At 43.0% G+C, this 60,948-nt stretch overlaps 1 protein-coding gene and 1 long non-coding RNA gene across 2 annotated transcripts; one reads left to right on the top strand and one right to left on the bottom strand.

Annotated features, from left to right (window-relative positions):
* Positions 1 to 20,388: 20,388 nt before the first annotated feature.
* LOC128328457 (uncharacterized) lies at positions 20,389 to 50,255 on the bottom strand. The gene is made up of 4 exons (XR_008309233.1): positions 49,340 to 50,255; positions 35,839 to 35,949; positions 34,214 to 34,448; positions 20,389 to 24,123 (listed from the first exon to the last, which is right to left on the bottom strand). It is a non-coding gene; the product is annotated as an uncharacterized LOC128328457 (long non-coding RNA).
* On the top strand, positions 23,438 to 26,572 carry LOC128328456 (mesotocin receptor-like). Its single transcript, XM_053258472.1, has 2 exons — positions 23,438 to 24,356; positions 25,252 to 26,572. The coding sequence occupies exons 1-2, from the start codon at positions 23,438 to 23,440 to the stop codon at positions 25,446 to 25,448; spliced, it is 1,116 nt and encodes a 371-aa protein (XP_053114447.1). The 3' UTR covers positions 25,449 to 26,572.
* Positions 50,256 to 60,948: the final 10,693 nt, after the last annotated feature.

Here is a 60,948-nt window from a genome sequence, read left to right as displayed (position 1 = left end):
GGAAACTTAAGCCAAATTGTCTCTTTGTGAGCTTTAAAACAGTCCTTGTAACTTGTTAGTCTTGCTAGTTTTGTAAGTTAAATATTGTTGCTCTTTAACCTTCATTTTCTCTTCCTGTACCCCTAAACCCTAAAATAAACCTTATTTTATTTTGAAACGTTAACCTCTTTGTACAGTTCTTTCCATGACCCAAGCCTCCAGGAATCCCACAATGCAAAGCACCGCTTATGCAGTGCACTTTAGAAATCCCTGAGGCTGGGTCGCTCCTTCCCCCAGCCTCTATGGATTAAATGACTGCTGGCAGCCTGATTGTCCACATGACGGGGGTGGGGATAGAGGGTGCACGCGTGCCCTCCTACCTCATTTTTAGCCTTTTTTTTTTTAAAGCCTACCTTGTTGAGATACACTGGGATCAATTTCAGTGCTTCTCATGACTGGCTCTACCCAGACTAGGGTTGGTTGTGAGAACAACCTTACAAAATCTGTGGGGTACTTGAGCTGAAGGTTTGCAACAGAAGGGGTACAATTGTTTAAAATGATTAGAAACTTCTGCACTAGACGGATACTAGTTTATTTGTGGCTATATGTTAATCAAACAATGTTTCAAAGCAATTTTGCATGTTTTAGGATTTTTTGTGCCATGCAAAAAGTGTGATAAGAAAACAGTTCAGATTGGATGAGAGAGTCAGGCTCAGCTGCAATATCCATGTGCAAACAGCCCTTCTCTTTAAGTAATGGATGCATTTGTAGCCAGGTACACATAAATAACCAGGTTAACCTATGCCCCCTTGCACAATAACCCTTCAGGTTTCATTGAAAGCAGGTTAAAAGATCACTGTTGAAGATTGGCTCTCCCTGGGAATAAAAAGAGGCATGTACCAATCATCTATTGTGATGTTGATCCTAGTCTTTTATTAAGTTCAAGTTCACTAACTTGAACTACAAGGAAACTACATGGAAATTGGAGGCGTATCTGACTAATGTGTTTAAGTACGGTTGCATTTCGATTTTTTGTCTCATGGAAACAATAGTAATTGGATGTGTTACTTTTCTGTGGAGAAGTAACACACCCAGTTACTATTGTTTCCAATATAAAAACAAGTATTTACATGTTCCCCAGTTCTGAGTAGTAAGAAATATCTGGGACAGTCTTGTAATGTTTGCTGTAGTTACAAGTACACAACAGAGCACAGTCCTATACATGAAGGCACACAGGCATTACTACAGTAGGTAGCAGATCCTGAGAGCGCAACTTGTGCGGTCTGTCCCCAAGCCTATATTCCAGATTCTAATTTCTAGCTAACTCTACCTAGACACTCTGAACTCTCCTCTCGCAACCTTTAAAAAGCTTTATGTTTCTTTTGGTAAGTTGTAGCCTGTTGGTCTGTTGTAGCAAACAAAATAAAAAGTTCTGTGGCACCCTAAAAACTCAGAAATTATTTGTGGTTTGACTAAGTGCTCCAATCAAGCATCACTTTAGGTAAAACCATAATGATAGCACTTGCTTGAGAGATGATGCTGGCCACAATCTCTAAAACTGGCCATGCCATCTGATCCTTGAACCAGCAACAGGAAGCGGTGCCAGCCCCACCTCCCTTGTGTGTGTATCTCTCAGCTGCTTAATCTTCCAGGCAGCCGGGCCTTTAAACTGGAGATTGACAGGGAGCTGCAGGGGTACAGTTAGGCCTGGACCTGGGGGCCCAGGTCCATGTGTCTACTCTCCTAGAGGCCCCAAGGGAAAAGAGGATCCCTTTTATATTTCTGGAATGGCTTGGCCTAGAGTTCTAAAATTGGACACAGATGTAGGACTGTTTAGTAGGACTCTATGTATTGATTTTGAAGCAAATCAGTCTATTTCTTGATTTTTAATTATTTTTTTGAATAAAAGCACTTCAAAAAGTCCTATAAGTGGCTTGTTTCATGGGAGAAAATTACAAAAACTTCTGCAACTGAAGCCCCCAACCCAATGGACCATCATTCCACTCCATGTGAAGGAATCTGCCCCTTGCCTTCATTAAAAAAGTGCTAAATGGCCCCCCACTTTTGCCCAACTCTTTATGTTCCCAGAATGGCTGGGCTTAGAGTTCTGAAATTGGGCACATATATAACCCAAGATGGCAGAACTCTGTGTATTTTTATTTTGAGGAAATCAGTCAATCCTGTGATTTTTAAAATTATTTTTCCCCACTGCAGCAAAGCTGTCAGAAAGCATTATCTCTATCCCTAGAGTACTTCGCAGCTAGTGAAAGTGTAACTGTTACATCTGAATAAACAGGGTTTTTTGTTTACAAATGCACTATGCTCAAGTTGTTTTGTGATCCAAAGGCGTGCATGACATCTGTGAAGCAAGATGTATTTGAACTGTGGAACAAGGGGCATGTGTTGTGTCCCAGTTAGTTTCTGAGTGGTAAAGAAGCTGTGTGAATTGATTGGGGCCTGCGTAGTCAGTCAGTCTGTCTGTCTCTCTGTGTCTCTCTCTCTCTGCAAATGTACTCTGGCCCAGATCTGTCTGTCTGTGGTGAATGATCAAGAAGATGTATGTATGTATTTATTATTTATTTACATTTCTATCCTGCTTTTCCTCCAAGGAGCTCAGAGCGGTGTACATGGTTATATTTATCCTCACAACAACCCTGTGAGGTAGGTTAGGCTGAGAGATACATGACTGGTCCAGAGTCACCCAGTGAGTTTCATGGTTGAATGGGGATTCGAACCCGGGTCTTCCCGGTCCTAGTCCTGTGGTCTCCCTCCTGCTGCCCCGCTTTTCTTCAAATGCTCTCTGGACCAGACCTGTGGGTTTGTGGTGAAATGTATATATAAGCTCATTAGATACAGGGTCTAAAATTACCTAGCTGCACCCCTGGGGAGCTGATCTGCAGTTTAACTATCTGGTTGTCCGGAAAGATAGGAAACGGGGAGGTTCCTATATAATAATATAGGAAACAGGGAGGTGTGCATGCAAGGGAGGCGACAGAGAGAGTGGGGCTGGACACTTTCTGTTTTGCTCTCTGCTCCTGCCTTCCAACTACAGTCATCTATCAAACTGGATGGACACCTACAGGTGGAAGGTGGTGGGGGAAGAAGAGAGAGAGAGAGAAAGCATTCATCTAGCAAAGCTAGAAGTTCTGCTCTCTCTGATCCTTTCCTCGAGCGCATCTCCAGTTGGATCCCGATTCCTGTCTGTCTGGCTTCACCACTGGTGTGTTCCTAACCTTTGCTTGAACTCTGACATATGTAGGTGTAGGTGTGTGTGTAATTAACTTAATAATAATATTGGCTAATGGGGGTGTAAACAAATAAGTGCTAGGTTACATAAGAAGCTACTTTATACCGAATCAGACCACTGGTCCATCTAGCTCAGTGTTGTCTATGCAGACTGGCAGCAGCTTTCCAGGGTATCATGCAGGAGTCTCTCCACTTGGAAAGGATGCTAGGGATTGTACCTGAGACCAGTATTCACTTGGATCTTTTTCATCCATGTACGGAATGAGTTCTGTCCTGGGTCGCAGTATCATGGCAGTATGTGCACAAATGCATTCAGAGTGGGGCCTTCCTGATTCAACAAGAGCGGGATCTAAAATTAGCTGGGCATCAAAAAAAGAGTGTCCGTGCACACCTTAGAGGAAACACTGCCCGGAATCTTCTACAGGCAAAGCAGGTGCTCTACCACTGAACTAAAGCCTCACCCCCTGGGGGGAATATGACAAGCATATGACAATGCCTCTGCCATTGGGTGACTCTTCCATCCCAACATGGATTCCCAAGTGGGGTGAAGAGTGTGTGTGTGCACACATGCATGATTTTGGAGTTCATGCCAAAGTTAGCTATTGCTTCTCAGTTTCAGGCCAGTGAAAAGCAGTTCTGAGAGCAGCAAATGGTGCACAGAGATACGCTCTTAACGTATTATTCATTCGATGTCTATACTGCCCTTCCAAAATTGGCTCAGGGCAGTTTACACAGAGAAATAATAAATAAATAAGATGGATCCCTGTCCCCAAAGGGCTCACAATATAAACTCTTCACATATCAGATTTGCCACAGGATTTTTTTTCTTTTTTCCTCTACTTTTGAGGCCTACATATTATAAAAAATATAATGCAGAGGCCTTGGTAAGCTTTAAAAGATTGGCACCTAAGTAAATGAGTGGTTCCCATGAAAGCTCCTTTATAATGAATATCAAAAATGGAAGAAATCCTTTTTGCTCATTACCTCCAGGTTTAAAAAGCCCACAAAAAACATAACAATTAGCCCACAGATTTTGAGCATGCACACCAAGGGTGATCAGATCCATATGTTTTTCTTGAAGATCCTTTCCAAGCCAGCTTCATGCTGACAGTTAAAGACATTCCCCTCCCAGTTCAGAACAATCTTGTTTTCTAAGCTCAGCAGAATTATCTGCCAAGTTTAATGTTCAGACTCCATTCTGTTTCTCCACAAAGGTCAGGCACTTCCTCATTATCTCCAAGGAATGCAGTGCTTAGCTTTGGGGAAATGAAAGCACTTGTGTAGTGCTGCAGGATCACAGTCCAGGTACTCTCCCCCATCCGGGGTCTCAGCAGGGCTGCTGTTCTCCAAAGCTCAGATTGGTCAGCTTTTGAGCTGTTGTATTTAAAGCTACGTCTGTAATTTGTTTAACCCAATCATTAATATAAAATAGCAGTCACTTACTCTTCCAACCACTGATCTGGATGTTTAGAGTAGACCCATTGAAATAGTTTTTAAAATTACAGTGCAAGTCTATGCATGTTTACTCAGAAGTCAGTCCCATTGAATTTGATGGGACATACTCCCATGTAAGTGGGTATAGAATTGCATATCCTTGACTTCTTGCATTTATTTAAGTGGGGTATGTAGCTATTAGGGATGTGCACGAACCTGTTCAGAGGCCCTTTTATGGGCCTCCAAACAGGTTTGAAACCTGGCCGGCTCAAAGGTTCAACGGCGGGGGGTGGGTGGGTTATCTGCCTTTAAGGGCAGGGGAAGATGCACTCCCCTTCGCTGCTGAGTGATTTCCAAAAAGCCTGTTGGGGCAGCAGTGTACCTCTCTGCCACTCTATTGCCTGGAATATACCTGTTAGTACAAGACGTCCCTGCATGCATCGGGCACGCACACACATCACACCCACCCACCAGGTGCATGTGCACGACATGCGTGACGGGTTCAGGCTGGCAATCTCTTGCTTGCCCACCATGCTTGGGGTATGAGGATTACTACCACACTTCCCTGAAATGAAATATTAAATTGGATGGTTTTGGTCTGGAAATGTTGGAGCATCTATTGTAACCAATGGAGCTACTTGGGAGTAGGCTGTTCTACTTATGAGTTAAAAATCACAACTCCATATAAGGTTTAAAATTGTTCCACTTCTGCTCTCAGCTGGCTCCTGAAGCTGATAGGGTGTCAGCTCATAGAAAGCAAGGTCAGAACATCAGACTTGTGGAGTAGGACATTCATAATCTGCTTTTATGATGCCATACAGATTCCTGGGAAGTAACTTCCCTAGCGAGCAAGAGGTTGCCAGTTTGAATCCCCGCTATTATGTTTCCCAGACTATGGGAAACCCCTATATTGGGCAGCAGCGATATAGGAAGATACTGAAAGGCATCATCTCATGTTGTGTGGGAGATGAAAATGGTAAACCCGTCCTGTATTCTACCAAGAAAACCACATGGCTCTGTGGTTGCCAGGAGTCGACGGCACAACTTTAGAGATTCCAAATGCAATCCTCAAAATCCCCTACCTGAGGCAACAGAAAGATCTCAGATCTACCAAATAGCAAGACAGGCAGTGGAGAATTAGCTTTCCTCAAGAAGTGTCAGAAGGGCCCCTTGGCCTGATTTGCCCTCAGTCCAAGAAACCAGCTCCTCTGCAACAAAGATACTGCCCGGTGAGAGCATTGTCTCCATCTGGAGCCTGGGTGAGGCCAGGAAGTTTGCTACTTGCCCTGTTCCAACATACAGTCTCTTTCGGCTCTGTTATTCCTATTAGGGAGAGTTACATGGCATGCACTGTGCTGTTTCAAGCCAAGCTACTTCCACGAGCAAATTGCCAGCATTCTAATCAGTTAATTTAAAGACTAAAAACATTTAAATGTTAGAACATTTCACTCCAGCTTATTTCATTGTTTTGCACTGAAATTATTTTCCTTTTGTCAGCAGTAAAATTTTACTTTGGTTTTGTTCATTCATCTGCATCTCCCCCGCTGCAGTGTCATGTGGCTGACAGGTGAGGAATGTTCCTCTGAGGGCAGATTTGAGCTAATAGCCATGGAGGTTGCCTTTTCACCGAGGAAACATTGGGAGGGTCCATTCCCATGGCTGTAGCAGTATCAGTACCTGACTTGGTAATGGAATAAGACACAAATAGTAAGACACAGAAGTATTACAGTATAGGTAATCCTTTGGATAGTAAGTGATACAAATGACAAAGTTGAGATTATACAATTAATTGAACAGTGTGAAACTTGTAGCTCTAAGACTAAGTTTTGAGATATTCCTCGGTCAAAATGAAGTACCAACAGTAATCCAGCCACTATTTTGTTAGTTATAGATCACATTTCAAAGTCCTCTTCAAAGAGAGCAGGTAGTCTTGGAGTTTACTCAGTAGATTAACAAAGTATCTCAATCTTCAGATGCAATCTTCATGCTTTCAAGTTGTGGACTCTTTAAAAAAGTACAATTCTAGAATACCAATATGATATTTTTGAAGCCAAAATTTTAAAAACACACACACACTAGTAATCCAATGCTTTTTCCAGCACTTACTCTGGATGTCTCTCCAAGAAGCAAATCTTAATGGTGCTTTCTCCCTCCAGTGGCTCTTATTTAGCATACACTGAAATACAAATTACACTTTATAAAGAACCCAACTATATTTTGTTGGATTACTTAAGAAGTAATCCAATTCAGTAACCAGTTCTTCCAAAAAAACCAAACTTACAATAGGGATGTGCACGAACCTATTCGGAGGCACTTTTATGGGCCTCTGAACAGGTTCGAACACTGGGGGGCAGTTGAAGTTCAAAGCTGGGGGAGTCGATTTAAGGGCGGGGGAGGGTGCACTTATTCCTCCTCCCGCTTTCCCCCCACTGGTACTTGTTTTCCAGAAAAGTCTTTGGGGCGGCAGCGTACCTCCCTGCCACCCCTTTCCCCTCTTCGGCCAGATGTACCAGGTGTGCATGCTCACGTCAACATGTCCATGTGTACCCGGTACTAGTTCTGGCCAAAGAGAATGAAGGGGCAGCAGGGAAGTACACTGTCACCCCAAAGGCTTTTCTGGAAAACGAGCACCGGTGGGGGGGAGCGGGGGAAGGGTAATTGTACCCTCCCCCACCCTTAAAGTGGCACCCCCACCCCCTCAAGTCACCCCAGCCCGGTTCCATGTACATCCCTAACTTACAATACTGCCAATAAGACAAAATTAGTCTCCAAACTTCTTTGTATTCTTGTCAGTAATACAGTTCTCTGTGAGTCTACAAAAGGAATGTGCTAAACCAGCAGCTGTATCTGCTGCTCTTAAACACCTATCTAGATTCTGCTTCTTAAAGAGACATCACAAATATATAGGGAATATCAAAGTATACAGTAGAGAGAAATCCAATTTGTCATCCAGACCTGAAGGAAACACACATTTTGAAAGGAACATCCATTTCATTTCCTTCCGAGATGGTATCATTTGTGAGTTCATTCTATGAAATTTATAAGATTGAACGTGATCAACAATCATGATTTTTAAAATCCTTATAATAATGATATTTATGAAAATGCTTTATAAGAACAGTATCCACAGTAGTACTTTTAAATGTACTTCTGTGCTCTTGAATCCTGGTTTTCAAAGGTCAGTTTTTTGGCCTTTAACTGAAGAACAATAAGAAGTTTGGAGACATTGTCTTTTGGTTTTGTTTTTGTTTTTTAACAGGAGATGCCTTGAGGCTGCCCTTGCTTTATCTTCCTTTTGATGTAAATTAAGTGCTAAGTGCCTGCATTGCAATTTGTAAGGCTTTTCCCATAGCTGCCTAACTTCCTTTATAGTGCAATCATATATATGCCTACTCAGGAGTAAGCTCCATTGGTTTTAATGAGTTTTTCTCGCAGGTAAGTGTGTATAGGATTGCAGCCTTAACTGAAAAGCACATTCCTTTTCTTTTGTTCTGTTGCTGATATTAATATGTCAAACACAATGTATTTTCATGTATTTCCCATCTATTATATTAATTCTCGTAGATGTGCCTCTGTGGGGATGCATCCCGGCAACCCAGCAGATTGGCTGGGCGGTGGAGGTGCCGGATTGGCTGGGCAGTGGCTGGCCGCGTAGGGAAGTGGCCGCTTGGGGAGGAAAGGAAGGAGAGTGGGCAAGTGGATAGGAGAACTGAACGGACCAGGGCAGAAGGGAGTGGGGAAGCTGAGGGGAGAGAAAGCGGTGGAGCCTGGCTGGGCAAAGACAAATGGCTGGCCGCTTCGGAAGATGAATCTCTAGAGGGAGGCCATGCAGGAAGGAGCCGGCTGAACGCTTGGCCGCCCGACTCACCAGGGACTGGAGGAAGGAGGCGGCGGCAACGGCCGGCAGGGAAAACACAAGCAGGCTAAAAAGCGGGGAGCGGGGGGAAGCACAAATGAGAGAGAGAAAAAGAGAGGGGGGGAAACGGAGGAGGGAGCAAGCTGGGTCAGACGGCTTGGCAGGAAGAGGACTGGGGCAGAAGGCTTGGGAGTAGGGCAGAAGGTGGGGGGAGTGTACTGCTGCACAGATGCTTTGTGTGGGATCAGCTAGTATATATTATTGTGTGTGTTTTATTTTGTGTGAGCTACCAGGAATTCTCCTCCCCCAGCTCTTTTCAAGCCTCTGCTGCAGGGGAAAGGACAGAGAATTTGTTAATAGGCTTCATTTCCTTCAACAAGAAAGAAATAGTATTAAACACACTTTTCAAGTGTGTTATAGGTGTTCATAATCCCTCTTCTTGAGTTCTGCCATTGAAGGTTATTTTTAAGTAACAGTTTTCACAGTTTTGCTATGGGTGGGCTACTTTAAAATAATTTAAATCAAAATTAGTCATTTTGATGTTTCATTTTAAGGCCATTCACACAACTGAAAACTGTCCGACTCAGGTTTGGGAGCTGTTTGTGTTCCCAATTTTCAGTTGTGTGGCTGAAAACAACTAGGTAGAAGAAAAGAGAAGTGATTGTGTGGAAGCAACATAGGAGGAAAGCTACCCTCTGTGTTCATAGACACAGAGGGCACTTAACAAAAAACCAGGTGGGCAGAGCTAATGGAACTCAGTGGTGACTGAGGGCGAAGGAAAGCTTGAACAAAAAGAGTGGGAAATCTCTCAGCTTGAAGGATACTCTGCAAGACAGTCACTACCCCTTCTGCTTATGACGGGGAAAGGTTGGGGATGTGCACGAAACGGATTTGTGTTCCATTATGAGCTTGGAATGAAGCGCATAATCCCCAGGATGTTCCATTGGAAAAAAACGGTCAAACCAGTTGTTCCGACAGAATGACCCTGTTCTGCGTCGGAACATTCAGAGCACCATTTTGGAATCCATTTGGTGCTCTTCTGGCCTCTGTGTATGTGTGGCAGCAATTTGCGTGCTGGTACTGATTTGTGTGGTGACGCAAATGGCTGCCCTACATATACAGAGGCCAGAAGAGCACCATTTTGGATTCCAAAATGGCGCTCGGCATGCTCGGAATGTTCTGACTCAAAACTGGCAATTCTGTTCTGAACTTGGAAGAGGCCCTTCACTTGAAGGGCATTCTGTTGTGAGCTTGGAGCACTTGAAACAGCATGTTTCAAGTCGGAATGTTCTGACTTAGGAACATTCTGCACATCCCTAGGAAAGATGTTTTTTAAAAAAACCTAATATTCTCACCAGCCATTTCACACCTTTGGGTTTATGAGGGTGAGGTGGCCTAACACCTTTATCCTTTTGGTGTGAAGGGTTAACCTATGCCCTAAAATAACTTAAACAGAATTGTATGGATGTGAACTTTCCTGATGAACAGAGGGGTGAGTTACACACCAATTTTGTTAATCTGCTGGTCACTGTGCGTGTGTGTACACAGTGACACAATAAGCTAGCAACATTCACAAGCATGTATATCTGAGCACCAATGTCCCCTGTTTAATGAAGCACTGTCCTCTTGAACCATACTTCAGACTCAATAAACAACTGAAGCCGTCCCCGACAGAAAACCCAGAAAACAGAAATTTGCATATGAAGTAAGATCCAAGTGAGAGTAGGGACTCCTGTCTTTATTGCGAATTCCTATTTTTCACCATGGTTAGCCACAGGAGTAAGCAACACAAGTAAATACTGCAGTATTATTTATTTTATTTTATTTTATTTTACATTTAATATCCCGCTCTTCCTCCAACGAGCCCAGAGCGGTGTACTACATACTTAAGTTTCTCCTCACAACAACCCTGTGAAGTAGGTTAGGCTGAGAGAGAAGTGACTGGCCCAGAGTCACCCAGCAAGTATAATGGCTGAATGGGGATTTGAACTTGGGTCTCCCCAGTCCTAGTCCAGCACACTAACCACTACACCACGCTGGCTCACCATTTGTTGCAGGTTCATACTTCCAACTGGATAATTCTTAATTCACATGTATTTGGAAGCTAATTCATACTTCTGAATTTGTCCATATAGTCATGAATGTCCACAACCACATGGAAAATGAACTGGGTAGTACATAAGAACTGGAGGCATCTCCATAATTACTCCTGCACTTAATTCTTTTGCCAGCCAGATATGAGAATTCCTTTTCTCAAATCATGTGAGAGTCTCTGAATGGGACACCACAGGTTAGAACAACTTGAAGTAAGAATCACAAGTATACACTTAAACAAGGGATATGATTGCCTTATGGTTTGAAACTATCTGAGGTTTGTTAAAGAATTTGTAGCTGACTAATGGAAAGCCTAAAGCCCCAAAGAGTATTTCAGAATTTCTGAGACATTTCCCTTCATAGCCTTGCATGCTGAGGCTATAAATATTATTCCTTTGGTAATCCTATTTCTGCAGATATGTACATCTGCTAGCAATCAATCTTTTCCTGGAAGAAACACAGTTTATATTTTTGTTTCCTCAATTACACTGTTATATCCCAATGTCTAATTTTTGCCAAATAATTGTGTGTTTTGGTATGTTTGTTTTGATATCTTTGCTTTTGTAAAAATAAATTGCTAAATAAATATTGTGGTCATCATTTCCCTTAAAACAAAACAAAACAAAGAGGCTAATCTATTCACTATGCAACTGCAAGTAAATCTCAACCATTCAGTTAAATGCAGCTAAAAGTCAAACAGTCAAATGAGAAAATATTTTCCCTTAGTTTAGCTGAGCAAAATTATCTAACTAATCTCAAATTACTACCTGTATTGATGCTGAAATTATGTATTAATTGCCAAAACAGCAAAAAAAGTATTGTCCTGAGTCTGGTTCAGCATTCCCTCTAAGAGGGAATTCCAGATGTTGACTACAACTCCCAGCATCCCCATCTGCGATGGCCTTTGGCTGGGAATTATGGGAGGTAATCAACAACAGCTGGGATTCCCTGTTAGAGGGAACACTGATCTGGTTGATATGTCAGACCTGAGTCTCAAAAGGCCTGAGTCTGGTTGATATTTCCACCGTAGAATAGTACAAATGGTAACAGTCATAGCTATTTCAGGGTAGTCATATTCCTATATGTAAAGTCTCAAAGATCTTGGTTTTGTTCTTTTTCCTCAAGCCAAACACAATTTTCCTTTCTCATCATGGGATATAACATGTCAATCCAAACTAAACAAAGAGTCTGGAACTGCTCCAGGCTCCCAGAGTCTACACAGACCTTGACTTGGGTTTCTCCAACAGTGTCTTTGCAAATGAGCCAGAGGCTGATGTAGAAATACTCAAGGAAAATATCACAATGGGACAATGAGTGCCTCATGTCACAAATCGAGAGAAAATGCCTCACAATTACAATCAATTATATACAATTATGTATATAGCCCTCAATTATGTTCTGAGTGATAATTCAATAAATGGCCTCAATATAAGCCTGAGGGAGACATCTGGTTTCATTCTCCTCAGAAAAGACATTTTGGGCCATAACACCAAACTGCAGTTACACATACCTGAGGTTGGAGTTTCTTATGGATGTGACTGATGTCATGCCCATGGTCTGGCAATTCAAGGAGTGCCACAAATGCTGGGAATGGGTCTGGGAGGACTAGGAAGAAGGAGAGATGGCTCTTGCCAAGTGGGCAGAGGTAATGAAACCTCAGTTACTGGATCAGCTGTGGCACAATCAGCTGTGGCACAATCCACTGCCTCCCTAGTGTCTGCTGACTTAAATGATAGATTGAGCTGGGTATCATCTGCATATTGATGGCCCATGGGTGACCTCTCCCAGAGGATCAGCTGTGGCACAATTCACAGCCCTTAACCTCAGGGAATGCTTACCTATGGTTTGGCGGTATGTCTGAATTGGCCCTTTGCGGAGGTTTTTGGTTTTTTTTTTAATAACCCTCAAGCGTTTAAATATCTGGATGGAGTTTGGCATGTATATTCAGGACGCAATCCTACCATCCCAGTACAGTGGGAGTTTCAAAAGGAAGAAGAAGACTGCAAAAAGATATTTCTTAATGTATCTGCCTTAAAACTGAGAAGTCAGAATGAACATTGATGTGCACATTCATGAAGCAATTTAACCAAGGCTTGACTGCTATGCATATTTTCAAAGGGAACAAGAAAAATGCAAATCCCACTGTAATGCCATGTATCCCTTCAGTATACCATAAAGAAATCTGATAGTTATTTACATTTATGACACAATTCTCTATTTCAAGTTTGAATACCTGTTTCATCCCTACATCCATGCCAACAGCGGCCTGTATCTTCCTTGGAGGCCTTCAGGAAAGCGTTAAAGACCCATCTTTTTAGCCTGGCTTTTAATGATATCTAGTTTAAATTTTAATCTGGTTTAAATGTTTTTTTTAATTTTAATTGTTTTATTGTGTGTTTTTGATTTTAGTGTAAAGCACCCTGAGTCACTTTAGGAAGGGTGGTATATAAATTGGATAACAAACAAACAAACAAACAAACAGGAAAAGGAAGGTTGCAAAACATACGTGATACCCACTTTGAAGACTGAGATGGTGATATGCAATTTGGTGTCCACATTTCAGAAACAATTCTACATTTCAGCTCTGACCACCAGGTCAAGCTCTTCAACTATTGTCAAGGAAGCCAGAATAATCAATTGTACTGCTGGTAATAAAAAGATAAAGATAAAGAATCAGTATAATATATGGTCACCGTTGCCAGGATTCTTTATGTAAAATATTGGAGACAGCCTTAAATTCCAAATATGAAAGAATAGATAAAGATATCATGGGCTGACATCCTGATGAAATTACTCAATGGAAGTCCCATTGAAATAAATAGGATTGACTTGCCCTATTAATTTCAGTGATATTTACACTGAATAAGTCAGAAGCTCAGTCATGGGATTTTGTACTTACAGGTATTTTAACACATTATATAAGACTAAAAGAAAAACAACAATGATGGGCTGGCAACCTTTTATAAATGTTTTTGAAAGAAACAATTTATTCTGGAGTTTACAAACTTGTTTTATGATTCTGTGAATATCTTTATCTATTAGTTGAATTGTTCAGTTTAGTTCTACATATTGATTTTCTGAATAACGATAGTAAATGTACCTTTCAAACAATATGTTTTACTAGTTTTATTTCATGCTATTCAGGTGCAGATTAAAGGAAATGAATGGAGTAGCTTCCTAGAGTTGCACCAGCCTCCTTTGGCAGATCTTGGAGTCATTTCCATGTAGTGCAGGGGTTCCTGACCTGTGGTACACTAATTGATTGATTGATTGATTGATTGTTAAATTTATATACCGCCTTTCATTAAAGCAATCCCAAGGCGGTTTACAGCAAAAATTTAAACACAAGATGGTAAAAAAGACACAATTAAAATATTAAGTGGAAAAATATATTAAACAAATCTGATTAAAATTTTAAAACAAAAGCATAAAGGCAATACAGACTATAAAGAGCAGCAGCAGAGAATCAAATAAATGCCTGGGCAAAAAGCCAAGATTTTACACTTTTTCTAAAAGCTGCGATGGAGACCGAGGAGCGAATAGCCACTGGGAGAGCATTCTAGAGTCTGGGGGCAGCAACAGAGAAGGCCCTGTCCCGCGTGCACGACAACTGAGCCTCCCTCATTGTCGGCACCTGGAGCAGAGCCCCCTCAGATGACCTCGTTGAGCGGGCATCAACCTTTGGGAGCAGGCAGTCCATCAGGTATCTGGGGCCTAAACCGTTTAGGGCTTTAAAGGTCAAAACCAGCACCTTGAATTGGACCTGGAAACAAACTGGTAGCCAGTGCAGCTTTTTCAAAATGGGTGTGATGTGCTCCCACCGGGCAGCTCCAGATAAAACCCTAGCAGCCGCATTTTGCACTAGCTGCAGTTTCCAGATATTCTTTAAGGGCAGCCCCACGTAGAGCACGTTACAGTAATCCAGCCTTGACGTGACTAAGGCATGGGTAACTGTGGCCAGATCTGCCTTCTCGAGAAAGGGATGCAGCTGGCGCACTAGCCGAAACCGTGCAAAGGCATCCCTGGCCACCGCCTCCACCTGAGCTTCCAAATGCAGAGCCGGGTCCAGTAATACCCCCAAGCTGCATACTTGCTCCTTCAAGGGCAGTGCAACCCCATCCAGAACCGGTAAAATCTCCTCATCCTGATTGGCTCTCTCTAATTGGGCAAGGTTTTGGAGAGTGTCATATATGCATATGACACCCAGGCAGCCTTGGATAAATCTGATTAATTAGATCCTTTTCCGTCTGATTTCCAGCCTGGATACAGAACAGCAACTGCCTTGGTTGCCCTGGTGGATGAACCACATCGGAAGATAGGCAAAGGGAGTGTGACTGTTGATTCTACAGGACCTCTCAGCAGCTTTTGATACCATCAACCATGGTACCCTTCTGTGTCTTCTCTCTGGGTTGGGACTTGGTGGCATGGTTATACAGTGGCTCCAGTCCTACCTGGAGGGTCATACCCAGAAGGTGGTGCTGGGGGATACCTGCTCCACGCTTTGGCCTGTGGCCTATGTGGTTCTGCAGAGATCTATTCTGTTCCCTATGGTGTTTACCATCCACACGAAACCTCTGGGAAAGGTCATCCATGGGCCATCAATATGCATATGACACCCAACTCAATCTATAATTTAAGTCAGCAGACACCAGGGAGGTAGAGGATGCTTTGAACTGAGGTTTGGAGGCTGTTCTGGAGTGGATGGAGGCAAACAAGCTGAAATTAAATCCAGATAAGATGGAAGTGCTCTGGGTTGGCAAAACCGATCATCTGAGTAGTGAGGTAAATCTGGTCTTGGATGGGGTTGCACTCCCCCTGAAAGACAAAGTCTGCAGTTTGGGGGTGCTTCTGATGCGGTCCTTGGAGGTGCATGTAGCAGCGGAGGTGCATGTAGCAGCAGAGGTGCTTTTTACCAGCTATGGCTGGTATGCCAGTTACTACCCACTTGGAGAAGTTAGACCTGACCTCATCAGAGTTCCTTTTAACAGGCTATGTTGTTGACTCCAACTCCCAGTATCCCCAGCTGCAATAGCCTTTTCTTGGGGATTATGGGAGTTGTAGTCAGCAACATCTGGGAATCTGTTAGAAGGAACACTGGACCTCAGTCACCCATGTTTTGGTGACATCCAGATTGCACAACTGCAATGCACTATATGTGGTGCTGCTCTTGAAGAGTGTTTGGAAGCTTCAGCGGGTCCAGAATGCTGCTGCAAAGATTCTCGGGTTTGCAAGTTGCTTTACAAGTGTAACATCCATCCTGCGGCAGCTTCAATGGTTAGCAATCCGTGTCCAGGCTAGGTTCAAGGTGCTGGTCTTTTAAAGCCCTACATGGTTTAGGGCTGGGGTACCTGTCACGCCGCATTCACTTATACATACATACCAGGGCCCTCCATTTGGCATCTCAGGCCCTGCTTATGGTCCCACCACTAACAGAGATCTAGTTGGCAGGCACTAGAGACAGCCCTTTTCAACCCTCCCAGAAGAGTTTTGCCACGTTCCCTCTCTCAATGTTTTTAAAAAACATATTTGCTGATCTTTGATCGTTGTTAGTAATAAACACACACTTTAAAAAACAAAGACACAGCTTTTTAGATATACTTTTAAATGTTTTATCTTCTGCTTGTAACTGGTAGGGTTTTTTTAAAAGCTTTTTAGTTCTTAATTTTCAGCTTTTCACTAATAACATTTAATTGGAAACTTCTTAAAATTTGTAATTTAAAATGTGGTTTTAGCTTAGTCTTTTCATTTGTTTAATTTATTATTATTATTATTATTATTATTATTATTATTATTATTATTTTAGAAGGTATTTATTTTATTAAGTCTGTGAGCTGCACCAAGCAGTAGTGTACTGGAGGGGTGGGGTATTACCATGGTAACACATAGATGGGTCTGATTTGTGGTCAGACACGTGAAATCCAAATAGATGTGGGAACTTGGTAGGCTGTGTTTTGGGGGTCAATATAGGGTCAACATGATCCTATGGAGTTTGGGGGTAAAGGTTAAGTTTTTAATCCAGCAAAACCAGGTAGTTATAGCAGCAGTAGCACAGCATATTATACTCAGTGCTGAGAAAAGAAAACCACAAAATCATTGGCCAATTGTCTGACAAGAAACAACGCTTCTAGACTCTTACCATGAAAAAAACCTCTTCTTTCTTCTCCCGCATGCATCCCGGACTGCCTGCTTGTGTCTGGATAACCTAATGACCTCAGATTGGTGCTGGGATCTGGCTGGCAGCCTGACACATGGGTCAGGGAACCAACCCATCAGCCTGTAACACATCTGGGTTTGGGCTTGGCCAGGGTTGGCCAAGGTGAAAGTGGTGTTGCAGTGGGTGGAGGTGACCATGAGTCATTCACCTTCTGTGGCAAGCTTTGGATAGCCCAGCAGGGAGAGGCTGGCCCTCAGGAAGACCAGCATGCAAATGGACTGTCAGCACATTCTCAGCCATGGAGAACACTCTCTCACGCTGTGTACTGGTTGGTAGGCACAAGAGGAACTATCCGTCAATTGCTGCCAAGTCTGGCTAGACCTTGTTACATGTTACAAATTGGATCAGCTCCATATCCCGGCCTGCCACCAGCTCCTGCATGTACTGCAAAACACACTGCTCAGCACTGCTGCAGGGCTCCATGAGTTCCTCCTTGGCAAGGTGCTAAGGGAGCCCACTGTGAACCATCAGGTGGAATGCTGAGGCAGAACTACTGGCTCACTTGGCCCTGCCAGGAACACCATGCTGCTGGACTGGGATGTGGTGATTACACTGCTGCTAGGGTTGGACTGTGCACTGGAAGTAGGCACTCCAGCACCCTCCTCATGATTGCGTTCCAACTTCCTCTCCTCAGCTCAACTGATCTCCTTAACCAGGAGGTCCCTTCACCTGGCCAGCTGGTCAGGGGTGATGGCTTTGCCCTTCATCCTTGAGTCACATAGGCAGGACAAAACATGCACTCCTGATACACACAAGGTGTCCTAGCCAATCCACCACTCCAGTCCTCAGATGACCTGCCAAGGTGATTGCTTTCTCAGTGGTCAGCATGGTCTGAAGTTCACCCATCATCTTCTCGAGAAGAGCAGTGGGCAAAGCCTGGTTCAGCATTGCTGTCTTGGCACACAAGCTGTTCATGGCTCATGTGCCAAGGCAATCTCGGAAATGAGTGCCCAGTCCTAGCTGAATAGGTTGCACACTTCCTAGCCATGCCTACTTACTAGAGCATGGATGTCGGCTCTTGCTCCTGCAGGCACTGGAGCAATAGAAACACAGAGTTCCATTGGGTCGGAACATCTTGAGGAATCAAGTATTCAGATAGGCCTAGCTCAAGCTGCCTCTCCTTGAACATACACCTACCAATTTTTGCTCTGGCAGAAGTAAGTTGCTATCTTGTGGCACTTCTCTGCAAGAGCAGCCATGGCAGCAGCAGACCAGTGCCCAGCACCTACAACAGGGATGTCTTGCCTGGCCCAGCCCCAGAAGGGCAAAACGCATGTTGCATGACCAGGTTCAGAGTGTGCACCACACAACAGATGGACATAAAATGACCCTGCTCAGCTGCCCTAGTTACGTTAGCGGCATTGCTGGTGACCATGCACCCTCGACAAAGGTTTGGATACCTGGAGAGCCATCCCTCCATCTGGTGATCCATGGCTACCAACAGTTCATCTGCCATGTGGTTAGTGTTCAGCACCTATACATGTAGCAGGGCCCACCTGTGCTTTGCTGCATGGGAGGGGCTGGCCACACCACCAGGCGCACATGTCCCCTTGCTCTCCTGCCCTCACCAGTGCACCATGAGGGACAGGAAAGCATCATGCTTCCCACTGTGGTTGGTCCACAGATCCTCAGTGAAGTGCATGCTGGTGTCAGGGGCTGCTGAGGGCATCTGCCCCTGACATGGCCTCCCTGCATGCCCGGTACAGGGAGAGCACCACCCTCCTGCTGAAGGTGTGTGAGGGGATGTTATAGTCAGGGACAAGCAGTCAGAGCAGCCAGCAGAAGCCAGTGTTCTCCACCTCCTGGATGGCTGGTTGTACAAAGCCATCATCTCCCTAATGGCCCAGGTGATAAGATGAGGCTCTGGGTGGTCAGACCACATGCCCACTGACTTCTCCCACTGTGCAGGCAACTTCCCCTGTTTGGGAACAGAAGCAAGTGCCGTGCCACTAGTTTAGGACACACCAGGCCTATTGCTGCCATCAAGAATGTGGTCCCCCAGGTGATGCCATCACATGTGCTGAAGCATCCCCAACATTGTAAGATGCTTAAGGTCCTTCCCCCTGCTGACCTATGTCTCACAGTGGATGCAGGCAGAATGGTGTGGATCACCAGGGCAGAGCTCAAAGTGCTCACCTTGTTGCTATTAGTCCAGGTCCGTTTTGGTGGGGGTGGTACTACTGAGGCTGCTGGTTCATTCTGGGGCCACCACCACCACCATCCGTGGTCCAGGTCTGAGAAGGTCTAGGAAGCGGAAGTACATCCTCTTGTTCCTCCTCAGTCTCAGAAAGGGGTGTGGGGGGTTGCATTGCCAATGTAGTTTGTAGAGCTGGGCTAGCAGCTGATGACACCTCATCCTCCACTGCCGTAGAAAGAGCTTCTTCCCTGAGAAGGGAGAACCTCCTCCCCACTTCTACCTCAGCTGCCAGTGGTTGCGCTACAAGACCAGGCTCATCTGGAAAGGAGAGCCTGCATGCAACCACATTAGTGGGGACAACTAGGGGAAGAGGCCTCTCTCACCATTGCCCACCATGAACAGCAGCAATACACACACCCCTCTGCCTACCAGTCTGCTCCTGGCTCTGCCTCACACCCTCCTGGACATCTTAGGGTTTTTTAAAATTGAAGTCCTAACTCTGATGGGGGGTGGGGGAGAAGTGCCTTTAAGGCAGGTATTTTAAAAAGGGTGTGTGTGATGTCAGGGGTGTGTGGTGTCAGATTTATGCTGTGTGTGTCACAGCACACTGTAGTGCACACACAGAAGCTGGAAAATTAAATCCCTCCAAATAAGCAGGCTTTATTGGATGGGGCATTTTTTGGATGGGAACAAACAACAATGGGGCAAGCTGAAGGGAAGGGCAAGGGCAGAGGATTACTGTGGTCTCTCTAACCCAAACCCACCATCCGATCCTATAGTCCTAATACCTAATCCCTCTCTTCCCCATACTAGGCCCTACTTAAAGAACTCTATATTCTATAACCTTCTGGCATCTTTAGCTGGGGTTTCCGGTGTGACTTTGGATGGAGTCTGCTAGGTGTTGCTCATGGAGGCATTCTTGGGCCTAGCAGTCACTGGGACTTGAGAGCTGGGGGAGGACAGGTGTGCACCAATCAGGCACCCCCACCCCCAAAGGAGGAAACAGAGAGAGCCTGGCAGGCTGGACACCAGACAGAAGTCAACACACCAGCCCATCAAAATGAAAAATGAAGTGCCATGACACACACAGCAGCAGCAGCAGCAGCAGCAAAGGTGCAGCTTGGGGCTGCAAAGGAAAAAATAATCAGCACAGCACCCCAGTTATGAAAATCACAGGGGGCTGGATACAAGCAAGAAGAAAAAATCCAGAGAAGAAAAAATATTAAATGCAGCACCCAGTTAACATCACTGGGGCTGCTGGTACAATTTTTTAAAAATAGAAAAAATATATCAGCACAGCACCCCAGTTATTAAAGCCACTGGGGCTTGGCTACAAGCAAGAAAAGGCCCTTTATTCTAAGGGTGATTCAGTTTGAGCTCAAATAACTCAACTCTGCCCGATTTGAGCTCAAATCAGTTCAACTATAATTGATTTGCACATTTCTAATTAGCATTATACTACATAGCTGAAACATAGGTATTGTTAATTATTAGGTCAGATCATAGAATGTGCATGTCGTTATTGCATGTGGTCAGGCAAGTGAATAGAATATCATTCAACAAGTCCATTATCTTCAAACACCCAGAGCAGGACATTTCCTATTTATATCTTGCATTTGTAGGAGTCTGTACTCAGATTTAGTTTTCAAATGAGCACGCATACAATCATCCACACAAAAACATGTATATGTATACCTGTACACTTGTATGCACTGTCCAAATAGGACTTTCAGTAAACTTTTCCAGAAAAATCTATTGAGAATATATTTTGGTGTGTCATAAGCCTGCTACCTTGTAAATGTGAGACATTCAGAACTCAAATATATGCTATGCCATTCTGCTGCAAGTCTGCTGTTGTATAGACAGTCTATTTCTACTTCAGTAAGTTAATTATATGCTCATTTCTAGCAATACAACACATGGAAAAAAAGCCTTGTATTCATTATTGGAGGTCCTCTTCTGTGTCTACCGGCTTTTGGGTGACAACCAATGTGACAGCCAATGTGACAGCCAATGTGAGATTTTTCTTGGTTGTGGTGCCCCGCATACAGAATACTCACAGAAGCGTGCCTGGCACTAAGTTTAATGTGAAGACTTTATTTGCCCAGGTAATCCAGCACACAACGTAGGGCCAGTTCAAACAATATTGGCACAGCATATGTGTAGAGAGGTGGCACTGAGAGCACACCCATCAGGATATCCTCTTGGCACATCTCTTGATTGTGTGGGGACTGTTCATCCCAGTGGTCTCTTAACATGTGTATAACCTGTTCAAACAAGTATTTGTAGCACATGTAGAGGCAATATGGATGAACAGCCCTCATAAACAAATGATCAAGAGTCATTCTAAGAGAGCACCTCCCTCTTTCTTCAGGTGTGCTGGGCTGCTATCATCTGAACTGGCTCATAGTGAACTGGTGTCATTGAACTGGTATGACTGAACATTAAGAATATGACAAATACAAATAGAAAAAATATTTTTATACTGCTATTTTAGTATAAGTAGTATAAATTTTAGTATAAATAATAACATAAAATAATAAACTACTATTTTAGTTTTCTGCTTGATTTTACTGATTGGCTGCTGCTCCCTGCTATTTTTCTGAAATGGTTTTATCATTTTATTATTCTATAAACTGCCCTGGAAGCCTTCTGCTGAAGGATGGCTTATATGTTTTCGGAAGTAAAATAAATAAATATGTGTGGTGCAAAACATCTTTTAAGAAACGGTTGTGCTTTCTTTTTTGTTAATGTCAAAAGGCAAGCGTTTCAGGCGTATATCACATATATTATGACAGGATAGCTAGCTGTGACTAGGCACTCTATTAGTTGCTCATACAAATCACATGAATACAAGCCATATGTTAGCAGTAGAAGTATTTTTACCCAAGAGAAGTTCAGGTACATAGAGCATTTGAGACAATTGATGCAAGGACATCCCCTTTCTCCACAATGAAAGCTGGGGAAAGAATTTCAGCCACTCAGTTACTGCTATGCAGCTTTAAGCAAGCAGAGAAGGAATAATTACTCTGAGGAGTCAGTGGACTTATCATACCTTATAAAGACCAATTAACAGGACTTGACAACACTTCTGCAAGCTAAGTAAGTATTTTAAACCTTTTAAACAAATATGAAAAGAATAGTTGAGTAATTAGCTTGCAGACTCCAATGCTTAGAATACTTTAAGTTGAAATAAGTAGGAAATGTGGTGTTATTGGGAGAAAGCTGTAAAGGGAGTTATTTTAGGAAAGTTGTCTAGTCTTTTCTTCACAAGTTACATTCTTTTATAGTTTAAAAAAAACTATAATTGCTCTTGGGGAAAGCAGAAGACATTGCTTTCTGAACACACATTTCTAAGAATGAAACACATTTTTAAGGTATTGTGCTCATAAAAAATAAGTAGTATGAACACAACAAAAATGTACTTGAAAATGTGCTTTATATTGTTATATTCACCAGAAATCTAGGAATAGCTGTGGCTTCCCACTAAATCCTAGAACTACAGCTTAAGAGCAAATGCAAGTCTGCTTTGCCATGCAGTGTGTGAAGGAGCTCATATAATGGCTAAAATCCTAAATATAGTTATGTTATTGAGTAATCATTGTTATCAAGTAACTGTCGGATTTTGGTGTACATTCTTTGAACTTTTGCAGCAATTTTGTAGGTTGCAGCCATCAAAACAGCAATGACCATCTCAATTGGAGTTTTTCAGACATCTGTCTCAGCATTTTCTACTGCGTTTTGTTTTTGTCAGCTGAAAAAAATCTGAGCAGATGTGTAGTTCTAGGAAATGTAGTGAACTTTTTTTGAATAAGCAAAATAATCCTATTCTAGGCCTTTTAGACAGAAAAATATGATTATTTTTAGAACAGTTTTCTTTCAGAGTGATACTCACATTTTGGAGTGTTATTGTTGAGGCTAGTAAAATCAAATACTCTAGAATACAGAGATTTTAGCCTATCATCTTTGTCCCAAGGATTCAAGAGGTTTTGATGATGAAGAATCCCATGCCAAGTGTGCAGCTTTTCCATGCAGAAAAGCAGAAATATTTGGCTTTAGAAGAACATGAGTATTAAATTAAGGAACATAGTTGTCACACAGACACCTGGCAAAGTTCCCATATATAAATATGTAGGTCGCTATTACTTTAGAATTTGATGGAAATGGGTGGTTCATTTAACCCTACTAGTTTCTTTAAATATATGCTTAACTCTGTTAGTCCCCCCCCCTTATTCTTCTTGGTTAAGGGAACAACAGTATCTGAAGTTACATAAAGCTCTCCTTGTCAAGAATAAAGGCTCCCCCCATCTCTTACACTGGAGGAAAAGAAACAGAATTATATTGACATTAAAGAACACTGAACCATGCATCCATATGCTTCAAGACACTGAAATCTGAACAACTGGTGGTATATTCACTAGCTTGTCCTCTGCAGCTGCCAATCTAAGTTACAATCTTAAAACATTCCCTGTGTACTATGAAGAATTTCTCATTTTCTCCTCAAGAAAATGACTACCAGCTTGGGACTCCTTTTCTCCACAGTTTTCTCAACTTAACAAATACATCGATTCTACCTGAAAGACAACCAAGAGATGCGCAATTAGCTCAGGTAGAAATTGCTGTGCTAGGAATATTATTTTTGGCAGCATCTGTGGGCAACTGCATCCTCATACTACTGCTATGGAGGAGAAGAATGAAGCTGTCAAGAATGTATGTGTTCCTGCTTCACCTAAGCATTGCCGACCTGATGGTTGCATTCTTTCAAGTCCTTCCTCAGCTGTTTTGGAAAATTACAGATATCTTCATAGGTCCAGATATCCTATGCAGAACCATCAGTTATCTTCAGCTACTGAGCATGTTTGCCTCCACTTATATGATAGTAGTAATGGCAATGGACAGATTCCAAGCAGTGTGCTATCCGACAGCCCCTTTGCAAAAGAAAGGGGCTCTTTGGAATGCTTCCATCTGCATCAGCTGGTGTATCTCGTTGGTCTTTAGCATTCCCCAGGTATTTATCTTTCGGAAAACTGAAGTATCTCCAGGCATATTTGACTGCCAAGCAGAGTTCATTGAACCCTGGGGCACAAAAGTGTATGTGACTTGGATTTCTGTAGCTATTTTCTTCCTTCCTGCAGCTGTCCTCACCATATGCCATGTTAGGATCTGTAGAGCAATCCAAATGAATATGCATGTTAAAAGCTACAATGAATTTGAAGTAACAAATCAGAAGCAAATAACGCCATCGCATGCAAGCAATGCAAACTGTATGTCAAAGGCGATGATCAAGACTATAAAGATGACAGTGGTGATAGTTGTTGCCTATGTTTTCTGTTGGTCACCTTTCTTCATTGCACAGTTGTGGACTGCATGGCACCCCAGTGATGCTAGGACTGAAGGTAAAACAACCACTTTTCCCACAAATGATTTCATGACCAATAATCACAGTTACTCTCATATCAGGATAAATTTACATAATATTAAAATTGATTATTGATACATATGAGTTCAGAAAATGTTTGTGGAGTGATAAAACAATTTTTGGTTTGCATGACTGTGTAATCCATATGTTGTCTTTGGATCCGTCTACCTATGTGTAGACCTAATATATGGCTCAGAGTACAATTCTATATAAAGTTACTTGAGTGTAAGCTTCTAGTTTTATTGAACTCAGTGGGACTTACATTTGAGCAAACATGAAGTGCACATAATAAAAAGTTGTTAAATGACATTTTCCTGTTAGTAAGGAATATAGGAAATTAACGTGCTTATGATCAGGAGATGCTTGCGATTTCAATTTAAAAGTTCTTTTAAAGTGTCAAATATTTTCATAAAAATAACAAAACTGTTGTTTCCAATCCAGCATTATAACAACATTGTAATGTTTTTTATGTTGAACTACTTTTAAAGCACTGAAACATTTTCTTTAAAAATATCAAAATTCAAAATATCAAAATAAACTTAGGTTTAAAAATGTTGTTAAAAATACAGACTTGAAACATTTGTATAATTCTTCTATATTGTACTCTTTAATTATGTCTTTGCACCAGAGACATTTCACATACAGCATATATCAAAAGACACAATGATCTCACCAATGACCTGAGCCTAGAGAATTTAAAATAGATTTTGAAAATGTGATATGTAAAGACGTTTAGAAAAGTCTCCCTCACAAAACAAACAAAAACAGTAAAATGATAGGTTGGAAATTAATCGAATTGCTGAAGCTCAGTTCTTTCAATATATTTAGTTGACTTCTGTGAATGACGGCTACATTTCCTTTTTCTCTTTCAGGTCCAGTCATAGCCATTCTTATGCTCCTGGGAAATCTCAATAGCTGTGTTAATCCCTGGATTTATATGTACTTTTGTGGACAAATGCCATATTGTTCAGGGGGAAAAATGAACATGGCAACTCATGAAGAATCTACAATTACAGGCAGCATTAACTTAGGAGATAAAGAATCTGAAGACAATATCACATCTGTGTAACTATAGCATATATAGTATAGCTTGTTTATTTGTTGCATTCCAATTCTTTTGAAGGGTCCCCCCCCACAATTTGGAAGAATGCATGTACAGTGGAAAGGCAATTGTAAGTGTGTGTGCGTGCATGTGCGTGTATTCAGTATATATATATATTGAAGCAAATACTTACAAGGTTTCAAGCGTGTTAGCACAATGATGGAAATTTTGAGTATGGAGGCACCACATTTGAAACTGTGTTTTGTGTTGTTTTTGGATGTTTTGTGCTGCTGAGTTCTCCACAGACAAAGCACATCTCAAATGCATGGGTTTGCAAACTTTTCACAATAGCATGTTATCTTCAGGCATATCCAGTGAACATAACATAAAACCTCAAATCTTTGGACATACAGTAATAGCACTTATCCAAAGTGTTTTTACGGATTATACTAAGCATATATTTTAATATAATAGTATAGTAATGCTTGGCATTTTTATCATGTGCTCTAGCTGGGGTGGCCCTTCCATGAGGCAGTCACCTCAGGCAGCAGATTATTGGGGCCCCAGAAAGTTGACAAGTTGCCCCTCTGCCCCTTGCTTTTCAAAAATGGGGGATGTGGAGAAGGGGGAAAGGGTGCACACAAGGTGGATAGCATTCACCACCCTGCCTCAGGCGCACAGCATTCACCACCCTGCTTTGAGCTGCTCCTGCTTTAAAGTGTATAAAGCACACCACATGCATTGTCTCAGAAATGTTTATAACAATCCTTTGAGATGGTTCAATATCATTTATTATCCTCATTTGTAATGGGGGGACTGAGGCTGAGAGGTCAGCAGCTTATCTAAGCCCACTGAGTGAGTTCATGGCTGAGTGAGATTTGAACCATAATCTAGAGGTGTGCAGAACTGGTTTGACTGGTTCAAACTTGAAACAAACTGGCCTCAAAAAAAGGTGGTTGGTCCGAGTTCAAACTGAACCAGGCCCAGTCTGTTAAGTACCAGTTCGACCCGGTTCAACTATTTGAGGGGTGATGCTTGTAAAAGGAAATCCATTGATGGTAGGGGTGTACGCAGAACTGTTTTTGGCGGTTCAGTTTGAATTCAAACTGAATTTGATCCGAACTGCTGATCTGAGAACCAGTTCACTTGAACCAGCTGGCAGTCCAGTCCATTCAATCAAACTGGGTCAAACCGGTTCAACCTGGTTTGAAGGGCATTGATTGTAAAGTGGAATGTGATGAGGATTCCCCTTTAAAAGCAAAGGGGAATCCTGCCTTTTAAAAGGTTCTTAAGGGTGGTGCCAGTAGCACGGGCGGTAAGGTGCACTCTCGTCACCCCCAAATGCCCTTAGAAAACATTTAAAGGCAGGATTCCCCTTTGCTTTTAAAGGGGAATCCTCATCACATTCCGCTTTACAATCATCAACCTTCAAACTGGGTCAAACCAGTTTGACCAGTTCGATTGAATGGACCGGACCACCGGCTGGTTTGAGCGAACTGGTTCACAGATCAGCAGGTTGGATCAAATTCAGTTTGAATTCAAACTGAACTGTCAAAAACGGTTCTGCGTACACCCCTACCATAGACCATCTTGTTCATACCTGTTAAACACTATGCTACATTTTAGACTACAGTTTGTGACTTAAGGCGGAATTAACAAATGCAGGGTATTGAAAAGTGGCTCTCATGTCACTTGGGATTGTGCTCTAAGAAATAAGTGTATCACTGCAAAATGTCAGACTAGCACATTTTATAAGTAATGTCCAGAGAACTGAATTATGAGAAATGAAGCTGAGGAAAGGGGTATAAAAGGTTTTAAAAGGCAAGGGATCTAAAGTCTGGTTTTCATTACATTTTTTTAAAATCAAGACCTTCATAGATGAGGTCCACAGTAAATCCCCTTTTGTGTCGGAAGACCTGCTTTAGGATCAAGTGATTATTGTGAAGTTCATTGAACCTATTCAGCTGTAATGTACCTGGGCACAGTTTATAGGAAAAACTTCGTGCTCTCATTAGCCCTGCTTCCCACCATGATGCTCAGTATCCACGCCTCTGTGCTTTCCCTGAATACAGTGTGTGTATTCAATGCAGTGGCAAACTCTGTACTCAGGAAGAGTGATGAGAGGTAGTGGGAAGCATGGATACTGAGTTTGCTCAGTATGAGGAACCTGGGCTAGCCAGAGTGCTCACATTAAACCTATAGTCAGATATACTGCACTTTCAAGGTATACAACAGCTGAATTTTAAATTAGTTGAGCCAGTGTTCAAGAGTGCACAGATTTTGTAGCAATGCTGTAGAACAAATATACCGCACTAAGTTTTTAGAACAGCTGGTTAGCAACAGGGGTTAAGATAACTGGGCAACTGTCAAAGCTCAGAAGGGTCCTCAGAAGGGCCCACGGCTGATTCATGAGCCCACCTCTGTGCTCATAGCTTAGTGTGGTGGTGATGGAACAATTCTTTTGGAACTCTTGCACGAAGGAAGTGACCTTATGAAGCCTGCACCATCCTTGAGTTTTACCAACTGAAATATGTATGCATTGACTGGTATAGTTCATGCTTATCTTTGTTATATGAGTTACTGCAAAAGTAAGCTTTTTTGGTGATTTCTCATGTAAAAATCACCCAGCAAACATGGGATTTCTTCTAGGAGTGAAATTATATATGATTCATAGGACAGATCCTCTGACTATGGGTCTGGGTGAGAGTGATGTTTCAGTAGAAGAACTCGGAAACGAAAGACTGCTTCACACATCGAATAATTTTAATTGATATTTTACGGTCATGTTGTGCACTTACTAAATATAACATTTGAATACATACATATTGCAGTAAACTTGAGGTCGATTATTATTGCCTGCTGATCAATTCTGTTCTTAGGCAAATCACTGGAGGCCAGAGAATGTTTCTGAATGTGGTTTCATTCAGAGGTGCATTGAGGTAATTTTGGAGCCTGGACCTAAAGGCCTTTGGAGCCCCCCCCCCAACTGCCTGTTCCCTGTAAATTAAGCTTCATCATGCTTGGACAGGGGATCACACACCCCGGGACAGACTAAAGAGGATTTGGGGGGCACCCAGGAGCTGTGGGGCCCCTGAACTTCGGCCCAAAAGTCCAGGGGTAAGAGCACCTCTGGTTTCAATGGCTCTGGAACATCTTGAGAGGTGAACTCTTCAAGGATCTTGTAAGCTGTTTTGTATCATTCACTTGATAGGAAAGGTGGTGTGAGTCGGTCAGGTGTCTGACAGAAACAAACAGAATATTGCAGAGGCTGGAATGCTGGGCAGGAAGCAGAAGCACCTTGCAGTGCAGGGCTGCTCTCTGGGAATCAACATAAGCTTTTGAGAGTGTTCTGCTATTTCAGCTCCATCTAAGGCTCAGAGTGCACATCTGTGAATAAGCCAAATATTACAAAGGCACCATAAGCGTCCAGCAATCTTTCCTCCAAGGGAAGCTAGAATCCAAGAAGTGCTGCAACCCTGGAACCAGTAGGAGAAGTGGGAGTGGTCATGTAACAATATATTCTCTATAGGGTTGCCAACATTTCATTGCCAGAATGAAGGACACAAGTTCCAGAATGAGGGACACCAGTTTGTGGGGGCTGACTGGTGGGGATGGGGACGGGTCTGGGAAGTATATGCAGTGGTAATCAAGAGCCTGAGTATCATTGCATATATGTAGTTAAATTATATCCTATTGAATAAAGGAGGGACAAAGGCTGTCCCTATAGGGACCAACATTTCATCCCTGAAATGAGGAACATCCTACATACTGAGGGACAGTTGGCAACCCTAACTCTCCACCATGAGGCAAACTGAGGCAATAGTCTCAGGCAATGAGAGCACCACAGGGCAGGAAGTGAGGACGTCCCTGCCGCAAGGACATTACCACACCTTCCTGTTGCCTACCCACTGCAGCAGCCCTGTTATGCCTGGCTTGCTCTTTTCCCTTTGCTGCCTCTTGTCCTGGCTTTTCCTCCTCTTTGTTTTCTTCCCTCCTCCCCTAAGAGCCTGCAGACGATGCCCCTCATCTTACGTCCCTCAGTGGCCTCCCTTATCCAGGGTGCACTCTGCCTGCCAACTCACATGCCACCCCTGCTCTTACGTAGCAGTATGCAGCTGGGTGCTTTGCCAGCTTGGAGTCCGTCTGTCATCACCACTCCCTTGCCTGTCCCTCTGTTGCTTGCTGCAACTTGTCTCTCCATCTCCACTTGGTCTCCTCCATTCAAGCATCTCATAGGAGGCCCAAGGAAACAAAAAGAAAAGGAAGAAGAGACCTTTCCTTGGAGCTCTTGTGGGATGCCCACACAGCTCTCCGGATGATGTTAAAGAGCATTTCCAAGGGAAGAAGTGATTGGCTAAAATTGGAGCCCCTCCTGTACAGCCTGAGTCTGGATTACTAAAAACTGCAGAGATGCTTCGCACTTAGCACCTCTGCATGGTGAGTGAGGATGTCGGCCAGAGAGCAAATGGTTTGCTATTAGAAAATGCTAAAATCAGACTATCAAATTGCTCACACAGCATATACATGAGCTACAGAGACATATGACAATGCTCAGTACTCAAGCCCTGCTAAAAATCCTACAAAGCTTCAGTTCACTCAGACAACCACTGTGTCTCATTCCATGTGTCTTGTAAAACTTCCAGTTCTTTTTATTTATTTGTGCAAGAAGACAAGGGGGAAAATCTATTGATTCCAGCTGTGGATTAAAATTCACAAAGCATTGTTCTTGTCTACCTTCTTCTCTGCAAGGCAAAGCAACTTTATTTATGAGAGACTGATTTACAGCATTTTGCCAAGTAAGTTAAACTAAACATATGCACCTGGATCCAAAGATCCTGCTGCAAGGCATTTAATCCTATGCAGGAGGGGTCACTAATTTCCCCATTTGCAGCCCATTCCCACCCATCCCCCAGCCAAAATTGTGTCCAATTTTTGGAATGAGATCTTTATATTCAAGCTATTGCCAGTGCTGAAAATGATCATTTTTGAATTACTGATAGATGACTCAGACGACAGCCAGTATGTATAACTATAAATCAAAACAGAAGTGTAATCATGACATAGAATTCTGTTCTGCCATAATGATAGCTATTGAAACACAACAAAAGACTACAGCTGAACTGAATTTGCCATGATTTATGGAAACTATTTTTTTTAGCAAAGAAATTCTAAATTCCCCACCCTCCAATCCATTGTCAAACTCTCAACATAAAATTAAAAGGTTGCATAATGGCAAGCAGTCCTTAAAACACTTGTAAGCTTAATTTTATGGCATACATGTTCACTCATTTCAGAATCAATATCTGCCAGATATATACATCCTTTTCTATTCTGTGACTCTCATAATGTTTTCCTTTTTTGGTAATTGAGGTACATATTGTTTAAGAAATCTAATTAAAAATACAATAAAACTACAAAGCTCTGTCCAGCAAAACTAAGTTGGACTGAGTTGAACAACCAGATGAACAAGCATTTTATGCCTCACAATAACCCTTTGAGGTAGGTTAGCCTGAGAGGAGTGGGGAGGGAGAGGGAGAAGATGGCCAGAGAGACAGAGAGAATGGTGGTCTTCCCAGGGTTAGTGAGTTTCATAGCAGACACATATTTTATATTGGTGATCACCCAAAGTAGTCATAATTCTAATAAGCTGTTTTGTCATATTAAACCTTTTTGTATTAATTTCCAGCCCAGAGCAGAGAAGGTAGTTATAAACATGTGGCTGAAATGAAGTAGTTCCCGTTACCTTTTTTATGCTGTAAACTGCCTAGAGACTTTGATAGTGGGCGGTATACAAATTTATTAAATAAATGAATAAATATGTAGTTAATACTTCTACAGAGACTTTGAGAAAAAATGAATAACAAAAGGCTATATTTTGTTATATAAACTCTCTCTCTCTCTCTCTCTCTCTCTCTCTCTCTCTCCATATATGGCTATATATAAAAGGCTATATATTGAACCTACAAAAGCAATTCTAGAATTCTAGCAGTTATAGAATTCTAGAATAGTGGGAAGAATGGGAATAAATGATGGTACTGACAAAGTGCAGCTTTCTGTGAGATTAGGGAAACTTGCAAGGAGGGCTTATGAGGCATAAGGTTCTGGCTACAAGTTAGCATAGCCACCCTGGCCTCTGTTACCAGAGAGTTACTACCACTATCCAGAATTATACACTTAAATTCCACGTTTTCTGGTAAAATTGCTTGACCTTTAAAGCAATAGAATGGGAACCAGCAAGAGCCTGCATTATGAGATGAAGGGGTTTACTCCCAAGATTATAGTGATAAAGGCCAGAAAAGTAATTTGATGTTGGTGATTCATAGAAAACATGTCTGAGAAACAGAACGTAAGCGAATCCACTAGGAATTTAGTAATGGAAAAACATGGATTCAGAGAGGTACAAATATTGCAATTACTTCTATCCCCTACTGTCCAAGATCTAAGGAAAGCAAAAAGATAATCATTCTGCGGCCAAGCGAACAAAAACAGGTTTAAAATGAACACACAGAATAACCTAGTCAACAAATTTTGTATGTAATTAAGCTTCTAATGCAAAAGATAAAAATCTAATTATACATAGGAAGATATTCTGCAGAACAATGGGGTTTGTTTCCAAAAAGTAGGGATGAATGTTACACATTCCAAATGTATTCTATCTGAATGTTGCTCCTGCTTTTTATTTTTGAATGATTTTGTAAAATAATTAAAAATTATTTTAAAATGAAAATTGTTAAAATTATTGTTGTTAGAAGCCATTCACTTTTTTTTTACCTCTATGTCTGTGACCTGCTGTCAGGAATTGCCCCCTCTGGGACATTCCTCATATTCCTGCCCAAGGCCTCAGTGGTAGAGAGAGGCTTTTTCATCACCCAAATCCTCCTCCTGTTGGGCACATTTCCTCTGACTTCCCTGGATTAGGTGCCAGCCATTCCTTGCCTCCCTCTTCCTCTTTGGTCTTACCATCACATAACTATTAATAGTCCATGTTAAATAGCCCTTCCCTCTATTCTGCGCTCTCATGAGGCTACCCCAGATCAGCCCCACCTGCAGTGCGGTGTGCTCCATATTCTGTGCTCTAGCAGAACTCTACCTTCTGTGCTGTAATGGGCATACACTGTGGTTTCAGCATAATTCCCTGGTTAGCTTGATGGTTGCTGTCAGTCACTCATACAGCATCATAGGAAATGTCTCTAGGAGTGAAGTGGGGCAGAGACAGTGAGTCAGCAGCAGCTTCAGTGTTAGCTGGGAGGAATGGTATAGTTGGTCACTGGAACTCCCAACACTTGCCATCTACTGAAATGCAAATGTGGTGCTTGTCCATATTCCACAACTGAAACTGACTATGGGTCTTTGGATGAAAAGACAGTAAACTTGATAGCTCCAGCTTTTGCCTAGAGAGAATTCTGCAGTTCATCATAGTGACATGCATGCAAGCCTTCTGGCAGTGCAATCATAATCCGGTCTTACAATTATTTTATCATTCCAAGTTTAAGATCCACTTGGTGTGTGATTCATAACCAAGATATTGAATTCAGGTGTAAAGATTGATGCAGCATTTGTTTCTTGGCTAGCCTGTATCTAGTGGTGATAAAAGAAGTGAACTGATCCTTACAAATTGTCGGGATTTAGTCCCCTCCTCCCTGAGACAGGGAGGTATATCCAGGCAGCCGGTAGAGTGCTGAGATAAGCTGGGGGCTCCAGAAGCCAGGACAGCCCCAGCAATTACCTCTCAAAAGCCAGCGAGGATTTAGAGAGGTGTGCAACAACTGCTGGGGGATGGGCTGGTGTTGCCCAGAGGCAGCAGATTGGTGGAGAGGGAATAGCCAGGAGAGCAGCTCCACAGCTGCAAGCAGCTGGAGGAATGATAAGGCAGGGGGTGGAGTTGGGGAATGAGCCCCATTTGGAGGCCAGGTATTGGGTGTCCAGGACACGTGCTTGGCCAGGGAAGATGGAGCCGGCCGAAGGCAGGGAGGAGTGTCCAAGATGCAGGAATTTATTTAAGGCACAGGCTGCCGGGGATGAGCAGATCAGTCAGGGTGAGGTTTGTGGGTCTGACAGTCTCCCAGACAGGAGCTCAGGCTTTTGGCTCCCACTGATAGGTGAAGGAGGGGAGTGAATAAATTTCCTTCCTTCCCCAACTCTGAGGCAATGTCCAGACCTATAATTCACTGCGAGCGAGCAGAAAGGTCACTTTGGAAAATTCCTCCTCCCAAAATCTCGACACAAATAAAGTGCTAGTAAATATTAGCAGCTTGACTGCAATTCTGTTGTGCCCTTGGAACACTGTCTGCCATGCATCTTATCTTAAAAGCTTGGACTGAAGCTCCTTCTACTATGTTGAAACTTATGTTTACATTAGAGTGACCCAGTTGTAAAGGACCAAGGAAACTAGTCCTTCAACCATTGTGCAGAAGAGCCAAACTAGATGTGACAGTAATCGAATTGCTTGGGCTGGTGTTTATTGTTTAACTTGTCAATAGCAGCTGTAGGGACACCGAGATCTGTTTCAGGACTGCAACACTGTGGGGAAGAGGACTGGACCCTTTGGCCTTGCCAAATACATGATTAATGCAGTGTCTAGTTTGGCCCTTAGTGGGGGCAGGTTTTGCAACTCCTGTATGACAAGACATTTGCTGAAATTTATTCTTCTACATAGTTTCTAAAGGTACAAGTGTTCTGGTCTGCTTGGCCGAGCTACACTATATACATGCAGTCAGAATACTAGTTTCATAATTTTAACTTTATTACTTATCTGATGTGTGGGGATTATAGTTTGGTGGTAGAGTACCTACTTTGTATGCAGAAGAATTAGGACGTAGTGTGAAGATGTCCAGATTACTTCCCAGACATCTCCAGTTGAAGAATTTCAGGTTGTAGGCATGCCCAGTGATCGGATAGTCAGGGGCCCATGATCTGGTATGGGTTTGATCACGGATACCAGGTGATGTCATCTATGTGTGCACATTCAGATATGTTGACAAGGTTAGGAGACTGTAAAGCTCTGACGTTCAGTTGCCTTGGTAACCGCTAGAGAGCAATACAAAAAAGGAGGCAAGGAGCAATTGCTAGTGGATTTACATCCATTATTAGTGTGTGATGTAATATATTCTATAGTACATATAGACAAATACGATGTGCCTATAGCATATGGATACAATTAGGTTAGCTTAAAAACAAACAAACTAGGGATGAGTTAGTCGTCAGTCCTCCATTCAAGAATTTCAATTCATTTGCAACAATACTTGCCTGAGATTTACTACCAGATCTTATTTTTATCTGCAATGATTTTCCTGAGTCACTCTAGATACCTTTGGAATACAAAACTATGCCAAAAGTGCATCTATCTTGAGTGATTGTAATTGGTATGTCCAAGTTCATCACTAATGAAGCTTGAATTCTGTAATTCAAAGTAGTCAACTAAACACCAAACTGCAAAATGAGCATATTCCTATTCAATTAAAGTCACAATGAGAAGCTTGAGAGAGAGAATGAGTTCCGTAGGCAAAACCAATTGACTGACTTGAAACACTGACTGCTTTTTTTCTATACAAAACAACAGGAGAAACACTTAATACTCTTACAAATGATCATTTGAATAATTCTGAACAGTTTATATGCAAATATGCTTCAGAAAACAAATGTTAAGTGCGAAACAGCATCCTCCTTACTCACAAATGTAGTATTGCATTTATCTGTTCATGTAACTAGTGGCAATGTTTACCAAATTTGAAGCTCAACAATCTGGCACCAATATTAGGACAAAGGCACACGGTGTGTTGAAAATGATCAAGGAAGCAAGTAATCTGTCCCAAGGGTTTCTGTGGGTGGATAGAAGCATGTGTGTGGGATTCTTTGAGATTAGCTAACTGCAGAATCATTTAACTTGTTTTCACTCAAGGCACAAATGACCAGGCTTAAACTATCATACTTCAAACACATTATATGCAAAACCCCAGCTCCCTTGAGAAGTCTATAATGCTGGGAAAAGTTGAAGGAAAGAGAAGAAGAGGACGACCAGCAGCAAGGTGGATGGACTTGATTACGACAGCAATGAATGCACCACCTTGGACCTTAAAGACCAAGTTGAAGACATATAATCCTGGAGAGAATCTATCTATGTGGTTGCAAAGAGTCAACACCGACTGCCAGCACTCAATCAATCAATCAATCAATCTGCTGTAAACTATTTTGAAGACCAGTTTTCTGTGTGGAAGAATCCAACCATTTAATCCCCCACCCCCACACACGACAGGTGATCAAGGCATGAGATGTATTTGAGCATCAATTTCCTATATGCCTTCACTAATTCGATACTGGTTGTGTACTTCTAGTTCTACAGCCAAAGTGGGCAAAAGTGTTCTTGCCGAAGGTGCTATATTTTCTAGTGATTAGCATACTTTGCTGCCTTTTTCAGTACCTCAGATCATCTGATCGATATAGTGGAAGTGGCAGAGAGATCCCCTCCATTCCCTGGGTGCATGGAACCTTAGTGTCTTAGTTGTACTTCCTCAACCTGCTGTACAGACTCCTGCATAAGAAAAGTAGACAAGAATTGCACTTCTAAATGTAGATAGAATTTTCCCACAAATACAGGGATATCTATATGAGCATGTGGAAATAGGTCAGTTCTGAGGATATGTTTGTTGTCCCATTTTGCTCAAACCAGCCCTCAATGTGCAAATTAAATAGTATGCAGATTGTGACAGCAAGAGAGTGAGTTGGTTGTGGGGCGGGGGGAGAGATGTGCACACATAATAATAATAATAATAATAATAATAATAATAATAATAATAATAATTTGATTTCTATACCGCTCTTCCAAAAATGGCTGAGGGCGGTTTACAAAGAGAAATAACAAACAAATAAGATGGCTCCCTGTCCCCAAAGGGTTCACATTCTAAAAAGAAACTTAAGACACACACCAGCAACAGTCACTGGAAGTACTGTGCTGGGGGTGGATAGGGCCAGTTACTCTCCCCCTGCTAAATAAAGAGAATCACCACGGTAAAAGATGCCTCTTGGCCCAGTTAGCATACTCTTCCCTCATGTGATGCAGAGGTGCTAGCAGATATATTGCATGAACTCAAGGGTTGAGCTATAATAGGGCAGTGGGTTCAAAGAACCTGAGCCACCCAGCTCCTGGGGGCCACCTGACTCACCCCTCCCCCTGAGTTTCAGCCAGCCTTCATTTCCTAGCTGTGTTCATTGCTGGGTATGCATTTTGTTTGTTCTCTCCCTTGCTCTCTCCTTGCTCTCTCCCTTGTTCTCTCCCTTGCAAAACACACACAGCAATGAACATGGCTGGGAAATGAACTCCAGAGGGCTCACACAGCCCTTCCAGGTCTCTGGCCATGCCATCTTGTGTGTGATGTCACATGAGAGGAGGCATGTACAGAGCTCCGGAGAGCCTGCATGAGCTTTCTGGAGCTCATTCTCAGCTGGTGTTTGATTGCTGGATGCATGTATTTTGATGAAGGAATTCTGGATTCATTTAATGAGCAGAGGCCATCACCGTCCATCAGGTTCAAGCTTTTATTGATCACGGCATGCCAGGTGTCTCTCTTCCAAGAGCACATACTCAGGCTTTTGGCAAGAGCCTTTTATATTGTTTACATACAGGCTATGGGATTGAGTACAGAGCCTATCAGAGGCCAAGATTTCATGGTATACACCAATCATACCAGTATAAGCAGAATAAAGCTTAGCCACTGGTAGACAAGGTGAACCAATTACAAGGTAGAAACCAGCAATAACGCACCAATCAGCTTTAGCTGTGCTTATCCCTAGTCAGGCAGGGCAAAATATGGTTAACAGGTGCTTATCTCTAGTCAGGTGGGGCAAAGTATTGTTTCCAGGAAAAGGGGACCTGTAACAGCAGGGTGCGAAAATGCGTGACCTTTAGGGATTATGTAGGTGACTCAACTAGGTGAAAGGGGATAGTGGAATTTTCCTTTTATTTCCTTTTATTTCCCTTGAGCTCATGTATCCCACAACCAAATGGCAGCTGGAAATTAGCTCCAGAGAGCTTGTGTGGGCCCTCTGGGGTTCTGGCCATGCCCCTGCATGTGACATCACATGTAGGGGCATCACTAGCATTCATGCACTGCATGTGCACACACGCGCATGTGCGTGCACGCACACACACACACACACACATCCAGCAGGGTTGCAGGTGAAAACATGGTCCCCCTCCCCTAGCCTGGATGGCTTTAAAAAGAGCTTGGAGAAATTAATTGACAGGTCTACCAATGGCTACTTGTCTAGTAGTTATAGGCCACCTGCAGCCTCAGAGGCACAATACCTCTAAATACCAGTTGTAGGGGAGCAAAAGCAAAAGAGAGAGGGCATGCCTTCACTTCTTGCCTGTGGACTTCTCAGAGGCATCTGGTGGGCCACTGGGTGAAACAGGATGCTGGACTAGATAGGTCCTGGACCTGTTCCAGCAGGGCTGATATGTTATGTCCCCTAGCCGCTGCATGAACTGGAACAAAGAGCCCTTCTTTTAATGAGAGAAGTCAAGTAGCCTGCCACGCTGTTCAGAAGACTGGTAATGGAAGGAAACATTGTCTTCACTGTGTCTGGTACAGAGATAGGGGTTGTCCTGAGATTGTGTTTTGGATTGTCCAGAGATAGGGGGAGACTCTAAGGTGGTCATTCCAGTGGTGGTGGCAGCTTATACACACACATACATACCTTGGGGAGCAGTGTTGCACACCCCAGGGACAGGTGTTGACAGGGAGAGGTGTTGCTGGGGTACATGTCCCTGCTGCTTGCTTGCTTGTGTGGAGCAACCAAGCTGGGTGGCATCTGCCGTCCAGCCTACATGTGTGTTTCCATGTCCTCACACTTTCATGAGAGAGCAATCCTTGGGACAAGGGGCATCATCACACTTTATTAGAGATTCTGCCTGATCCCCGTGTACCCCAGGATGGCTTTTCACTTGAGTAGTCTCCATGGTGTCTCCATGGCCTCTCACTCTCACGAGAGAGCAGTCCATTCCAGAGCAGCACCACCACCACCACCACACAGGAAGCATCTCTCCATTAACTGGAGGCAATGCTGCTCCTGCTGGATGGTTCTTCTCAGGAGTAATGCCATAGAGTGTCTGCTTGCATCCAAGGGGAAGGGGCGGAGCCCACCTTCCCCAACTTTATTGTACCAACAATAGAGCTGAGCCATTTAAGAATTCCTGGATTGTGCTGCCTCTTAAACCTGACCTCGGGTATTGCTGCTCTGCCATATATTACCTTTGCAGTGATCTCATTGGGTTGCCTGGTTTATGATGCCACTGTGACTGCATGTGCTTGTGAACATACTTTTAATTGATTCATTTTCGCAAAATACATAGTGTGCCCTTCTTGCCATCCCATTAGGGGTGTGCACAAACCATGAAACATGGTTCGGTTTGAATTCAAATTGCATTGCATTGCTCTGAACCAGTTTGGTCAAACAGACTGTCTGGTCTGGTCTGTTTGATCAAACTGGTTTGGTGGTTTGGGCAGCCAGGGCCAATATACTGGTAAAGGGGAATCCGGTGAGGGGGCGGGGGACTCTGCTAAAAGTCGCAGGTGGCTGAGTAGGGGCAGCAAAAGTGGTAATAAGCTCCTTACCCGGCCAGCACAGCTGTCGGCACTGCCGCTTGTCATCCTGCCACAACCCCAAGCACTCTCCCCCCTTGTTTACCAAGCTGCTGGCTCAGTGGTGGCTTCGTAAAGGAGGGGGGAGCACACTTGGGGCCATGCTAGAAGGGCAAGTGGCAGCACCCATAGCCATGCCAGCTGGGTAAGGAACTTTTTACCTCCTGCTTCTCCTGCCCGGCTGCCCCTTACCATTGTGGAACTGGCTTGTCCAACCTGGGCCTGGGTTGGTTCAGTCTGCGATCGAACCTACAAACTGCCTGGTTCAAGGTGAACCAGTTCAGCAACAAAATGTCCATGCATACTCCAACATCCAATCCCCTTTATCTTGATTTCCAGAAATGGGGGGGGGGGAGCAAGGGACACAGTGGGAAGCGGGCATCCCCATGTGACATTTCTGTTTGACAGGCTTAGAAGCTTGGGATGAGATGTTGCAGTGCCCCTGTTGCCAGGCAATGGCTTGAGTACCTCAGACAGGGGGCAGAACAAGTGCTCAGAGAGGTGGCCATCAAGAAATGTGGCAGTCATTGAGTGGGCATGTTCCTGTGTGGGTCTGGGCTGCCCTCTCTATGATTTCAGTTCCCTGCCCTCTCTATGATTTCAGTTCCCTGCCCTCTCTATGATTTCAGTTCCACAAAACCACTGTTATGGTGGTGTCTGCATTTGGACATAATGCTGCTGCCCTGAAACTTCAGGTTGGATGCAGTGAAACTCACTACAAAGCGAAGGTTCAAATAGGAGTTTGGCAAGGGAAGCTGCAGGATGCTTTGGACGCAAAACCATGGTTTCACTTGTTTGGACGTAAAAGAATTCCAACCTCTGTCCCGTTTAACTTCAGTTGTTCATTACGTGTGAATTGGGCCAATACTGAGCTAGATGGACCTATGGTCTGACTTTGGTATAAGACACCTTCCTATATTCCAATGAAGAAGATATTCCACATTTCAACAAAGTTTAGAAAACACTTCGGATAGTAAACGAAATGAGAAGATAATTTCCCTTCCTAAAGGGGCTCGTAGTTTTAAAAGAAAGTTACACAAAATACATTAGTAACAGCTGCTAAGACTGCTAAGCTGTGAAATCAGTACAGTTGCTCTCTCCCTGCTAAATATAAGACAATTGCTAGTTTAAAATATGCCTCTTTTCCCACTTTGCACGAGTGGTAGCTTATAACTTTGTTGATTAAACAAACAGATTTAAAAAATGATCCACCTTGAGACATTAAAATAATAATCTCTCCCCTCTTTTTTAGACACAGTAAGCAGTACAGTAAAGATCTCTCTCTTTATGCAATATTTACATTTTCTTCCCAACAGACAGGCAAATGTCTGTCTCCCTTTATTTAGAAGAAAGCTGAATGGGGGGAGCAGAAATGCCAAAAAGCTTTACAACCATGGATTTAAAAACAACCACACTAAGCAGTTTAACACCAAGGATTTTCAAAAGAAGCTTAACTGCTACTGCCCTAGAGATACAAGGCCAGGTACTAAATGCAAACTAACAATATCAAAGTAATCAGGAAAAATAATCCAAGAGAATGAACTGAAGATGTAAAATATCCAAGATTTCATCCTTTTAAAAAATAAAATAAAAATTCAGTTTGATTTATTTGCTGAAGTGCATCGTTCTGCACATCAAGTCTGTTTGACAAATCTTGTCCTAAAGGCACCTATTGTGACACTCTTATGTAGCAAGTGTGCTAGCAAACGATAATGATAAGCTTCAAACTGAAATGAATTTTACTTGGCCAAGGCCATGATCCTGGGGGCTGATTTCCTACAGAAGAGGGAAATGCAGACTCTGAAAAAAATTATCTTTCAGCATTTTGTGCTTGCCATAATGCACAAAGAAACTCATGGGTCCATTAGCTCCAGATATCATCTGAGGGATCACCCACAATGTCTCAAGCAGAGTAAGGAAGACTGCTTCCTAGGTCGGGGTTGGAGTATCCCTGAAACCTTCTGACCTGGGTAGAACTGGACCATTGCCAACCTTCTCGAATGTTAGGTCACTTTTTTCCACATTATCGGTGAGTACAATGTCTCAGTTTTCAAAATCAAAAGCTGGTTGGATTCATTTCTAATTAAATGCAGAGTTCAACCATCCTTACCTTCTTGTGTGCCAGATTTGAGAACTCTCAGGTTAGTTGGGGGCTTGGGGTGATTTTTTTCCATTCCCCATAGACTTTTATGGGGATTTTTGCTGATTTTACCAGCCCTGATTTTACTGACCACGACCTTCTGAAGGGTCCAAAGGGACGCGAACCAACATCTGTGATTCTGGATTTGAACTGATCCAATCTGAATATGGTATATGGCACTAATTGCAATCTCACGCTCTCTTGATGCTATAGAAGTGGATACCTATAAACTATTATCTCTGAAAATACCAGGATTCTGGGTTGTCTAAATAGATTAGCAGCAGGTTCAGACAACCTGAAAAAGATACTTTTTGCATAATAGACAATCAATGGAATTAATTGCAGAAATTGTGGTGACATTTGTTCCCAAATGTCATTAAAACCAATTGTAGAATGATCTATGGCTAGCAGTAATGATAGCCGACCGTCCCAATTGTTGGAAGCTCCCTGTTGTTGTGGTGGAACTTCATCCAGTAAATTCTGACACAGGTCATGTAGGCCTGACATGTTTGTTGGACTCAACAAACATACACTGCCATAATAAACTCCTTCACTAATATTAACTGAGGAACAGAGAAAAACTCGGTAGCTACCATATCTGAAAAACATTGAGAAACACGAGCATGACATTTTAGGTGAAAAGGTTACAGGTAAGAAGGTCATCAGTTGCTAGGCAAGAGCTGAATCAAATGACTAAACAAAAAACGTGATTTTATTCTTAATAGCTGTGACATCTGAGTCATGGGCTAATACCTTCACATTCAGTTTAATAGCAGAAAATAATATTAATATAAATCCTCCTTCACATTGTACTGTACTTTAGTGCCTGAAATGTAGTGAGAGAAATGGCATTCTTCTCAATGAGCATATTTCTACTTCCGTACAGGTAAAAATGGTTTCCATCTGAAAAATCTCCTTTAGAAAGAGCATAAAAGAACTAAACAAATGTTTGAGAGGAATTGTTTTTGTCAATAGTTAACAGAATCTATGCTTGTGAATGCTTGTTGATATCCACAACACTTTTGTTCATCTTCTTATACACAGATGATGTCTAAATGGCAACATTCTCTAGATTATATTTAAAAATTGATTATCCAGATATGATCAATTGTACAAACATAACTCTTTCAACTACTATAAGGCCGAGCCCTGGTTCATATACTGGAGCTACACCCACTGCTGCATCTGGAAGCACATGGCTTTGTATTGTGACATCCTATTATTTTAATTGTATACATCCTATTATTGTATTGTATATTGTAATGTGGACATCCTGATCATTGATTGTGTCCACAAGCCCATGTGCTTCCAGAGGAAATGGTGTGTGCATATGCCAATGTTATGAACCGATGCTTTCACATGGTAGTGATATGCAGTCTCTCTGATTTCCATTATCAGTCATTTTTGTATGATAGAGCTTGTCGAAATCATGCTCTTTTTATTGATTGATTGATTGATTGATTGATTTGACACATTTGTATACTGCCCAAAATGCAAGTCTCTGGGCGGTTTACAACAAAACAATAACAACTGATAAAAAGATTAAAACATTTCAACAATTAAAATTTAAAATGTTAAAACTATTAAAAACACAATTAAAACAATATCTAATTAAAAGCCTGGGTGAACAAATGTGTCTTGAATGACTTTTTAAAAGTTGTAAGAGATGGGGAGGCTCTTATTTCAGCAGGAAGTGTGTTCCAAATATATGCAATAGTGCCATTTCATACATACAGCATTTATATGTGATCCTGGCCAGGTCACAGCCTCTGCATATTCCCAGAGGTGACTGGAAGTGGTCTTATGTTAGTGCCATATCTAATATTCACATATTAATAGTTTTAGAATGAAAGTAGTGTGGCACAGGGCTGAAATGTTTTCTCCACTTCCACCATGTCTGTTCAATTTGCTGTCTGATTGGCAACTGCTTCTGTGCTTGGAAGGAACACCCCCCCCCCCTTTTTAAAATGGGATACCAGTCAATCAGGGATCATGTAGTGAACATGTTGATGTCACAATGCAGCTTAGCCAATCAATTTAGTTACAGTGTCAGAATGTCTGTTTAGAATGAGGACAATTATTCCTCAAGTAACATTCTTCTCAAGTAACATGTTCACTCCTAGGAACATAGGAAACTGCCATATACTGAGTCAAACCATTGATCTATCTAGCTCAGTATTGTCTTCACAGACTGGCAGCGGCTTCTCCAAGGTTGCAGGCAGGAATCTCTCTCAGCCCTATCTTGGAGAAGCCAGGGAGGGAACTTGAAACCTTCTGAAACCTTGAAACCCCTCTTTGTAATCCTCCCACTGAAAAATTCCAGAAGGAAGAAACACTTTTCACAGTTAATAAAAAGCTTTGGCAGTACACACCTTCCCCTTTTACTCAGCATTATGCCAGATTATAAATTGGCCTACATGATCATATGGTGACACAGGTTTCCGTCTGGAGCCAGAAGTGTGGGTATATCAATATAGCTTCTGATGTCTATGGGAAAAACCACAACTACTCAATGTTGCTATTTTTTTAAGGGCAAACGTCACTTGTTTTTTTAAGGGCAAAAATCACTGAGGTCATTCACACAATCAAAAACTGTGTTCTACCTGGGTTTGGGAGCTGTATGTGCTCCCAATTTTTGGTTGTGTGAAATAAAGATAAGAGGAAAACCTGGGTAGAAGTGAATGTGAAGCAAGGTAGGAGAAAAAGCAGCCCAAGTTTTCCTCTTACCTTGCTTCCACACAACCAAAATTTATTTATTTATTTCATTTATTTATACTATATACCACCTGACTCCAAAGGCTCTAGGCAATTTACAAAAACAAACACAATAACAACAGCATAAAACCAATTATCAAACAATTAAAATTTAAAATATTCAAAGATTACCACAATTAAAAAATTTAAACAGCAATAAAAAATTTAAAACATTCAGAGATTAGTAAAAGCCTGGCTGAAAAATCATGTTTTAATGGCTCTTTTAAAGGCTGGTAAAGATGTTAAGCCACAAATGTCTATAGGGAGCGCATTCCACAGTCCAGGAGGGACTATAGAGAAGGCCTGCTCCTGAGTCACTGCCAGACAAGCTGGCGGTATACGGAGATTGACCTCTCTTGATGATCTTAATGTGCAGCGGGGATCATGCAGAAGAAAGTGCTCTCCCAGGTAACCTGGTCCTAAGCCATTTAGGGCTTTAAAAGTAATTCCCAGCACTCTGTATTTTGCCCAGAAACCTATTGGCAGCCAATGCAATTGCTTTAAACCAGGCATAATATGGTCTCTCCAAGAAACCCCGGAGACCAATCTAGCTGCATTTTGAACCAACTGAAGTTTTCAAACTACATACTAAGGCAGTCTCATGTAGAGTGCATTGCAGTAGTCAAGCCTAGAGGTTACCAAAGAGTGCACCACAGAACTGAGATCATTATCTTCAAGGAACGGATGTAACTGTCATATAAACTGAAGTTGATAGAAAGCACCCCTGGCCATGGCCTCAATCTGAGAAGCCAGAGTGAAGCCTGAGAGCTCCCAAGCTATGTACCTGTTCCTTCAGGGGGAGTGCAACCCCATCCAGAACATGAAGATCTGTCACATCCCTCGAAGTATGTCATCTTACCATGAGTACCTCTGTATTGCTTTGATTCAGCTTCAATTTATTATCCCTTATCCAGTCCATTACTGCCTGTAGGCAGGCTATGCAATTTCCTGATGATGATGTCATGGAGAAACAGATTTGGGTGTCATCGGCATATTGATAATACCCTGCTCCAAATCTTCTGATGATCTCACCCAGTGGTTTCATGTAAATGTTAAAAAATATTGGAGATAGGATGGAGCCTTGAGGGACATCATACAATAGCTCTTGTTTTAGAGAGCAACTATCTCCTAGTGACACCAGGTGGAATCTACTGGAGAGATAGGAACGGAACCACAGCAAAGCAGTGCAACCTATTCCTAAATCCCCCAAGTGATCCAGAAGGATACCAAGACCAGCATGACACTGACCAGGGCTGCAGGGAGGTACACTGCAGCCCCACACCAGTGGTTTTGGGCACAGCACCAGTGTGGGAAATGTGACGGGGAAGATAAGGGCACCGTCCCTGCCCCTTAAAGTCCCCTCACCTCCTAGGAGTGTATGAACCTGTTTGTGCACATCTCTACACTCTAGTGCAAGTCTCAGAAGTATATCAATTGTGCATAGGATTCCCAACTTTTGATTTCAGATATGGTGTCAGTCCTGAAAGGAGTCTAGGAAGAACCTAATGGGTCAGGGCATGCCTTAAAGATTCTGTTAAGGTAGAGTCAAGAAGTATTTTGGCAGGTCAAGGGCAGGGGTAGGTGTCTTGTGGATAAACTAGCAGGTCAGGGAGGAAGCCTAGTAGATTCTTGAGTTGACAAGCTTTTCACACTCTGGTACTGGTTATCTTCTTTTACTGGTTGGACCAGTATGGCTGAGTAGCAATCCAAACTGTACTTACAATGGTATGAACACATCCACAAATAACATGGAGCAGTCATGCTGTGATCATGGCTGCTTCGATCAATCAAGACTTCACTCTGTCCAGTCTTCCCCTCAGCAGAAATCTGTATTTCCACTATTAGCTTTGATTGATTTAAAAATGCACTTAAACAACTATCTGGTGATAGTCAGTGGAGAAAACAAAATAAGCAGTGTTCTCAAATGATGCTCGCATTGGTGTCTTGCTGTCATTGTGAAAGAATAGCTTGGAAGGCAGACAACACTTGCTTTGGCAGACTTCCTAAAATTCTGCTCCTGCTCCTTGGATTTATCAAGTGTATACAGACCTTGTTCACAAATGGAAATTAGCTGCAACTAATTCTCCAGCAATGAGTAAATGGGCAATGTATCCCAAAGCTTGCTACTGTAGTTGCCTGGTTACAAATCCACTCAAATGCCTTTATATGCGAAATGAAGTGGAGGGAAGGTTGGAAGTAATTTGTTTGGATGACATGTTGTCCCAGGGCCAGGTCATACAACAAACCATATTAACCTTCTAAAGGACTCACCAGCTACACAGTTCCACCCATATTAGGTATAACCATGCACAAAATGCTGTTGGATGAATTCCCTGGGAGAGGTGAAGTGCAGCATCTTTAAATGTAGCCTTTTATTTGTCTTCAAGTGATTAGGCAATTTGCAATACAATGAAAAGTCAGCTTTGTACATCTTCTAAGCAAAATAAATAGCACAAAAGTGACTTTTGGGATAAAAGATGTTTAGGCAATCCTACATCTATTTGTTATTGTGAAACACAAAGTGGTTCACAAAGCAAAAGCAATGAGAAGACGGCTCTCTGTCCCAAAGCAGCTCACAGTCAAAAGAGAAAGTGTCTCAAGGGAGACACCAACAATAGCCATTGGGAGGGATACAGTGCTTTGGAAAATATAGCGATAGTTGCTCTCTTCTTGCTAGATATGGCAGCCATCATTTTATAAGGTACCATTTTAGCCCATTATTAGGGGTCTCTATACATAAATCCAATATCAAAAGTAAGTCCAATTGAGTTCTGTGGGGCTTATTCCCATATACATTTGCACAGCAAATATGCCACATCCATAGAATCTCAGGTGGACCTCCTACAGGAAGAACAAAGGAGTAGGACACACACACTCCCCATTCTCCCTATCTGAGGTTTTGTGAATACTAGATGATCATGTTAGCCATTCTATAAAGAAATAAAGCAATTAAAAAAATCTATTTAATGCACACCATTCCTGTAGCATCTCAACACCTGAACACAAGAGTTAATCTCACTACTGTAGCTTACTGCACACACAAAAAGAAATGTTTGGTTTGGAACCTTGATTTAAACACAAAGTGTAAGCCAACACATTAGAAACATGAAGGGCAAACCAGTTATGTCCTCATGCTGCCAGTCCACATGGTGGTCACCTTTTTGCCTCTATGCAAAATTGTGGTATGAAAAGTTGCTGTGATATGAAAGTTGTTATCTATAAGCCGGATATATATTTCCTTTTAGGACATGAGCATTTACAGGTATTTTCTCGAGTTTGTTGTGCATCAGAAAACACATGAAGACTTCATAATGATTCAAATGTTAGGTTAGTGGTGCTATTACGATATTACGGGAAATGCACAATTGCAAACATTTTGCCAGAGATTTAAAGGATGGGGTGGGGAGGAGGAAGGAAAAAAAGCAGTATCTGAAGGGGATAGATGAGGCACTCATATTTAGACAGTCTAGTCCTATTGGCATAACTGATGCATGAGAAAATAGAAATCATGCTTACAGTAGATAGTGGAAGACACATGTGAGGTAATCCACATAAACCCAATCTGAGCTAAGTGTGGCTAGGAAATCCAGCCACATGCCAACAGACACAGCTGTTCCTCAAAATATTGCTTGAGTGATTAATGTTGTGTTTGACTTCTTTTTAGTTGCATATAATCTGGCTTTGATTGTAAAAGAAAGTCTTCTAGCACTGATAGTTGCTGTTGTCCTGGTCTCCCACAGGGGCTCATGAAATCTCCAAGGGAGCAGGTTGATCCAATTGAGTCCCAGGCACGAGCCTTTTACGCCTCTTGGCCAGTGGAAGCTGGTGAGATTTGAAGTTGATGGGGCCAATTAGGGGTTTGTGTGTGCACATAGCACACACACTACTACAACATACACACTTCTTTGTAGGGGTATACTCTTTTGGATAACCACTATATGCCAAATAGAAGTCCTTAAATTAAAGTTCAAAGGGTGGTGTGGGGTCTGTATGAACTTGGTAGGTAGCCAAATGATATTGCTTAACTCTGTTGTCCCAACTAACCTATTTTAGAGTACTTTTATCATGGTGAATGAAATAATGTCTATGAAGTACTTCAAACACTCAAACATAAAATAAATACTATTATTCATCATATTGAACACCAATTCCTATATTTCCCAAAGATAAAGGCTCTCCTACACAGGAATTAGTATAACATAGGACACACATCATAAGAACATAAGAACAGATCTGCTGGATCAGACCCAAGGGAAGGCCCATCTAGTCCAGCATCCTATTTCACACAGTGGCCCACCAGATGCCACTGGAAGCCTACAGGGAGGAGTTGAGGGTGTGCCCTCTCTCCTGCTGTTATCTATTGATTATTCGGTTCGGAAGCATTATAAAGATGTGTATCGCCACCAAATTGCTCCACTATTTGATCTTGTGTGTGCATACACACACACCCACACACCCCACTACTGACTGGCAATGAGTTGCTACATCAGTTGTGTCATCTGCCTGTATGGCTACAGATTTTGCCTCTATTATCTGCTCCTTAATGGCATCCATTGAAACATCTGACATGCAAGTAGGCCTAAGCCTACCAAGTCTAGCATAATTTTATACACTGGGCTTCCTATTATAGGAGACAGGCCCTTCCACTAGGTTAATATTGTGAAAAATATTGTGGGAGGAGGAATCCTCCAGGAATCGCTTTAGCAGGAGTTGGCAACCCTAACAGGGACACATATCTTTATATATAATTTACTAAGGCATACCCATGGCTAATCCCACGCGTGGCAGCTCTTGTGAGAGTTCGGAGACCTGCTGGATAGCCACAGGATGGGTGGGGGGAAATGAAATGGCGGCAGCAGCCAGCCAGCCAAAGATAATGGCGGCCGGCTGGCCAAAAAGCAGCCAGCAGCCGGCCGGGTGAGATGAAGCTGGCAGCTGGCCGAAAAGAAGCTGGTGGCCAACCAGCCAGAAAGCGGTGGGTGGGCGGGCAGTAGAAGAAGTTGGCCAGCTAGAAAGCGGCACAGGTAGGCAGGCAGGAAGAGCCGCCTGCTAGCCGGCCAGAAAATGGCAGGTGGATGGGAGAGAAGCCAGCAGCTGGCTAGAAAGCGGTGGGGGGCAGGGGAGGGAGAAGAAGAAGCCGGCAGGTGGCTGGCCAGAAAGTGGCGGGCAGACGGGAGAAGAAGCCGGTGGTTGTCTTGAAAGCAGAGGAGGCAGGTGGGGTGGGGGGAGAAAAAGTCAGCAGGTGGGGGGGGAGAAAAAGAAAAAATCAGTGGGCGGGCCGGTGGGGGAAGAAGTCAGTGGCGGGTGGGCGGGCCGTCCAGAAGCACAGATGCTCTGCACCTGGCACAGCTAGTTTGAACATAAAGGCCTAAGCCTGCCAGACCTACCTTGTACCTATCCACTGGACCTTCTGTTACAGGAGCCGGGCCTTTCTGCTGTGGTTGGAAACAGCCATCGGGGGTGAGGGGTACAATTTGTTCTTTGTTCCCAATATGGCAGTTGACCTCTGTGTGTATGGCCCATCCCTCACAGCGGAAAGTTAGCAAATCAGAGAAAAGTTGCATCTGAAGGGTTATCAGAGGGGTCAGCGCTACTCAAAATTACTTTATCCCATTGTACTTTAGTCTGGCTCTATGTTACTGGCTGAAAAATCCTGTTTGCTTAGAATTCCTATGGCTGATCATTTGACAGCTCAGCAGTTTCCATGGAAACTTTGCTGCGAAGGCTCAAGAGACAAGAGAGCCATTTTGGACCTCCTTGTATTAAGAAAGCTGGAGGAAACCTTGTCATGTGATTCTGTAATCTGCAGGTCCCTTCCTCCTTGCTCCACCAGCAAGAGAGTGACTAGGCTCAGAGATGAAAGGAACAATTGGAAATCCAAAAGAAACCCAGGATTAAATAGTTGTGACTCGGGTCACACAGAAGTCTTTGATTGATTATTTAATGTAATTAAATATTTCATTTCATTTTTCTTCTTTTTTTCATGCCTTTCATGCCTGATCCCATTTGGCCTTAACAACAAGCCTCCACTGCTCTTGGCCTTGACTTCTTTTATCAGGGTCCATCCATCTGTTGCAGAGTATGGTTTCTTCAAGGGGCAGTCCCCATTCTGCCAACTCTCAGCCACCGGATACATTCCCTGCAGGGGAAAATGGGCACTGAAGGGCGAGAAGTTTCTAGTATGTCTGGATCTGACCCTTTAGGTGAGCCTGGCCCAGGAAGGACCATCTCTGGGACCCTTGCATTGGGTTCTTGGGGCTCCTTATTACCTGGGTCACCCTGCCACCATGGCCTGGGGCCTGTTCCTTGACAGTTAGCAATGGGGATTTGCTTTACTCTTCACACTCAGATTCTGTCCTGGCTGTCATATAACCCCTGCTAACTTGGCAAAGAGGCACCTTTTAACGTGGTGATTCTCTTTATGTAGCGGGGGAGAGTAACTGAACCTATTCAGCCCAAGCACAGTACCTCCAGTGACTGTTGCTGGTATCTATAATGTTTCTTTTAGATTGTGAGCCTTTTGGGCACAGGCAACCATCTTATTTATTTATTATTTCTCTGTGTAAACCGCCCTGAGCCATTTTTGGAAGGGCAGTATAGAAACTGAATAAATAACAACAACAACAATAACAGTTCAGGGCTATGACAAGAATAAACTGTGATCAGCAATCAACCTTCAGCCTTTTGTTCTGTTATCAGTTAAGTATTCTTCCGCCACCTACATGGGCTTCAATCTTTATTTATTCTATTTATTTATTTGTTTTATTTATTTTATTATATTATTTATTTTATTTATTTATTTAACACATTTGTATACTGCCCAAAATGCAAGTCTCTGGGTGGTTTACAACAAAACAATAAAAACAACAAATAAAATGGTTAAAACACAACAACAATTCAAAACCCAAAACATTAAAGCTATTACAAACACAATTAAATCTTGTAACCAGTGACATATATTCACAGGGTTGTTGTGAGGAGAAACTTAAGTATGTAGTACACTGCTCTGGGCTCCTTGGAGGAGGAGCGGTATATAAATGCTAACAACAACAACAAGAAGAACAACAAGAAGGACAAATTGAAATTGAAAGGCTGTGGCAGAAAAAGACCAAAATAATCTCTGTGGTAATTGGTGCCCTGGGTGCAGTTCCAAAAGACCTTGAAGAGCACCTCAACACCATAGGGGCCACAGAAATCACCATCAGCCAATTACAAAAAGCAACTTTACTGGGAACAGGCTATATTCTGCAACGACATCTATAATAACCACAAGAACAATATTGATAATAAATTTCAGCCATCCCAGGTCCTTGGGAAGGGCTTGATGTCTGGATAAAACAAACCAGTCAATAACACCTGTCTGACTGTGTGAATAAATAATAATAATAAAAATGGAATGCCAGTAGCAGTCAGTGGATTTGATTAATGTAGCATCTACGTTCCTTCGCAGTCATAAAACCACATTACATAGAAATAAAATCCAGTGAAATAAATGGAGTGTATTCTCATGTAATGTAAGGTATATAGTGTACTTAGCATAGGGATGTCAAGAGGCTGTATCTAAGCAGTTGTTGGTAATTGCTATTACTTTCCCTCAGAGTTATAATAATCAGTTTTCTCTATGTTCTGAAACCCTGGCAATGATTCAGATAGATAGATAGATAGATGCTGGGGAAAATACCAACTAACCCCTTCTAGCTCACAGTCTTCTGAAGGTGACCAGCTATGCAGGTGTCCCAGTGTGATTTGAAGGAATGAAATTACTTCATGGTGAAACAGAATAATACAGTCACACAGATGTAACATAACAAATTTCTTCACCTAGATCTTTTTCCAGATATGGCAAAAAAGCAATAAATCATGTACCTAATTCTCTTATTTTTTTTGTACAGAGTCTTGCTGTACTTTTATCTAGCTATTACAACCAGCAGACCCGGGGTCTTTGCAATATCCTGGAATCAGAATGCCCACAAGGCACGCTATGAGCAATTGGCCATTGCTTGCACATAACATAGATATTGTCTGTTAAAATATGGCAGTCCCATCTCTATTCCACACTCACAAAGAGCCTCTGTTTGTTTCGGTTTCTGTAATATTTATCTGTGTGCCCTGTCTAAAGCTCTTTTAATTTCCTAGTTAAAGCTGGCCTAGCGAACAGCACTCCTGATCTCCAAAGCAGAATTAACATTATCCTAGCTAACCTGACCGGTTTGTTCAGAATATCAAAGCTGGCTCTAAGCTGCCTAAGAGCTGAACGTATTGAAAAGTGCCCTGCCTAAGTGCCCTCAGACAAAGGATTGCACAAAAGAATAACCCTGACTTCAAAGATAAGCAAGTCACTCCAAAAACAAAATCCCATTGATCATGATGACAGCTGGGAGAGGGAACCAAATAAGATGATTAGCTGAAAAAATTAGTGGTGGTAAAAATTTCACAAGCTGGTAATTGTTCTTTCAAGCTGGAAAGCATTAAGGGTAAAATAATGGCCTCTCATATATTTATGTATTAATTAAAATATTTGTACTCTATCTTTTCAAAATTGGTTGACAATAAGATTCAATAAAATTACGGTAAACATATCCTTTTAAAAGGCAATGGTGTCTTATACAAGGCTCTGGGAGGACAGTGATAGAAAATGCTCATCACCCAGAACTCAAATATTACTTCTGCTTACATCTATCTATCTATCTATCTATCTATCTATCTATCTATCTGCAAAATTGACCTGCACTCGGATATTTGAGTAAAGAAGCAGAACACATGGCCAAAATACCTAATGTGGGTAAAGGGTCAGATTCCTTCGGAAATTCTTCTTTACAGAGTCTAAAAGTAATTACATTAGTACTGTGTTTTGAGAGGCCACATTCCGGTAGGGCTCAAAGTTGTCCAATGCCAAAGTTCTAAATGGGTACCTTTTCTTGTCACTTATGACAGGGCTCTCTTATCTTGATTGAGGACTGCTTTCTGCTTCACCAACCCTGCTTTTGTGACAGATATAATTACCTAAAGTGTTTCCTCTTTTTCCATCAGTTGAACCCACATGCTACAGTGATAATTGTGCTACAGGGAAGATTGGCTTTTAGCCTTCATGACCCAAGTATTACATTTTTCTCTCAGCACAATAGTACCATTATGTCTCTCAGTTTTGTATAAGGCAAGAGGCAAATTACAATCCAATCTGAGGACTGGACTGATTGTTATAAAGTGTGACAAACTGAAAGACTATGAGAATTTGAATACGATGCCCATTATTGAAACTCTAATTGTAAGACATTTGTTAGGTTCTTGTTTCCTTTTCCTGCACAGGTTTTCTGATAATTCTTTTTAAAAAGGCCATAGATCTGCAATGTTAGTTAGTTAGTTAGTTATTCAATTTCTATACCACCCTTCCAAAAATGGCTCAGGACAGTTTACACAGAGAAATAATAAATAAAAATAAGATGGAACCCTGTCCCCAAAGGGCTCACAATCTAAAAGAAACATAAGACAGACACCAGCAACAGTCACTGAAAATACTGTGCTAGGGGAAGAAAGGGCCAGTTACTCTCCCCCTGCTAAATAAAGAGCATCACCACGTTAAAAGGTGCCTCTTTGCCAAGTTAGCAGGGGTTAATGTCTGAATAAGATACATTATAGAGCCCTAATCTCACATCACTTGCAAGACTTGTACAATCTAGCCTTCATCAGACATTATACACAAAGATGCTGTCACTTTATAATTCCCTCCCCACTTCCCCTGTTCTGCTCACACCATCTGAAAAGGCAAATGCCATAAGCATGGTTGTGGGCATTTTCATGATTGGCAGGATGGAGTATCCCAGCCTCCTGATCATGGAAACGCCTGCCATCATGGTTACAGTGTCCGCCTCTTCAGAAGAATGCTTCCGTAAGCATGAGCAGTGTGGTGGGAGGAAAGTTGGTTGACAGGCCGGGGTAGGGCTTCCGGGCCTGCTTTCAATGCTTGTACTCATGTGTTTTTGATTACGTGTGATTAGGGCTACCATGCATAGGCGGATTACAGGAGAGGCAGTATAGGCAGGTGCCTATGGCGGCAAATATCCTCCCAGCAGCATTTTTTGCAATCAATAAATATATTTACATTATGTTTTTGCTCTGAAAAGAAACTTTCGTCACAGGCAACCAGCAGTGGAAGGACAGGGGCAGCAGCCAGGGAGCAGCAACCAAGAAGCAGGCTGCAATGTTGTTGTTGTTTCGGCTGGCAGCCAGCAGGGGGCTTCTTTTGCTGCCGACTGGCTGGCTGGTGCTGCTGCCGGGGCCGCGCCAGGGAAGTTCCTTTCTATTTTCCAAGTGCAGAGCCGAGCGGCAGCTGCCTGAACGGGGGTGGGGTGGTGGCACATTTCTCACCACTCGGAGAGTGTGTGCCTTGCCCATCACTCCTCCTCCTCCGATCTGCTGCCTGCCGGAGGACCCATCACTCACATGACATTGTGTGTGTGTGTGTGCCTGAGCAGTCACGGCAGAGCAGCCAGCACAGCCCAGTCAGTGCAGTGAGAGCAGAGCCTTCAATGGGTCTTGCTCTCTAATAAGTGTGTTCAACTACAACTTAATGCACTGCATACTAGGAATCATAAGCTTTTTTCCGGTATACAGAATACAACTGAGGAGGGAAACCCATTTCAAGTGTCAAACTCCATGATATTGCACTTGTCTGGAGTTGTAGGAATGCTTGGATTCCTCCATCTCCAGTCAACTGTTGGAATATTATTTGCAATAGCTGTCAACAACCAAAAAGCACGGTTGGTGCACAGCACTTAGCTAACTATGATACATGCCTTATCAATGAAGCTTGCAGCTATTGGTAGATGACCCCATGCCTTCAGGATGTTTTATGATGGCACTGCTTAAAGGTATGCCTCAATGGGGAGGGGAAACCAAGGCCGCAAGCCAGGTGTCTTAAGAGTGTAAATGGAAAATATATAACACAACCAAGGCTCACTAGAGATAGAACAAGAAGTGAAGGGAGGGGAGGGAAGAACAAAAGGTTTTACCTACAACCAAGAGAGGGTATCACCTGAAGGGTTTTAACCACAGTTTTGGGGAAAGGCCAGCCATTCACTAACATGGACTACATTCATAGTAGCGCTCCACTTAGTATTGATAAGACCAGTGATTTTTATCTGCTGCCAAATAATGACATCTGATGTACTCGTTCGTCTACCTACTCCGACTAAAGTATCAAAATAAGAGTCTCTAATTTGCCTGAGTGCCATAACCTACAGACAAACTAACAGGACAAATACTTGGCTTCATTCTAAGGGAACTAGTGATGCAGCTTGAGACTATGCATGTTTGCTCGGGAGTAAGCCCCGGAGAGTTTAATGGGGCTTACTCCCAAGCATGGATAGGATTATTGCAGTCTTAACTGCACATCGTGGGTCGGGCGCTTGCTCCGAACAGCTATTTTGAGCAGGGAAAGGGAAAACAAATTAGAAATGTCCTTCAGACAACAAGCCTTGCTATTAATATCTGCGCACTCAGATATTTTGGGGCAAAGCAAAAAGAAAGGGGAGAAAAGGATTCACTGCCTTGGTGGGAGAGTGATAAAAGCTCTAGACCAAATAGGAGTGCTCATAAGGGCAAGGGGAACAAAACTTTCCATCAGCATTTCCATAAAGCCTTGTGGAAGACGCCTCCATCAGTCCATATCCTTCACTTGTTGGATGACGGCTGCAGGCTCCACTGCACAGGAAGGGAAGAGGAGCCAAGGATGAGGAGGGGGCATGGCCACTGCCCCCTCTGCATGGAGAGAGATCAGGAAGAGGCTCCACTCACTCTCCCTGACCTCTCTCTCTCTCTCTCTCTCTCTCTCTCTCTCTCTCTCTCTCAGACAAGGACAATTGGATGGGAGCTCCTCTGGCCAGCCGGTGGCTGAGGTGGGGCCAGCCAATGTGGGAAGCTGGGAGCAAAGAAAGTGGACTTAGTTCTGCGGCCTCCTGGAGCCGAGAAGAGAGCAGAGCAGTGGCTGCCTGCTGCGGGCTGGCCAGGCAGCCAGTGCTACAATCACCATGACTGTCTGGGACTCTAGACTGAGTTGTTTGTTTCTGCTTTGCCTAACCTTTGCTTGAGAGTTGGGGCCAGGATTGGCTTTGTAGGGGCGGGTGGCTTGGGGGCAGCAAATTCCTTCTGCCTACGCCCCTGCTACCCTGTCTGATTATGGTTTAGGAATGATTCAAAACTAAACATCAAGAAGATTTTCATCAAGATCTCAGATCTTGTTTTCTGATACCCCTTCACTTGTCTGTACTACTCTTTATTCAGCTGTCTTAGCATTATGATAATGTTACTGGCCACTGCCTCAACCTGGGACACAAGGGAGAGGCTCGGATCCAGAAGCACCCCCAGACTGCATACCTGTTCCTTCTCGGGAAGTGTGACCCCATCCGGAACAGGCAGATCAAAATCATCTCCCAAGTTCCGACCCCACACAATAAGTACCTCCATCTTATCTGGATTTAGTCTCAGCTTGTTACCTCTCATCCAGCCCATCACTGCCTCCAGGCATGCATTTAGGAAGGTTATGCCTTCTCCTGATGATGCTGACATGGAGAAATAGATTTGGGTGTCATCAGCATACTGATAACACCCTGCACTAAATCTCCTGATGACCACTCCCAGCAGTTTCATGTAGATGTTAAACAACATTGGAGACAATACGGAGCCCTGAGGGACACCATACCAAAGTTCAGTTTTTGAAGAACAATAGTCCCCGAGAGACACCATCTGGAATCTGCCCGAGGTAAGAGTGAAACCACTGCAAAACAGTGCCTCCCACCCCCAATCCCCTCAGATGCTACAGAAGGATACTATGGTTGATAGTATCGAAAGCCACCGAGAGGGTCCTAAAGGACGAACAGAGTCACACTTCCTCTGTCAATTTCCAGTTGGAGATCATCCATCAGGCCAATCAAGGCAGTCTCCACCCCATAGCTCACCTGAAAGCTGGTCTGAAATGGGTCTAGATAATCAGTTTCATCCAAGACTGCCTGGAGTTGGGAGGCCACCACTCTCTCAGTTACCTTGTCCAGCCACAGAAGGTTGGAGACAGGCCTATAGTTGCTCAACTCTGAGGAATCCAGGGTAGGCTTCTTCAGAAGTGGTCTAATAACTGCCTCCTTAAGGCAAGGAGGCATCCTGCCCTCCCTCAGAGAAGCATTTATTATCTCTACCAGGTCTTCTACAACAGCCTCCCTGCCAGATAGTATTAGCCACGTCGGGCAAGGGTCAAGAGAACAGGAGGTAGGCCACATCACTCCAAGCAGCTTGTCCACATCCTCATGAGTCACAAATTGAAACTGATTCAGCCTAACCACATAAGAGGAGTTGCTGGACACCTCTGATTCAGACACTGCAGTCATTGTGGGGTCTATATCCAAGTCGGCCCAAATACAAGAGATTTTATCCACAAAGAAATCATTAAACACATCACAGCAGGTAATAGATGGTTCCAAATTCTGATTCAAGGGAGGAGGGGCACTCAGTAGCCCTCCCACGACCCTGGATGTGCGGACGCAGTACAGACCGAAAAGAATCGCTTCTTTGCCACCCATATTGCCAGAGCATAGATCTTCAAATGTGCTGTATGTTGTAATCTGTCAGATTCGAGTCAAGTCTTCCTCCACTTGTGCTCCAGTCGTCTACCTCTCCGCTTCAGCCCCCGTAGTTCTTCCGTATACCAAGGAGCCAGTTTTGAAGCAGGTCGGAGAGGACGCTTAGGGGCAATCATGGCTACTGCTCTGGTGAGCTTGCTGTTCCAGTTCTCCACAAGGGCATCAACAGTATCACCAGCAGAGTCAACACTAAATCCCTCCAAGGCTTTTTGGAACCCTATTGGATCCAATAACCTTCTCAGGCGGACCATTCTAATGGGCCCCTCACTCCTGTGAAGGTGGGGTGTGACTGTGAGTCCAACCTTAACCAGATGGTGGTCCATCCATGACAATGGGGAAATTGTCCCCACCCACGGAACACCACCCTGATCAGAGTGAAAGACCAGATCAAGCGTGTGACCTGCAATTTGCATCGGTCCCAAGACCCTTTGGGATAGGCCCATAGTTGTCATGGCCACTATGAACTCCTGAGCTGCCCCAGAAAATTGGTCCCAAAGTGGACATTGAAGTCCCACAGCACCACAAGCCTGGGAGACTCCAACATCAAACTCGAGACCAAGACCCTCAGCTCAGTTAGGGACTCCATTGGACAGTGGGGCGATCGGTACACCAAGAGAAGTCTCAGTCTATCCCTGGTCCCCAAATTTAGGTACACACATTCAATATGGTCAGACACTTCCACAGGGATCCTGGTTAGGGAGAGGTTATTCTTATAGACCACAGCCACTCCACCTCCCTGCCCACGTCCTCGCACCTGCTCCTCAACAGAGTACCCTGGAGAGAGAAGCTGGGACCAGACTGGGCCATGAGCCTCCCCCAACCAAGTCTCTGTAATACATACCAGGTCTGCTTCTTCATCCAGAATTAAATCATTGATGGTTTCCGACTTATTCTGGACAGACCTGGATATCTTCATGCTGATTATGTCATCAGCATAAATATATACAGGGTGTATCCTCCTTTAAAACTGCTTAATTTTCCTAACCAGCTAATCTAAGTCTGGGGGGGGGGGAAATGTGGTGCCTTATGGTAGGAATTAAGAAGCAACATGCTTTTTCAGTGCACTAAACTGGTGTAATTGGAGCCAGCATGGTGCAGTGGTTAGAGTGCTGGACTAGGACCGGGGAGACCCGAGTTCAAATCCCCATTCAGCCATAAAATTAGCTGGGTGACTCTGGGCCAGTCACTTTGCTCTCAACCTAACCTACTTCACAGGGTTGTTGTGAAAGAGAAACTCAAGTATGTTGCGCACCGCTCTGGGCTCCTTGGAGGAAGAGCGGGATATAAATGTAATAAAACAACAACAACAACAACAACAATAAGAAGAAAATGACCATCTAGGACTAATTGTAGTTTGCCTCCACTTATGTGCTATTTCTGTATTTCTAAATAAAATCGATATTACAAAAACACCATACGTTTCACCATACCATACCATAAGTATGTTGCGCACCGCTCTGGGCTCCTTGGAGGAAGAGTGGGATATAAATGTAATAAAATAATAACAACAATAAGAAGAAGAAGAAGAAAATGAAGATGTAAAAATATTATGGGACTTCCGACTAAAAACAGACAAACATCTGCCACACAATACACCAGATATAACTGTAGTCGAGAAGAAAGAAAAACAAGTCAAAATAATCGACATAGCAATACCAGGGGATAGCAGAATAGAAGAAAAAGAAATAGAAAAAATCACCAAATACAAAGATCTACAAATGGAAATTGAAAGGCTGTGGCAGAAAAAGACCAAAATAATCCCAGTGGTAATTGGCGCCCTGGGGGCAGTTCCAAAAGACCTTGAAGAGCACCTCAACACCATAGGAGCCACATACATGACATGACATCTTCATGTCTTAGTACATGACATCTTCCTATGTTCCTATGAAAGGCTGCTAGATGTGATTACTTTCCTCTTGTTACCCTTTGTACAGAATTGGACCAGCTTTTGCTCTCCACTTCATTCTAACAAGGCTCTTTCTTATACACGATAAACCAAAACAAAACTATGTTGCTTCAGAAACAGATTTCGCAATAGCTAGTAGCATTTGGAAGTGTTCTGCAGAACTGAAATACCAAGCCCCTGGTGTGCTCTACTTTCGCAAGTGGTGAGAAGTTCTTGCGGCAGTGCTATTAGGGCTTGTTTTTCACTGGATGCAAGAGAGCACTGGAAACGTATGGTGTTTTTGTAATATTGATTTTATTTAGAAATAGCACATAAGTGGAGGCAAACTGCAATTAGTCCTAGATGTGAGCAGATCCACCATCACACTTCAGGTTCGAGCACTATCCTATCACTCTGCACCCTCAAGGTGTTTTCAGCCAACTCATAACTCTCTTCCTCTTTCAAAATGTAAATTGATGTTCTGACTTGCATGAACACATATTCTCATCCCTTAGCTATAAATGCACTTTCTCCAAACTCTGATGGTTATTGCCTTCAAAACACTCATGGGAGATCTTCTAACCATCTCCTAGCAGTTAGGTCCCATAAAATAATATAAGCTGACACGGACTTCCTCAGGACCTTTTCGTGTGTGTGTGTGTGTGTGCGTGTGCGCGCGCGCCAAACTCCTACTGGTAGCCCCCGGGTCCCTAACCTATTGTAAATGGGTGAGTGCCCTAGAGTATGCCCCTAACCATATTCCCTGCATCAACGACAGATGCAGGGAGGCATGGCCAGTATTGGGAAGAGGGGCAGCTCCATCCCTTTCTCCATCTCGGCAGTCAGTGCTTCATTTGGCGCAGACTTGGAGCATTTTTCTGTGCCTCCAAATGGCAGAGGAAAAAGTCAGTGCTGAATGCTGCAAATTGGGAGAGGGGTGGAAGTACCCCTCCTCCTGATACTGACTGGATCTGGTGTGGGGGCAAATACCCCCATTTCCCCCTCTGAAATGCCCATGTCAGCTGACCATTCTGGGCTAACAAAATAATGGGCAGTTGGCAGCTATAACACACTTTCCAGGGCTGATGCACATGTAACTATGGAACTGGGTTTCTTCAGCTCACACTTAAAAACCCAGGGCAGTAGGAAGTAAGTACCCTTAAGTAGCAATCACAAACTGGGTGAATGTGAACAATATTTATTCATAAAAGAATAAATAAGTTCTGCTGAAAATACTAGCTGGTCTTAATTGCTATGTCTCTTACTCAATGCAAAGCAAATGTGTATTTTTTTTAAAGGGACCTTTTTTTTGAAAGGAAAAGAAGATTCCAGTTACAGTTAAAGAGACTTCTTCCTGGATCCTCAAGTGAGCTGTAGTCCACAGGACTTGAACACCACCTCCTACTTCAGAGGAGGAACCTGGGAGGCATCTCCCCCGTCCTCTGAAGTCGGCCCATAAGGAGGGAAGCCCTGAGCAGCTAGG

This window comes from Hemicordylus capensis, chromosome 5, assembly GCF_027244095.1.
Source record: "Hemicordylus capensis ecotype Gifberg chromosome 5, rHemCap1.1.pri, whole genome shotgun sequence".
In the NCBI taxonomy this organism is placed as follows: Eukaryota; Metazoa; Chordata; class Lepidosauria; order Squamata; family Cordylidae; genus Hemicordylus; species Hemicordylus capensis.
The sequence above is the reverse complement of the archived record's forward strand: the minus strand, read 5'-3'. Positions and strand labels throughout refer to the sequence as shown.

Excerpts from the sequence above, each read along its gene's own strand:
- LOC128328456 (XM_053258472.1), top strand. The coding sequence starts at position 23,438 with ATGAAGAATTTCTCATTTTCTCCTCAAGAAAATGACTACCAGCTTGGG. Across the intron at positions 24,357-25,251 it reads CAGTGATGCTAGGACTGAAG|GTCCAGTCATAGCCATTCTT; the intron begins GTAAAACAACCA and ends TTTCTCTTTCAG.